This window comes from Saccostrea echinata, unplaced genomic scaffold (assembly GCF_033153115.1).
Source record: "Saccostrea echinata isolate AGI-Se365-2 ecotype Australia unplaced genomic scaffold, CSIRO_AGI_Sech_v1 ptg000064l, whole genome shotgun sequence".
NCBI classification, from domain to species: Eukaryota; Metazoa; Mollusca; class Bivalvia; order Ostreida; family Ostreidae; genus Saccostrea; species Saccostrea echinata.
This window is the reverse complement of record NW_026889813.1, coordinates 1,069,174-1,139,265: the sequence shown is the minus strand read 5'-3', so window position 1 is coordinate 1,139,265 and position 70,092 is coordinate 1,069,174. Positions and strand designations below refer to the sequence as shown.

At 33.5% G+C, this 70,092-nt stretch overlaps 1 protein-coding gene across 3 annotated transcripts; it reads left to right on the top strand.

Annotated features, from left to right (window-relative positions):
* The first annotated feature begins 15,477 nt into the window (after nt 1–15,477).
* On the top strand, nt 15,478–67,910 carry LOC133175964 (kinesin-like protein KIF21A). 3 transcript variants are annotated; one of them, XM_061311120.1, is made up of 39 exons: nt 15,478–15,778; nt 21,065–21,238; nt 21,827–21,869; nt 24,783–24,965; nt 25,118–25,174; nt 25,274–25,366; nt 25,686–25,814; nt 26,117–26,275; nt 26,484–26,599; nt 26,738–26,933; nt 27,945–28,137; nt 28,751–28,817; nt 28,912–29,157; nt 29,322–29,475; nt 30,073–30,163; nt 30,867–31,261; nt 31,648–31,824; nt 32,154–32,186; nt 33,246–33,339; nt 33,703–33,791; nt 34,115–34,183; nt 34,290–34,361; nt 35,691–35,814; nt 36,108–36,205; nt 37,118–37,277; nt 37,730–37,775; nt 38,865–38,921; nt 41,949–42,039; nt 48,849–49,087; nt 49,501–49,659; nt 58,367–58,504; nt 60,314–60,453; nt 61,001–61,184; nt 61,612–61,773; nt 61,947–62,064; nt 63,339–63,509; nt 63,694–63,893; nt 64,163–64,206; nt 65,344–67,910. In XM_061311120.1, the coding sequence occupies exons 1-39, from the start codon at nt 15,720–15,722 to the stop codon at nt 65,451–65,453; spliced, it is 5,130 nt and encodes a 1,709-aa protein (XP_061167104.1). In that variant the 5' UTR covers nt 15,478–15,719; the 3' UTR covers nt 65,454–67,910. The 3 variants fall into 3 exon arrangements, with proteins under 3 accessions (XP_061167104.1, XP_061167105.1, XP_061167106.1); XM_061311121.1 differs by lacking the exon at nt 38,865–38,921; XM_061311122.1 differs by lacking the exons at nt 38,865–38,921; nt 41,949–42,039 and adding an exon at nt 41,317–41,329.
* Nucleotides 67,911–70,092: the final 2,182 nt, after the last annotated feature.

Below are 70,092 nucleotides of genomic sequence, written 5' to 3'. Positions count from 1 at the left end.
AAGCGCATGTTCTATACGTAAGAACAATTTCTAAAATGAGGCAAGCTATTGACAAATAAATTTATGATACAAGGATATCAGCAGTCTCATTATAAATCAACATTTCGCAAATTCTATGTCTGAAACAATGACCCTGTTAGCCAAAACACTCTATCGTGAAGTCGAATGTTGACTGACGTTTTTCATAATAATATTATTCTTTGGCCATTATTTTCATACTGAATTGTCTACGGATTTTTCCGTGTACCCGACATGCCAAGGAGCGCACGGCTGGTGTGACACCGGTCAACTGGGGTTGCTTACTCCTCCGTGGCCTTTGATACCATGCACCCCTGATGTTTTTAGAGGTCCGTGTATGCTCTACTCACAATTTGTATAGTTTCAGTGGACTTTTGAGCTTTTTCATAGTAGAGTATTTGTTTTGACAAGCCTTTTTGGCATTCAAGCCATTGTACTATTTATTTTGAAAATAAGATAAGTTGGCAATATAAATACAGGGGGCACTGCAGATACTAGATAGACTTGCATATATTTCTTTTTGAGTCTTACGTCATCTTGATGTTTTCCAAACCGTACATATGTACCAAACTTAATTCAAGCCAGAACAATAGTTTAGAAAAATTACATTTGGCATTTTGAGAGAATTTAAAAGAGTATTCTAAAAGAACATGTAACACCGTCCAAAAAAAAAATGATACAAAGAATTATGGCTCTTAATGAAGTCTACTTGAATACCAATTTAATTTTTTTTTCTCAAATAAGAAAAAAAAATCTCTTTTAGAGAGAAGTATTAATTTTTAAAGAATTTCACATTTTATTGATGTTTAGTAACGATGGAAATACAGTTCATTGAAAAAAAAATCATGTACCGGTATCTATTCGAATACTAGTATGCATTTGTTTTGGTAACAGGATATATTGGAATCAGACCAAAGATTAACAAAATTATTAATTCTTATTATAAACACGGCAATAAATATCGAATTCAAAAACCAATTAGAATAAGATATGTTTTTGAAACACTGATGCCCCTGTATGGCAACTTATAGCAAAGGTTAAACTTTTTCAAATGCAAATTAAATATTGTTGGTACCCAAAGTAAGGCCTTGTCTCGAGGAATATACCTTAAAATATGAAAGCCCTAGCAGCAACCATTGAATAGATAAGGAAAAGGTTAAAATTTTTCAAAAGTAAGTCAAACATCAAGGCCAAGGTCAAATGGTCAAAATTAATGGTTCCCAAGGAAATGCCTTCTCACAAGAAATACACATACCAATCGTTCAAAAGTTAGGACCAAGATTAACGTTTTTCAAAAGTAGGTTAAACTCCAAGGTCAAGGTCAATGAATTACAATTGTTGGTATCCAAATGAGGGTCTTGCCACAAGGAATAGACATGTTAAATACGAAAGTACTAGCACCAACTGTTCAAAAGTTATGGCCAAGGTTAAAGTTTTCCAAAAGTAGGTCAAACTCCAGGGTCAAGGTCCAATGGTCAAAGTTGTTGGTATGCAAAGGACGGTCTTGTCACACAGATTACAAATGTGAATTATGAAAGCCCTAGCACCAACTGTTCAAAAGTAATGGTTTTCAAAAAGTACGTCAAACTCCTAGGTCAAGGTAAAAAGGTCAAAGTTGTTGGTATCCTAAGGAAGGTCTTGTCACAAGGATTACACATGTGAAGTATGAAAGCCCTAGCTTTTACTGTTCAAAAGTTATGTCCAAGGTTAAAGTTTTTCAGAAGTAGGTCAAACTCCTAAGTAAAGGTCAAAGTTGTTGGTATACATAGGAAGGTCTTGTCACAAGGATTACACATGTGAAGTATGAAAGCCCTAACACTTATTGTTCAGAAGTTATGTTCGGTGGGTCAAAGTCTAAGGTCAAATATGATGGTGCCCAAAGAAAGGTCTTGTCACAAGGAATACTCATGTGAAATATGAAAGCCATAGCTCCTACCAATCAAAAATCATAGGCAATGGTAAAGTTTTTGCGGACAAACAGACAGACAGACGGACGGACAGGGCAAAAACTATATACCCCCGAGTCTTCGATAGGGGGCCTAAAAATTATGTTTATTGGTATAGCCTTCTAGTATTTAACTAAAACTGTCTGAACATTTTATTAAAGACTTTTTAACATATAATGCTATTTTTGGAACTAATTGCAACTACTAAAATTATAAACCGATATAGTATTATGTTATGATGTAATCTACTTTTGTACTGGGTTTTATTAAAATTGGACCAAACTTTTGGGAGTTTGAAAGAATTTCAATTTTCAAAGATTTTTGTATTCGAATTGAGCATAGCAACATCGGTTTTTGATATCCAAAACAGAGGAATGTATTGAACTGTATATATATGTGTAGTTTAATTGTATGCAAAATTTCATTTATATCACATTGACCAACTGTAGATATGAAGAGTAGAAATTTTGGAAAAAAAATTCACGTACTGTTCTGTTTTACAAACCAAAGTAACATCATTCATCAAAATAAATACGAAACGACCAATAAAATTGTGTTTCTTGAGGCAGGCTTCTTAATTGTGAAACAAGATTTTTTAACATTGGAGCAAAACTGTAAAAGAAAGAGAAGAATTGTGAAAGAAATCGCAGAAGTCATAGCAGAACTGTTTACTGAAATCAAACCCAGATACTCAAAATTATGTATCGTTGTGTTATTGAAATCTAAAAACATGCAGGAGCAGTTTGAAAAATCATAAACTGTTTTGGAATTTATGGTACATTTTATATAAACAGTTTGAGGCCCTTAGCAACGATTTTAATAGTTTGGGACCAACCTCCAAAAAAATTGACAAGCAGAAAACAAACAGCGAAACAAAACAAAAGAAAAATATACACTGTCCAAATTCGAATATCTTATGGGAGAGGGCTTGTCTTACTTTTTGGTACATTTTTCTTTTCAAATGCTGGGTTTGCCAGTGCTCGACCTTACAACAACAAAAGGGGGGCAACCAGCATCTATAAGTGAATATTTACAAATTAAAACTACAGCAAAAGCCTATACTCAGAAAAAAAGTGGGGGCCAACCCCCCTCCCCCCCGCGGTCTACGGGCCTACGTTTCCTGGAAACTTCATCGAAGCCACATTCCATGAAATATTTGTTCAATTTGATAGATACATTTCTTTCTGTACATTGTAAGTAAACTATGGAATCACATTTAGGGATTTCCTTGCTAAGCAATGTAATCAGAATAATTTGATTTGCGGACTGCAATGCGTTATTCGTTCATTATTGCAGCTATTTACCTTATCTAGACAGGTTTGCAAGATGTTTCAGTGCAAGCAGTTGCATTTATACTTGCAATTTCATGAATGTAAATTGCACTTGCTAAGATTTTTATTTTATGTTACGGTGTATTAAGAGTATGTTACACATTTATTATAAACACAATTTAAAAATTACAGTTTAAAAATTGAGTTTTGAATTGTTATGATCAAGGAATTACTGGTATATGTAGAATATATAGGAATGTTAAACCCCGTGGCTTTCCATGCATTCTTAGACTCTTAAATGTTAAAGAATTGCTTTTACTCATGAAGGGGCTTCCCTAATAATCTAAGCTACCCTAAATAAATATTTGCTGAACACTAAAAGTCAAGAGGCACAAAATTTATTTGACATCATACTCTTGTTTTTCGTATAAAGATCTATTTTGGATTTCAAATCGATGAATCCATGTATCAAATACTTACTCAATATTGAAAAACTGGTCATTTTTAATGCTATCTTTGTTCAGTACTACAAACCTGGCGAAATTAGGTAATTATACAGAACATTTGTATTTTGAAAAAAAGTTTTTCTTTGATTGAGCTAAACACACTATGAAGGAAAATGAGGTCAAGGTCAGAAGGAAAGTCAAAGTCAAGAAATTTAAATAGGTGAATTTGATTTATTTCAATGTATACATTTCAGTTTTCTTTGAAACCGAACAAAACAAAGTTGGGAAGACAGACGACAAAAATACGGATGGATGGAAAGACATGATAAACGCCATATATCACAGTCTTATCCATAGCTAGGTATACAAATTATTCAAACTCAGCATTGCTTTCATTTTATTTTTTTTTGTTTAACATTACATTTACAATGTATTTTGATTAGGGATGTCAACGAATATTCGAACATTCGAATATTCATTCGATGAGTTAATATTCGAATATGAATTTAAGATTCGAATATTCGGTGTTTTTCAGATTTCACAAAAAAGGTAATAAATTTTAATTAGAACATTGCTGGAATTATCCCTGTTTTACTGACTAGCGATTCCCTGATATCTTTCGCTACTTTCTTATCTTCTAGATCTTCTAAATTACCAGGGGTATTTCATTTTAAGTAAGGTATAAAAGAAATAAACAAGAATTATTAATGCATAATACAAAAAGTACTTTCAATAGTTTAATATGATCGGATCTAGAATCGATGACAATTTATTACATTTTCAACAGTGAAATACTGTGATTTATTTATTGAATAAAAGTGATATTCTCTCACAGTGTGAAAGGATACCAAAGTGATATTCTCTCACAGTGTGAAAGGATATCAACCTAAGTAAAAAAAAATTTCTGGCCTGTAATTAGATAGAGATAGTGACTAAACTATCTTGATAGAGACTAAAACTATCAATTTCTCCCCAAATATGTTGCCAAAATCCATGTTACAATGTTTTCAATAGGTCTCATAACTGCTAAGCTATGACGTCTCAACCGCTCAACTATGACGTCACAGCCTATAACGCTGTGTTAATTAAGAAAAGACAGAGACAAAGGGAAAATCAAAGAAAATGTAATAAACAGAAAATTCAATGTTTTGTAGTTGGATATGGAATTTATTTCACTCGTGAGACAGGATTTTTTGATATTTTCACTCGTGCTTCGCACTCGTGAAAATATCAAAAATCCTGTCCCACTCGTGAAATAAATTCCATATCCAACTACAAAACATTGAATATCCTCTATATATTAATGAAATGAAAACCTTCTTGAATGTCTAAGAGACGTGAAGATTTTAGTTATGAAAATAAATTTTATTGATCATTGAATTACATCTTTGATAGAATCAGCCTGTAATATTGTGAAGGGCTCAATTTCAGAATAATGCATCAATTACTCGATTATCGCAGGATGAATATATTACTGAATTTTAAAATCATTATCGGGAAATTAATGACCTAGGAAAATTGTCTATGGAAGTGTTTGTTTATATTTTCAAAACATTGTACCAAAGACTATATTTTACGTGTACCTCTTATTAAGCAGATAATTGTAATTAATTTTCGTGTATTTAAATCTGAAGAGTAAACGACAATCTTGCCGCTGGTTAGACGACTGACCAGTTCGTCAGTTTGAGCTTGTATGGATATCATTTGTCAAAATTATATTTCAGTTGTATACACTTAAATCAACTATTTATTTTAAACATAGACAAATATAAAATGTAGAATTCCTTATTTTATATCTACCAAAGTCTACATCCAATTTTACTTCCAAATACTGACGCAAAACCTGCCATGAGAGTATGATGATGTACATTTAAAATAAACCAGATTTCATTTATTCTAACGAATATTCGAATATACTCGAATACTTTCATTGAATATTCGAATATGAATTATTGACAAAATTGACATCCCTAATTTTGATTTTTTTTTTAAACAAAAGACCGTGTTATATAGATCGTGGTATGCATCAAGGGAAAAGGGATCTACATTTATTTGTACGAAGCTTTAACGGCTAGTATAATCAAAGTCGCAATATCGTAAAAAATAGTTTGCTCAACCCCTCATGCCTTATCAATTTAAATTCGAAGAAAACCTGGAGTGATTAATTTTGGGTAAAAGATATGACCCCTTATGACTACACGATAAAAGAATGACCCCTTTGACATGAAGTAGATGCAAAGAGGATATAAACTGACATTTTTAAATGGAAATCGTACTTCACATTTCTACTGAAAGATCATACACAAGTTCGTTCTTGAAGTAAAAGAATACATTGTATATATGCACGTAGAGAAGTAGAAGAACCATAAATAGATCAAGACTGTGGTCAATAATACCCATACCTTTAAATATACACGTATCTATAATACTTGCTATACATCCATTTCACATTTTAAAGGCAAACAGACAATAAACTATATGACAAACGGAACGATTTCAACTTTTCTATAGTAAACTTCCCCTATTTATTTATTAATATTCCACTGTATTGTTTATGTTTCCTAACTGATTCGGTACACAAGAGCATGCTCTCGTTGCGGTCATTTTTATACGGAGGCTACTGACAAATAAGATGATATAACTTGACTTTCTACAATCTCAAAATACAACTTATCATTTGGTCGTATTTTGACTGAAATGTTTCATACCGATTGTTAGGCTATTGATTTTATTAGTGATTTTGACTAAAAATTACTCCATTTACTTTATCAATACAGTGGGCCCACGGCAGGTGTGACTGGTCGACAAGGGATGCTTACTTGTCCAAGGCACCTGAATGATCCCACCTCTGGTGTTTTCAGAGTAATGTTTCAAATAGTTTACAGGACTTACGATATTAATCACAATTCGTTATCTTCACCTTTCTCGTTTTGTATATGAAAGAATAGTGCTGCGCAACCTCAGAATTAGACATATATAGTAAATCAATGTTTAAGAGTTTTTTTTCTCAGAAATGGATTTTCGAGGAAGGTGGGTCGACTTTAAGGAGGTAATTGTAAAAAGTATAGGTATATAAGTAAATTTTCGCAATGCATTACCTCAAATACCTATTTAGCCATGAAGGGACATATAAACTTAGTGATAGTCCTAACAGTGGTAAATCAGTCTGCTGCTTTGTTGACTTTTGTCGATACCAACAGAACTTTTTCGGATTCTGACCCCTTCAATTGCAATGAAACGTTATTTGATACGGACACTTGCCAAAGTGTCTCCTATGATTATTTTTGCACTCTTCCTAGGTCTACCCAGGAATGGTTCTACCAACTTTACAATGAGTCACTGATAGACACTCCACACACACGGCGGGAAATTAGAACACTGAGCGACGCAGACAGACAGACAGGCATTCATTGATGCTGTACTACCCCTGAAGAACGACAACGTAAGACATAGCTATATAATAAAAATTATGAGGCATCCAAAATGGTCCAAAATGTCTGTGTCAAAATAACCAGTAAGTTACTAAGCAAATGGGTTTATCGGTTCCAGTTAATGTTAATGTAAAAAAAAAAATATCATTTTATAAATTATGCTTTATTCGATTTTCCTCTCTTTTGTTCTTTTGTTATTTTCAATGCACATCTGTAGTTGGAATTTTTGTTTGGTTATGGAGGTAATCTGATTACTAGAAGAAAATGATTCCTAACAAGCGTCCAAGTGACCACCTTTCTCAGACTCTGTGATGTCTCTCTACTAAACAGTCCATAATTGTATAATGTCGAATTGAAGGCCATCCAAGTGTATTCCTCTTCTCATGAAGAAGTTTTTGAATAAATTCTACTTCATAGGAGTATAAAAACAGGTCGGCTAATAAATTAAAAGAGCACAATTAGTTTCCACTGAAATCCCAACAGATTTTCGAAGACCTGGCTTCTAAAGACTATATAAATGTTGTGAATGAGGAACTCCAGCATCCTTTTAATATCAACTTCAGAGTACTTGTGTGTAGAATCAGTATGATTTTTAACAAAGTAATTTTGTAGATGAACAATCACAACATATGAAGATTTCCGATTCCCATCCATTTTATTGAAGAAGCAGTTGTCTATGATATGAAAAAGCCTAGTTTTTAATTTATAGTGAGGAATGGTTGAATAAAGAGACGAAAAGTCATATGTTTTGATGTTACCAATTTTTGAAAAGTTGTGATTTTTAGTTTTCTAAAAGTTTTTTTTTTGGAATTTTGCGTACCCACATTCGATTTATTATAACTTCCCAAGTATGTTGTGCAGCACAATGTGTCTGAAGTTTCTATACTTTTTAGCAGTTAATATTTTTGTGAGGAGTAAAGATAGGGGCTTGGTAGAGGATTTGCTGGATCCGGCAATGTATCTATGTGAGGATTTTTATGAAGCTTAGGAATTCAGTAAATGTTGGGTAGATCGTGTATGTTTGCACTTTTGTATGATCGGTGTCCATGAGTACGTCTACGCCTAGGTGTCGTAAATTTTAGTATATACATGTAGTGGTAATGAGTTGTAATCATTATTGCCAATCTTCTTATTGATAAAATATAACGGTAATGAACACCTGAAATCTAGATACAATATAGTGGTAATGAGTTGTTATTTCTTGCTATGTGGCGGTAATGTGCTCCTCCCCAAGTGACAAAGGTTTGGGAGGGAAGTTTATTTAAGTTCCACGAATTTCTCAAATAAAGACTCAGCTGGGATTTCTTTCCAGTTCACGGGGTCAAAGGTGGTGGTGATTACATGTCTTTATAATATGAAATATTTTGTTGCTTAAATTGCAGTTGCTTCTGAAGAATTTGGAGTTAAATATTTGAACGGGCACCGCAAAGCGAAGCATCCCCTCGCAAAGAGCATATGATCTCGATGTGCATTATTACTTCCGTTACGCACGCACTAATGTACTCACCAACACACTATATCATCTCCAACTTCGTTGCGATAACAAGTACTTACAAAGGAACTGAAATACTTATACTTCTCCAAATTTCAATTTCGGCAATTGATTTTGAAAATCGACAAGAGGGAGCACTGGCGATCTATGGTCTAGTTATCACTAGTTATCACTGATCATTTAAAACAATTCATCCATATATACATTAGATACCAGTATGCGCATGTAGACTATCTCTATCTGTAACCAATAAGTACATGTACTTTTTATGTCATAAATTTCTTAAATTTTGTTTCAGAGTGTACCACCCAATAAATATGACGCAATCGCTATGATTCACACCAATCAAACAATCTGTTCCATTCACAGAGGATCCAACTTTCTGGGCTGGCATAGGGTTTACCTACGCATGTAAGTTATTTTGTTGCCCCTCCTACTTTCTGCTGCATTTTATATAAAAACCCTTCCATCTAATGTATTCCAAAATTCTTTTGGTTTGGAAGACAGGGCAGCCCGACCCTCCTTTTTATCGTCAATTTCTTTAGACATCTTTTTTTTTATTTTTTGCCCTTCCCCTCGAAAAACTATGCTACATGTATGTGCCTGCTAGTAAAAGGGATAGAGATGAAAAAAAATATCGCATCAAATTAAAATTGTTTGTACTCTTTACATATTCCCCACAGATTTGAAGCAGCTCTTCGTCAGAAAAATCGGAACGTGTCCTTGCCGTATTTGGATTCTGTCATAGACAATTACAGAGACAACAGTCCGACGCCAAATGATTCTGTCATCTTTACAGAGGAATTTTTAGGAAACGGCAAAGGTTACGTCCACAATGGTCCTTTCAAATTCTGGACAGATGTTGATAACTGCAACCTCCAAAGAAGTCTTAATTTTAATAATTCTGGGACTTTAAGGTCTCAGAACACTATCTACAAGATTAAGTATGACCTAACCGTACACCACATGAATCAAATAGATTATAACATGAAAAATAATACCTATACTCTAGAAGGACAACACAACATTGTCCACGATTGGGTGGGCGGTATGATGTCTATCTTGGATGACTCTCCAAGAGATCCCGTCTTTTTTCTCCATCATGCTTTTGTTGATTACATTTGGACAAAATTTACCCAGAAACAAGAAAGAATGAACGTCCAGGAAAAGTACGAAACTGTCGGAGCAGATATAAAGCGACACTATCCTAACCGCACCATGGACTGTTTCTATTGGCTAAGAAATGTCGATGGTCGTGATGCGAGACAGACAGCAAACGTCAACTACGAGGACTCTCCCGCTTGCCCGAACTGTGGAGACTCTAAATACCTGAAATGTGATAAGTCCCTTTACAGATGCATTCCCGGGAGCACAAGCAGTGTTCACAGACCATGGTACATATTTTTTGTTTTGTCCTTTTTCTACCTGATTTTGTCAATTTTGTTGTGAAACTTTCCTGTCAACTAGTTATTATCAGCTTATATGTAATTATTATGGCTTTAATCGCTATATATCTGACAAACCTACTTGGGGTATGCCCCCGATTCTCTTCATGATTATATTTTCTGTTGAATAAATTAATAAGTCCCCGACCTTTCGTCTTTTTTTTTTTTTTAAATCTTTTTGGTCTTATTTTTTTCACCCTTTGTTGTTTGCTTATACGCTACTTTTTTGCAAACGAGGTCAATTGGTGAAAGCTCCGCAACGTCAACTTGTTTGTCAGTAGTCTGTCTCGGTCTAAAAATTGATCGTGCTTAAACCATTCCCCCGAGTACCAAATCAGTTGAAAGACGTATTGGTTGGTCATTAACATCTATAGTAAAAAAGAATGAATACATCAGAATTTTAAAGAAAATGGTATCATTTATACATAACCAGTAATTTTACTCCCATCACGTTCATGTGTACAAAAGTTATGTTTTCTTATCTGACATCTACCAATTTTTCAGAACATCCAAATAAAAAAAAAGCGAAAACACGTACTTCATACATGACTCTCATATTAAATCAAATATATTTTAATGCTATGTGACACATGTACCTTTCTGGAATTAATATGTCTTTAATTCCCTCTACAGGCCAAGGCATTTAGATCGCTAAATATCTGACAGACGAACTTGGGGTATGCCTCTATATGTCAATAGGGATAAAGGCCTTTGATTCTCTTCATGATTATATTTTCTGTTGAATAAATTAATTAGTCGCCAACCTTTTGTCTTGTTATTCGGATACCTCTTTGGTCTTATTTCTTTCACCCTTTGTTGTTTGCACATACGCTACTTTTTATAGAATGCGCAGACTCAAAATCACGGTCTTGTATTATTGGATCAAAGTGCAACCACAGTTTCTTCTTGTTTGTTAGTGCTGTTTCAATCAGTATTTTAATAATCTTCTGAATATCGGATTTGAAACTTTTTGGGGAAAAAAATATATATCCCCTTGACGTCACAAGCCTATGTTCCTCTGTTTATGGCCGCGAAGACATAAAATGTCACCCTTCTTACACTGTTATCCCGATCTTGTCTATATAAGTTTCCTTGAATCAGGTACATTTAAAGTGGTCTAGACAGATCTAACTACATGGAATCTAAACAATGTGTATCATCATTTCATTTTACCATTTTAAATCAGATTAAACCATTCCCCCGAGTACCAAATCAGTTGAAAGACGTATTGGTTGGTCATTAACGTCTATAGTAAAAAAGAATGAATACATCAGAATTTTTTTAGAATATCAATTAAGTATAATGGTAACGATACAAATTAACAGAATATAAAAAAAATATCTCTTATCCGTAATCGTATTCTCAAAAAAACAAAAGGGGGGGGGGGTAAGTTTATGCAAGTACGGAAACCTGCTGTGGTCCGTTCAGAGGGGAAAAATTTTTTATTGTGTTTATATGCAATAAAATTTGCATTTTTTATAGAATAAAATTGGCGTTTATAATCGCATTTTTTTGTACACATTATGTATGATGTGTATTAATTCCACATAATTAGTTTGTATGCAAAAACAAGTTCATTCATTACAAGTCAGTATTAAAGAAAGCAACAGAATTTTAACACAGGTGTTTTACACCTGCAATTCCCAAACTCTTTTCCACGACATATGTTCAACAAAACAGCAAGGCACGTGAATCAAGAGTGTAAATATAAGAAATAACTGTCAGAGTTTTTGGTTTTATCGTGATGATCAAGCAATTGACTTGCGTGATAATTTTATGCATATACGCCTTTGGCGTTTATGTAAATTATCACGCAAACCAATTGCTTTATCACATTATAAAACCAAAATTTAGACAGTTATACCTTAGATACCGCATATGGCCAAATTTTAAACCTTAATAAAAGGACAAACCGATTGCACAAATAACATATAGATGGAATTGACGGGAAAATTACATATTTTCGAGAAAATAGAGACTCGTTACATTTTGATGGCGGGGGGGGGGGTATGAAGAAATGTATGCTATCCACGATTCAGGTGTCTGTGGGGGGAAAACACCTGAAAAAACCAATGTATTTACATCAAAACTTTAAATGTTAAACTTTTAGACAAAAAAAACAAAAAACCCCCTTCCTATTCAATTAAAACAAACTGGATAGGCAGAGTTGAATTTCCCTTCTGAGTAGTATCTTTACATTCAGTGAAGGCATTGATAAGAGAATGAATTAAAATTTAAGTTTGTGTGGTTACGGTCATTAATTCAATTTGAAAGAAAATATCAGTATATTATATAAACCTGTTTATAAATGCTAGTTAATAAAGCCATTCTTCTCAAAACTCATAAGACATATAACAACGCGGTTCAAAGTATTGTTGAAAGTAGGCCAAAGGTCAAGGTCAGGTGGACTGTAACGCTGATATTTTTTAACATGTCTTATGAAAAGTAGTGCACTTGCCAAATACCACAATCATACTTCTAAAAAAAATCAAAGAATATCTGCATATCGGTACTATGATGTATTTTGAAAAGTATAGGTCAAAGATCAAGTTCAAAGGGCACGAGGTCGGTAACCCTGGTATTTCACGAAAGCCATTCTTCCAAGGAATACATGAGCCAAATATCAAACTTGATGACCTCAACTTTTCTATCGTCAATTTTCCTTATTTACATTGCAATATGCCATTAACACCTACATATGGGGTTTATTTCTCCTAATTGATTCCTAGTGTTCTTCGTACGAGCAAATTCTAAAATGAGCTAGGATTCTGACAAATAGGTTGATAAATCAAGGATATCAACAATCTCGTTTGAAGTCAACTTTTCACAAATTCTATGGTCGATATGAGACGCTGTCTGCAAATACTAGGGCTGATGCCATGATGAGTCATATTTATATGGAAGCATCCTCAGGTAGTGTAGATTCAAGTTTGTTCAAATCATGACCCCCATGGGTAGGGTGGGGCCACAATGGAGGATCAAAGTTTTACATAGAAATATGTAGGAAAAATCTTTAAAAATCTTCTTCTCGGGAACAGCAAAGCCCTGAATGGTCATATTTATGTGGAAGCATCTTCAGGGTGTAGATTCTATTTTGTTTAAATCATGTCCCCCGGGGGTAGGGGCCACAATTGAGGATCAAAGTCTTACATAGAAATATATAGCAAAATATCTTCTTCTGAAGAACTGCAAAGCCATGATTAGTCATTTTGATATGGAAGCATCCTCAGGTAGTGTAGATTCAAGTTTGTTAAAATGATGACCCCGGGGATAGGATCGGGCCACAATGGAGGAAAAAGATTACATAGGAACATATAGGAAAATATCTTCTTCTCAAGAACGGAAAATCATGTTTAGTCATTTTGATATGGAAGCATCATCAGATAGTGTAGATTCAATATTTTGCTCAAATGATGACCCCCGGGGGTAGGGTGGGGCCACGATGGGGGATCAAAAGTTTTACATAAGAACATATAGAAAAAAAATTTTCTTATCAAGAACAGAAAAGCTATGTTTAGTCATATTGATATGGAAGCATCCTCAGATAGTGTAGATTCAAGTTTTTTTTTCAAATGATGACCCCTGGGATAGGGAGGAGCCACAATGGGGGATTAAATTTTTACAAAGGAATATATGGGCTTTTTTTAAAACCTTCTCAAGCGCAACAAAGCCATTTGTTATATTGACATGGAAGCATCATCAGGTAGTTTTAAATTCAAGCCTTCCCCCCTTCTCCCGGTAATCTTTTCAATACTGAACTGATTTGTGCTATTGCCTAGCCAATGTGCTCTGGTGAGCGATGTGGCCCATGGGCCTCTTGTTGTAATACCGATAAACCGGCAAAATGTTTGGACTCGGGAATTCTATCATTAAATATAAAGACAAGTTGTCAGAAAGGTTTGTGATTAAGCCAAACAGTAAGACAGAAGCTGTTGTATGGGTGTATTTCAGTGTATAACTGTAATTAAATCAACAAGATTTTTTTTTTCCTTTTGGTTACTTATCATAGTTATGTACATTCTGCATGTAAATTGAAGTTAATATAATAAGAAAATGTCATTTTAATTTTCGTTGAAAATATTGCAATACATATCGCAATACAGTTAAAAATATCGCAATATATCGCAATACGAAATCTCTGGCCAATACCCAGCCCTAGCAAATACAGTCTATCATTAGGTCGAATTCACACAAATTGTTCAGCCATTATTTTCACATTAGTACTAAATTGTGTACTTTTTTTCTCGTTTAACCAGTCATGAAGGGCCACATGGCGGGTGTGTCCCGTCTACATGGGATGCTCACTCGTCCATTGCACCTGATTCAACCTCTGTTTTCAGAGGCTCTGTTCACAATTTATATTGTTTCAATGGACTTTTAAGCATGGTCACTTCCTTAGCTTCACATTTCATGCATCCAATTTTTTTTTTGTATGTTTGTAGCATGAATCCTTAAGTTCTCGCAACAAACAATGAATTGAACTCTCAAGAACAAAGAAAGACAACTCAGATTTGATACAATGTGCACATGGGGAAATGATAGTTTTTTTTTCTTTCTTTCTTTTTTTTTTTTTAAATTAGATCGTTAAAATATCAGTAGCCTATAATTCGTTGATGATAACATATAAAATAGTATGAGTAAAATATTTTAAAAACTTGCTTTAAACTAATTCTTATTTGCTGTTATATTTGTCAAACTCATTTTCATTTTCTCATCAGATAATTATTATTTTATAACTTTATTTAAAAAAAGGTACTCACCAACATAGAAGTGTGTAAGATATGAATCCTTAGATTTTCCGGATACTAATAGGGATGAATAAAAATTGAAAAGTTGATAGAACCAGTACAATTTCTTTTGAATATGTTATAGCTGCGAATGGCACTTTTTTTTTTTGAAGACAGCCTGAAATAGTTTGCGCTCTTTTGGACGCTTCCTTGTGAAAGCGATTTTTTTAAATGCTTAATTATGTTTGCGGCCGATTTGATGCGTTGCATCAATTTTATTTTGTTTCTACTTCAAGCAGTTGAAATTATTAAAGCGTTCCGTAACTCGTAACTGACTATAGTAATACTAACCATGCAGCTGTATTTCTCATTCTTAGCTTAACACTGCTCTAAACACAGTCAGCCCTTCCTCTTTCTAATTTCTATAAAAAGGATTATGAGAGCGCATTTTTAAGTACGCCATAAACAGCATAAGTTTACCCCCCCCCCTTCAATTGCTATATTTGAAACACCAGTAAATACCAAAAGTTATATAGATTCTTTAATATTAAAATTCAAAATATCAAGTGCCCTGCATATTACTGTTTATTGAGAGATTTATCATTATTTATCTGGCATGGTTAGTTACTGTAACAACTAACGAGATAAAAAAAAAATCTGCAGTCGTCATTGCAATTCTAAGAGTAGCCTCCCTTAATAAGCACTTCCGACAGGGGTCACTGCAGATGCTCAAAAAAAATATTGATAGACGGGGAAATCGGTTACAGAGTGAGAACTGTTCACAGATTACTATGAATCAACTTATTGAAGAAATTTATTGCAAATTTTTACAGATTGTAACATGTGAAAACCCAGTGTAGGCCGTCTATGACGGCAGAGTCGCAGTGGAAAGTGTTTTCATTCACAGGTGGGAAATTATGAATCGTTCTGAGCTCAGACAGCAATGATGACGGAAAGCAAAGATTCTAAGGAAGATGATAGCAGTGTGCGAGTTGCACTCAGGTATTATAAACTTTCTTACTTTCTTTTTTAAAAGTGTGCTCCCTGTTTTCAATGTATTTTTACTGTACAACTAGCAAATTTGAATATTATCATACCAGTTTACCATTAAACGTTCGAATTTTCTCAGGGGATAAAAAACTGATGTACCATAAGTGAACAGTGTTATGGACAGATGGTTTATGAACAAATTGAAATGTTCTGTTGTAGTTACATCATTGATTTTAAAAAGTGTTGATGAATATTAGTAAGCGTTGGAAACTTCATTTCCAATGACTGAGCACCAGCATATCTTTGGAAGGCGCACACATTTCTTGATAAGAAGCTGTAAGGCATATTGTGAAAACTGAAAAACCCTCAAAGATATCAATAATGTGCATTGATATTGACCAGAAACAAGGCGTCATTTTTTGACATGTTTTGTTGACACAGAGAAATTCAATATAATTATGAAGACATGAATATTTCTCTCAGTGCACCAGGGTACTGACAAGTCCACAGGTGCATAGCCAGAATGGAAATGAAGTGTATGCAGAGAATGGCAGGGGGTCTGGGGGCCACTTTGAGGCCCCCAGTGGGTCCAGGGTGTAGCCCTGACATGGGCTCAAGGGGCAAAGTCACCAGGAGCCTCTGCGTTTTACCAAATATTTCATTCATTTTCTTGCAAATAATCATGCAATTTCACTTTTCTTTAGAAATTATAAGACTTTTTGAATGATGCTGTTTTTAATGGAAAGTTAATACTCTCATAAAGCCTTTTTGTACATATAGTTGAGGCTGAATATTACAGATATTTTGGTATATACAGAGACATATATGTCTCTGGTATATATCATCTATTCTCTGTTTTTTTTGTTTTGTTTTTTGTTTTTTGGCTTTCAGAATCAAATGAAAAAACTATTTTCACTTCAGATTTTAATTTATTCGAACATGATTTTGATTCCTACTTCAGTGGAAATTGAAAGTCTTCTATCCTTTTAGAAATCTTGATTTTATATTTGTGTCCTGATTTTGCTTCCGCTTATCATATCTAGATTACCTGAAAGGATTATGCGGGCTAATTAACTGTTGAGCATTTTGGTACCTCGATCATTTCTTCTTTGTGAACTTTTGATCATGATTTATTTGGTTTTAACAATGATGCAATAAAAGATTTCAGTTTTGATTATAGAGACATGATAATATAAAATTTGAATTGAAACAATATGACACACTGTCAAAATAATTTAAAACACAGTTTTTGCTGGAGGGTACTTTTTTTCTCTGAATAACTATAATTCTCTCTACTAATTTTTCTTTTTTAGTGGGAAAATGATTTGTATGCACTTTGCGTACTTGATATCATATTGGCAGCTATGCACCTGCTGATGAATGTTAATGTCATTGCACAAAACTTTCCCCCTGTTAAACATGTTAAAATATCTGGAATGTATTTTCCCCCCAAATATATTAAACATTTAAAATTTTTATTATTTTGAATATTTTACTTTGAGATTTTACATTGAGATATGGGATACACCCTGATAGGAGGTGCAGAGTAATAAGCTGATGAAACTTAATTTTAAGATACCTTTGTAAACATATAAAGTTCTGTAAACCATAAGTCACTAACTTGAATCTTTTTGAATTTCCCAAAACAAGAAAAGAACCTGCCCGTGTACACAAGTCAAAATGAGGTTAATTGCAGACTGAATCCTTAATTTTAAGAATTGTGTATGCAATTTGTCTTGAAGTCCAGAACATGCAAGAGTAGTGAAAAATTCCAGATATCAGGGAGTTGGAAATCTCAAAATTAATTCACTAATTCTTAATAAGGTCAGGGTGGCCGATCCACTTTGACATATATATCTGACATAATAGTGTTTGAGAATTCCTAAGTTCAGCTGTATGATGACCTCTGTCTCTCAACATTCCTCTGTATGCTACAGTAATCTGAAAGTTTTGTCCACATCTTCATAATCCTTATCCCTGTAGTCAATCAAATCCAGTGCTGAAGTTATTTGTATGTTGGGAACAACATGCCAAATTGGAAATATTAAAATCATTTTTTCATGTGAAAGATTCACACATACCCATTTGGGTTTACCCCCATTTGTTTAGATTTTATGTGTTGTTGATGAAGAATTCCATCTGGTCTCAAAATAAGGACTGAAAAAAAGGGAAAGAAATGGATATCAAGATCATTTTATTATGTACATAAATATTTATGAAACATATGGAGAAGCTGCAATGAATTCAATGTCCTTATGTATACTGTTGTTATACTAAGCACAAAATCTATGATATATAGAGGAAGCTGTTTCAGAAAACATTCACTGGAACATCTTTTTGTTTTGGTGTTTGTATTAAATATTGTCCTTGACATCATAAAATTATTATGGATATGCTTACACAGGCAGATTTGTGTAATGGCACTAACACTTAAAACTGCAATATATACTCTAGCTAACATATATCATACAGATGGCTCATGTTATATTGCCAACACATTTCCTTGCACAACACCACACTTGTGTAATAAACCAAATTTAGTAATTGACAAGCATCTTTTCTTAATCTCTTGCAAGACAAGAATTACTTACTGTGTACCATCATTTTATAGTATATAGATACAAATGTAAGACAAAAAAGTGGCCATGTGAGACAATTGAAAGGAAAAAAAAACTGTATGTATGTAACATAAGCAAATGAAGGTGGAAATACATTCAGATACCTGTTCTGTGTTTTAAACACAGTGCTTGTTGCCCAAGGGATTGAGAGATACACTAAATATCTACAGATCTTCAACCCTGTGTTAATGAACTTGACATGCCATGTAAAAGTACCATGTAATGAAAAGAAACAAAGGTTGTGAATTATACTAGAGGTCTCTAGAGGTGTAGGCTACTAAATGGTGTTTTTCTTCTGACTTAGTCACCAGATATTTAACTATTTAAGGATTTAACCATGTTGTTGTTTGTCCAGATGTTTGATCGACCATCAAAGTAAATGAGGTTGTATTATTGCCATGCTTTAGAGGAAGTTCCAGGGGTGTGCAATTAAAAAAATTCAGCACTAGCCCATGGGCTAGTGGCAGAAATAAAGTTACTAGCCCAAATGTAGGGGAAAGGGGGGGGGGGGGGGGTAACAAAGTTCTAATATTAAAAGAAAATAGTTTATTGTTGAAAAAGTCAGCTAGGGTTTTAATGTGATTCTTTTTAATTCTCACTAGTAAAATTAAATCATGTATAAATTAATAATTATGATAGAAAATAAAAATGAATTTAAATCAATTATCCTATCTAAAATGAAATGACAATCATTTTTTTCATCTTAAATCATTAAATACGCTGGAGTATATGTTATGCAAACCACATAACACTTATCTTTCAATTGATTGAGTGATCGTAAATAATTTAATGAGATATCTGCATGCGTATTTACCATAAACAGAGGAATAGAGGAAATTCGAATTAGATAAAAACGATCGTTTTTGGAAGTAAATAAGTCAGGTAGTACTGCAAAATGGATAATATTATGTAGATTTACGAGTAATAGGCGCATGCTGCCGAAAAATTTTCATTGCTTAAGAATTTTATAGCCAAAAATGAGAGAAAATACCGATAGTGATTTTCATGTATTACATTGGTAGTTTTAATTTTTACTAGCCCAAGGTGCTACCTCTGTGCAGAAAACTACTAGCCCGACCCCAAAAAATGGTAGCCCCGGGCGTCGGGCGATGCTAATTGCACACCCCTGAGTTCATTGAAGACCAATATTTACCATCAGAGTATCCAAAAATAAATACTGAATAGTGGTCATGGCTCCTTCAAGTTACCTACATAGTTTTAAGACATTAAATTGATTTTACAGTGTTTGAAAGCATGTTGGATTACATACCAAAATAAATGTTACACAATGAGTATTCAATTCACTCTTAGGTTTGTTTGCAAAACCCTCCACTTTTTCAGAGTGTCTTAGCAGTTGTTATCTAATGTAAGAGAACATTCACTTTGTAGATATAGACTACTACATGTAGGTAACAGAGAATTAAGAAGTTGTTTAAACAGTTTTGAAATGAGGATTTTATTAAGATGATAAATATAATCCAGCTGTAGGGGATTATTAATACCCCAATTTCATTTAACTTTGATTGTAAAGAAAGAAATTGAAATCACTTTTGAAGCCTGAGGTCAGAAAGATTGACATGATGTATCAAGATTTTGAACTAGTTACTCGCTGTTGACCTCAAAAGGTGGGCACCTTACCATGACCTTAAAAAATCATGTACCCCCTTGTTCAAGAAATATACCTGCTAGATAGATACAATTAGATGACTTATTTCTGCTTAAATCTTTTTTTTCTTTTTTTTTTTTTTTCTCTGCAAGCATATTAAGGTACATATAAATTGAATCAACTTGGCACTCTTCTATATTGCATTTTCATATGTGTGCATTTTAAGCATTTTTTATCATTAGCAGCAATATATATGCAGATACTAGCTAGGACTTCTCATTTGTCCAAGAGAAAGAATACTTAATAAGCATATATTTACTTGTTAGAGATTCAAGTGCACACTGTCAAATATAAAGTGATACAGTAAAATGCAGTTACAGCTAAGATTCTTATAATGAATTTACACTTACAATGAAGTGATTTTCATTGCTGTAGTTGTTAAACATACATAATAAACACATTTTATATATAATGAATCATGTTTTTAAGGAATCAAAGTTGATTGTCCCTAGCACTTAGCTACAGCATGTTTTACTATATTAGTATTTAATATATGGATGGAAAAAGTATACAATGTTAAGAATCATTTTTAGCAGTATCCCCCCCCCCACCAAAAAAAAAGAATTGAAAACATCTGTGTAGTGAGTGTCTGTACTCTGTAGCTTCACAGGGCCAAAAAAGGCCTTAAGTGTAACTTGGTCTGTGTTATGTTAATTCTGGCAGTGAAAATCTGCATATGCAGCAATTAATATGGGTAGAAAAAAAGATATGATTTACACATTAGCTATTTAGTTATTTCATCTTGTTTCTTAATTTCTTTTTTCTTTCTTTCTTTTTGGTACATGATGTGTTTCTTTGTTAGAATTTAGTAAAATTTTTTATAAATTTTGAGGGAAGAGATTGTGAGAAGATCTGATGATGTTTATTCTTTCATATAAACTGGCACTCTGGCAGGTATTTTATTAACATGTTAAAGGGGTAGATACTATTGAATTGAAATAATGGATGGTTAAAGAGTCAATTTTCAGAATTTGTATTATTAAATTTTGATAGATTGATTTTTAAATTTTTCAGGATCCGCCCCCAGCTGGCCAAGGAGAAGATTGACATGTGTCAAGTCTGCACCACCGTGGACGCCACTCAGGTCATCATGGGAAAAGACAAAAGTTTTACCTACGATTACGTGTTTGACATGCCGACATTACAGGAAACTATATATGGTGACTGCGTACGAGCTCTCATTGAGGGGTAAGGACATCAAAGCACATGAACACATAGGTTTCCTGTCATTATATATCCACAAAAACAAAAACAAAAATGTTCCGGAAATGTCTGCATAGTTGTCGTAATATTTTGCAGACATGCACACCTACTCAATTCTGTGTCAAATACTTTAATTAATCTCAAAAATCAAGAACTTATTTACTTCAGCAGGAATCTGACAGAGTGAAAATACATCTTCTTTGTAATCTTATGAAATAAAGAATTTTTGCAGAATATATGGAAATGGTATTGAAATATTCTATATGGTCTCAAGTTATATGCCATCTTTGTGTGAAAATACATTAAATTTTTTTTAACAATTATGATTAATGTTTAAAAATGTGCATAGAAATTGTATGTTTATTGGGGGAAAAAACAATTTTTGGGATACATGAATTTTACAATACATTTTTACCATTCATATAGCTTAATTTTTGAGAAGACAGCAAAAGTAAACATTGTGGAGTAAGGAAATTAAAATTATAGCATTTAATTAAAGATTTGCATACATATGATACACGTTACCTACTAGCTCACAGCTTCTTCGCCTAAGCAATATATTATCTTTTTTAGGTGTTTTGATGGCTACAATGCGACAGTATTCGCCTATGGCCAGGTAGGTTTTTATTTGCAGAAGGTGATAAATGGGTTTAGAAATATATTGATACAGGTCTGTTTCACATTTTAAATGTGTTAAAACATGAATTTTTTATCCAACCTCTATACCTATATAAGATCTTATTTTAATTGACAACTATGTGTGAAGTTGAATGAAGTGTAAAGTTTGTATATATTAAAGCATTTACATTCTATGTAGAGAGGTTATCCACCTAACATTGAGATGGGTTTAAATTCATTCATTGTACAACATATTACATAGTGGGTATAAAAACTTTGTAGATTTTATTTGAAAAATAATGTAGCTCCATAGAAAAGTATATTATACTTTTTTTTTTTTTTTTAAATCTATGTCTCCTTCTAAAGGACTTTTTTATGTTATTTAATGCTTGAAAATAATGAATAATTATGGAGCAATATGTTTTGTTTTTTGTTTTTGTTAATTTTTTTCCTTATTTAATTCTTTGAATAGTGGAACTAATTGTGATTTGCTGACACTTAGGTGATCTTGGTTGTTAGTTTATAGTCTCTTTTGATGTGAAAAGGTAAATTTAAAAAGCATTTCATCTTCCTATCAAGATTTATACCTAGAGGCCTATTTTACATGGTAAACAAATAATTCTGTTTACGCTGCTTGTCATAGAGAATTTACAAATGGACTCTCCTAAGATAACCATAATGTAAAACTAATGACCATAAATCCATTGTTTATTTGCCAATTCTGAGCTATGACAGCTATGTTATACTTGCTCTGTGCTGTTCAGGAATCCATATATTTGGTTAATTTGATCTCAGGGACATCATTATAGAGCTTTTCATTGACCGTGCATATCATGTAGTCAGTATTGATTTTTATATTAAGAGTATGAATAATATATACATGTATATACATATATATTACATATATATTACTCATCACTTGTAAGCTGGAAAGGATATAACAAGTACAAAATGTACAAGACAAGCTTTGCTTATACATGTATCTCTGTGCTAGCTGTATAGTGAGACTGAATTTATCTTACATTTAAAATACCTGATTTAAATATTTTGAATTCTGTTTCTTTGCAAGTATCAAGATAATGACAAACTATACCACAGGGTAACAGGTTATAAACATGCAATAGTAAAATGTCAAAAAATTGAATGCAGAAGTTTGGGCAAAAACATTTCTTGATAGATGGGCATAAACTGGGTCATTGTGCAGTCATATCAATATGAATAATATATTTATCTCAACATTTCAAATTAGAATTATCATGGGAAATTAAAGGCAATGCAGCACAATAGGCTGCACAATAGCCTAAATGTGCAGAAAGAAGAGCATCTCCTTGATAAAGCTTTCATCCATTGATTTTTGTTCTGACTTGGTTCTGAGATGGTATGTATAAATGGCTCTACTGAAGCTTCCTTGTTTTTTGCTGATGTCGATCAATTCATATGCCAGCAGCGGTACTATTAGTCATTACATCATGTCACCCATACAACAGGATGCAATCACAGATTGGGAATAATTCAAACCATATATGCTATTTTAGTTCTTATCCATCTTTTTCCTGTGGAAAAATGCCTTTTATCAAATAAATTACAATGGTTCCAATTAATGCAGATAAATTTTCTTGTCTAGATAAGTATTTAGCGTACAGAATACAGATATTAGATTGAAATAATCACTGATTAGTGAGTGAATGTGCAAATTGAATTTATAGAAAGAGAGGGATGCAGTACTTTTAGATGCAAAAACTAAACATATAGTGATATATACATTTACATTGAAATATGCCAAATGTACATGAGGTATGAAGTTATGTGGATAGTTGTTTTAGTTATCCTGTAGTAGGATCTGTAATGGGTAAAAAAAATGTCAGAAATTCCTTTAATATAAATATCAATTATATCTTTATATATGAAGAAGTACACCATAAGATTATTGGCAACTGGGAAAGAATTCTATTGAAATTTAGTGGTGTATAGTTTTTACTTACCTGGGCTATACACAAATGTATGTAGTCTCAAGAAACTTTTATGCAAAATTTTTCCAATGTTGAGTTATGCCTCATCACCTGCTTCATGCAACTTTGCAACTCTTCTCCAAATTATCCATAAGACAGGTGAGGTTAAAAACTTGGTACAAATTTTCTTCTTTATGTTTTTGGGAGAGTAAAGTTTATTACTTTTAAAAGCATTCTGGGTTCTAACTTGGCATCATCTTTTCTGATTGGTTAAGACAAAATTTAGTAATCTCTTCTTCTACATAATTCAGGGGAGACAAAATGCAAGCTGTCAACTTCCTGTTTTCCTAATGAAGAGTCACTTTTCCCCATTTTTTTTTAAGCTCTCCAAGTTATAAATAGTTTTGACTTTTTCTTCAGAGTGACTTTATCTCAGTCCATGAAAGTCACTTTGCCTAATCTTGACTCGGATTTCTCTGATAGTGCCCTTAAGATTTGGTCCAGGGAGATCAGGATGATTGATGCTAGTAGAGTCAAATGTGGCATCTGATTCTATTTGCATTTCTTGTATGACTATGATATTTCAAATGTTTCAAGTTAAACTGTTTCTTGTGTTACAGCTTTAATTCATTCAGAAACAAGGTTGATTTCAGCATAGTGCATGCAATTTAAGCATCTATTATTGAACAGTCTTATGAAACAAAGAACTAGTGACAGATGTTATGTCAGAGAGAGAATGAGAGAGAGAGAAATGTTATGTTTGCTCATATTGAGGTCTTATAATAGCATACTGAAAGTATCATTATCTTATTCAAATTTTAATATTCAAAGCACTTAGGTATAAGAAACTAGCTATGTACATGTAATCTATTTTGACAGTACATGTACCTGTCTGGATATACTGAAGCAATGAAAGTGGAGTTGCAGGTACATATGCTTTAATACATACTTAAATATTACAGACGGGCTCGGGTAAGACGTACACAATGGGGACAGGGTTTGATGTGAATCTCCCAGAGAATGAAGTGGGGATCATTCCACGGGCTGTGGACCACCTGTTTAAGGGTATTGAGGAGTGCAAACAGAAAGCCAAGGAAAAGAACATCCCTCCTCCTGATTTCAAAGTCAATGCCCAGTTTATTGAGGTCAGTCAGAACATGGTTTGATATTGTCAGTTAGGTCCTCTTTGATTTTTGATTTTTTTGAAATGAAAACCAAAAAATATAGTCAGGTTATATGATGAAAGGAAACACTGTGGATAATCAAAAAACTTATTACTCGAAATATGTCTTTGTAGCTGTATAATGAAGAAATCCTAGATTTATTGGACAGTACAAGAGACCCAGAATCACGGGTGAGGTTTTGTTAGAATCATGAAATGATAAGTCTCTCAAAATCAATGTAAGTTTAGCAAAATGTGTTTCATAGTGCTATTATTTGTTTCTTGATTCAGATGAGGAAATCCCATATAAAGATCCATGAGGATGCTACTGGAGGAATATACATGGTGGGCGTGGCAACACGACCTGTCCACTCCCTGCAAGATGTAGGTTTATTTTGTCATTCTTTTCAATTCAATATACAACAAAGATTTCCACTGATTATAAACATTATTAATCTCCTCTTTCCATATCTCATTTGTTATTACACAGATTCCTATCTCACTTGTTATTACACAGATTCCTATCTCACTTGTTATTATACAGATTGATTTCTCTTCAATCTGATTTTATGAGCTCCAATCTATTACATGCTCGTGTTCTGTGTTTCATTAGAGCCGTAAATCACAGCTGTTACTCTATTGACAGAGCAGGAGAGTCTTTGGCAAAGCTATTTTACAATTGATTTTGTTGTGTGTTTTACAGACAATGGAGTGTTTAAAGAATGGTGCTCTATCTCGTGCCACAGCCAGTACAAATATGAATTCGCAGTCTTCCAGATCTCATGCTATATTTACACTACACATCAAACAACAGAGAATGGTTCATGATGAGGTATTCCTAAACTCTGCCCAAAAAATCCCTAAAATACTACACTTAAATTCCCCCCCCCCCCCCAATTATTTTTGAAATATATGCATCCTGATGTAATTATCCAGGTACATGTATGAGTAAGATTTTATATGTTACAAAATATTTTTTATTCATCTGAACCACACTTACTCATTTAACAATAAAAAAAATTCAACTTGTACATTAAAATGAAAAAAATTATGTTTACAAGATAATATTTGATTCAGCATAAGATATTTTATTTGATAATGAAAATGCCTGTAAAATATTTTTTTTTTTTACAGAATCTCATGGAGGAGGGCAAGGATTCGGATGCCCTGAATGAGTTTGAGACACTGACAGCTAAATTCCACTTTGTGGATCTTGCGGGGTCAGAGAGGTTAAAGAGAACAGGAGCCACGGGGGACAGGGCAAAGGAGGGAATCTCTATCAACTGTGGACTGGTGAGTACATATGTACTGGAACTATGCAGGTCTGAGACATTGAGATTTGTTCAAGTGTTTTGCTATCATTTTACCTTTGAACAAAAATTTCTTCCACTCCTTTGTCAAATAGCTCATACTTAAATGGTCTGTTAGACAGTTACTCATTATAATGTACATGTAAGTCAAAGTAAAGAATATTTCATAAATCTTGTTCCTTTCATACTAGCTTGCCTTAGGAAATGTGATCTCAGCTCTTGGAGACAAGGCCAAAAAAGGTTGTCATGTTCCATACAGGGACTCCAAGTTAACTCGATTACTGCAGGACTCGCTGGGTGGAAACAGGTAGGAAGAGAATGCATAAGTTGACTGCAGATTTAACAGTACAATTCATATGCATATTTTGAGAGAATTCTCTTTTACAATGTATGCTTCAATCTATTGTTTTTGTGAGATAACCTATTAGACTTCTTTATTTTCCAGTCGGACACTGATGATTGCCTGTATATCCCCCTCAGACAGAGACTTTGTAGAGACACTAAACACTCTTAAGTACGCTAACCGAGCTCGTAACATTAAGAATAAGGTCATAGCCAATCAAGACAAGGCTTCTAAACAGATGGCTGCCCTGAGAGCAGAAATTATAACACTTCAACAAGAACTTAATGAATACAAAACAGTAAGCTGGATTTTGAGAAAGTTCAACTTAAAAACTTTAGGAACACTGTTCATTTAGAGAGAATATTTTGTAACACAAAAGCTGGAGAAGTACTTTTTAGCTCACCTCGACGAAGTTGAGATGAGCTTATGCTATACCCCCGGCGTCGGCGTTAGCGTCGGCGTCCCGGTTAAAGTTTTAGGAGCAAGTCTATACCCAAGTAACTATAAGTCCTACCTGGACCAAACTTGCATGGATGATGCATCTAGGGATGGACACTACCACACTTGCTTCGGATGCTGGATCTGACCTAGATTTTCCAGATAAGTGACCAGGTTAAAGTTTTTGGAGCAGGTCCATTCCCAAGTAACTATAAGCCCGACCTGGACCAAACTTGCATGGATGATGCATCTAGGGATGGACACTACCAGACTTGCTTCAGATGCTGGATCTGACCTACATTTTCCAGATGAGTGACCAGGTTAAAGTTTTTGGAGCAGGTCCATTCCCAAGTAACTATAAGCCCTACTTGGACAAAGCTTGCATGGATGATGTATCTAGGGATGGGCACTACCAGACTTGCTTCGGATGCTGGATCTGACATATATTTTCCAAATGAGTAACCATGACAATGTGTTTGGAGTAGCTCTATAATTATTTATATGGCCTGTTATAATTTAACTTGCATAGATGGTGCATTCCAGACTTGCTTCGGATGTAGGAAATGAAAGACATTTTCTTGATTAGTGAACAGTTTAAAGTTTTTGGAACAGGTCAATTACCAATGAACTATAAGACCTACTTACACAGAACTTGCATGAATATTGTTTTCAAGATGCACACTAACTATTAAGAAAATATGATGTGAGATTTGCATTACTTTTACTGATAACATTCGTCGAGGTGAGCTTCGTAATCTTTGATTACCTATGTTTTAAAATGTAGCTAAATATTCAATTCTAGTACATGTATTATCTTTAAATACTGAATGTTTTAATTTTAAATACTGACTGTAGTACAACATTTTTTCAGGGAAAACGCAGGGTAGACGAAGATGGAGTGGAGACAGTAAATGATATGTTCCATGAAAACACCATGCTACAGACAGAGAATGATAAACTAAGACAGAGGATCAAAGCCATGCATGAAACTGTAGAGATGTTGACAAAACGGAACTCGGATCTGTTGGCTGAAAAAGCAGTGCTGGGGGTGTATAATATATCTGGTCAGTGTTGGGGTTGTATAATGTATCTGGTCAGTGCTGGGGATGTATAATATATCTGGTCAGTGCTGGGGGTGTATAATGTGTCTGGTCAGTGGTGGGGGTGTATAATGTATCTGGTCAGTGTTGGGGGTGTATAATGTATCTGGTCAGTGCTAGGGGTGTATAATGTGTCTGGTCAGTGCTGGGGGTGTATAATGTATCTGGTCAGTGGTGGGGGTGTGTAATATATCTGGTCAGTGTTGGGGGTGTATAATGTATCTGGTCAGTGGTGGGGGTGTATAAAGTATCTGGTCAGTGCTCGGGGTGTATGATATATCTGGTCAGTGCTAGGGGTGTACAATATATCTGGTCAGTGCTAGGGGTGTATAATGTATCTGGTCAGTGCTAGGGGTGTATAATGTATCTGGTCAGTGTTGGGGGTGTATAATGTATCTGGTCAGTGCTGAGGGTTCACATAATCCATGAATTGTTAAATATGTATTGTGAAGGTTGATTGAGAAGTGAAGTAGTAACAGTTTAAAACAGTAGAAAAATTTGAAAAAATGTGAATTGAGTGAGCTTTTATACAGTATTCATTATTAAAATACATGTAATTACATTTGATATATTGCAGAGGATGCACGGGACAGTGAAGTAACAAAACTGATAGAAAGTTATGTCAAAGAATTAGAAGAGCTCAGGTATATATTTTATTTTTAAAAAGAGTCAATGATACAAAAAATTCAGTCTCTTCTTGTTTAATGCTCTGCCTCATGTGGGATATGACTTCTACAGGGCCAAACTGTTGGAGGCTGAGCACACAGCTGATCAGTTCAGGAGGAAAAATGTGGCATCGCGGATGGGGAGCAGCATGTCCCTCATGAACGAGCCTGTGAGTCCAATCTCACCAGGACACATGATGGGGAGTTTTATGGGGTCAATGACAGAAAGTAGGCTTTCTATTATAGAGGAGGCCAAACGAGATGTCAGTCGAATGAAAAAGCTGAAAAAAATGAAGAAGAAAATGTACTCAAAAACAAGGTAAGTTATTAGCAGTATTGTAATGCACAAATGATGCCTAAGAGCATGTGACTTGAAAGTGTTATAGGGAACGATAAAGACAGCCCCAAACTGTGTTAACAGTCAACAGTATGCACATCTAATCTCAGATAAAATTTAATTGAATTTTAACTGAATTATTTTAGTGAAAAAGAGGACAATTTTGATGATGAAAAGGATCAAAATGAGGCAGAACAGAATGGAGAAGAGATGAATGAAGAAGAAGGAGCAGATAATGAAGAGGAAGAAAATACTGAGGACATCAACGAAGAAGATGAGGAGGATAGATTAAGTGCAGATGTAAGTCTTTATGCAAAGCATTTATTATCTTAAAGATTTTTACCTGACCTTGCTGAAGTCAGATCAAAGTGTTTGCAGTAGTTGAATCCAAGGCAAGACTCTATATGCAGCTATAAGCCCCATCTGTGCCATGCTTTCTTGGATGAAGCATCTGGCTATGCCTTTCACCTGTCTGGATGTTGCATATGAAATATGTTTTTGGATGAGTGGAGAGAAAAAAAAATGGAAATCAATTTATCCCTTGATAACTACTAGCTTCTCTTGAAAAAATTAAGCTCAAAATTTTTGTTCTGATGCTACTTGTACATGTACATTTTCTAGATGAGTAGCCAGACACACTCCAACATCTGAAGTGAAGAAATTAGATAATGTTTTCTAGTTGAACAATTATACTTGACATTAGACTTAGCATTGTGTTTTATAGGACATTAATAAAAGCATAATATGTAGTGTATGATTATCTATGTGTTGCCTTCTAATACATGTACTTTGTTTTGAAACAATCCTTAGTTTGCAGAAAAATCATATAAAGTACATGTAACTTTAGATAGTGCATGTTGTTTAAAAAAGGGATGTACATTTTTTTCTCATGAACAGCTAAATGGAGATGATGAAGAGGATGATGACATGGAAGAAGAGCTAGAAAATCTGTCTTCATCAGATTCAGACTCAGATACTGATGATAAAGGTTAATATATTATTATTATTTATATACATGTAGTTATATGTACATAAGATCCTATGAAAACTGTACATGTACATAAAATCATATTTAAATACATCATGGAGAATGTACTGGTATTGATACAGTTTGATATTCTGTTATTTGATAAAGAATGGTAATTCTGTATTGTGTATTGAACATGCAGCCTTTGCGGATCCACTAATGGAGTACCTGTGGTTTTATGAAGGTGAAAAGTAGCTTCCTGTGTGTGTGTGTTGTTTTCGTATTTTTCTTTCTCATATGCTGTAAAAAACATTTTATATTAGGTTTTGTAGTACATGAATTTTAAGTTCATAACAAAGATTTGGTTATAGATTTCTAGACTTCAAGAACCAAAGTTTAAACTCTTTAAGTACATGTACTTATTTCTCCCAATTTTTTTCCATCTTGTGGCACTGTTATCCAGCAATCCTGAATGAGTTTCCCTTTTATTTGACATTTGAGCTCTATCAAGTATTTTGTTAATTTTGTTATAATTAATCTGACAGGTTTATTTGTGCATGTTTGTATCATTGAGTACTTGTATCTATGCAGTATATGTTAAAATATGCTTGCTATGAAAATTTATATTTTTACAAAACTTATCATCAGTGATGTCATGTTAAATGGCTATAAACTATTGAAATTGTAAATCAAATTAATATAATTTATTTTACATTTTTTCCAGATTCAGATAACATACATGAAGACCTAGCGGAGCTTACGTGTAGTATATCTATAAAACAGAGGTTGGTGGAGGAGCTGGAACAGGCTCAGAAGCAGGTCCAGGCGGTCCGCCACCAGTACGAGGAAAAAGTCCGACAATTACAGTCCCAAATCCGAGCCACAGAGGAGGAGCGAGACAAGGTCCTGTCTAACATCAGCAGTGTAGAGAGCGAGTCCATGGGGAAGGTCAAAAAGGTCAAGGAGGAGTACGAGAAAAGACTGGCAGCCCTCCAGAATGACCTGAAGAAGACAGAGCAAGCCAAGCGTGACTACGCCCGCATGCAGAAGCAGTCCTCATATCATGAAAAACAGTTGAAGACCCTGCAGCATGATTTGGCTGAAATGAAGAAAACTAAGGTATATTTTTGGGATTAAAAGTAGGGAATTTTAGAACTATTAAAAGTTGTCCCATAAAACAGTGCATATTGAACACAGGTGTTATATAGTTGTAGTGCATCAGCAATTTTGATAGGAACTGTCTTTCATAGAATGAAATTTACATAATTATGATTGAAAAATAAAATTCTGATGTTTAATAATGATGATTTTGAAAATTGCAACAGACTTAAACTAAAATTTGAAGAGAGAAAATGTACAAAATTCCTTGAAATTTAAACCCTTGATTCATCTTTGAAAAGTATTTCTAAAAGAGAGATTTTTAGTTTGAAGCATCCAGTGATGGGATGTTTGTCTTGTTTAAGAATATCTTAAAGCCATTTACACAGTGTGACTTGTTAATGTAGGTGAAGTTAATGAAGCAGGTCAAGGAAGAACTAGAGAAAGGTAAAGCTGTGGAGGCCCGGCGAACCAGGGAAGTGGCTCAGTTACGTAAGGACCAGGTACGCAAAGAAAACATGATCCGCAACCTGGAGAAGGAGAAACGTCAGAAAGAGGCTGTACTCAAACGCAAACAAGAGGAGGTAACTCTTTACGTCTTCACTCTCTATACATCTAAATTTGGGATTGGGCTAAGGTGCATGGTTTTGTTTTCTCTGTTTTCCATTTCCTAAGAATACGTATTTAACCTAATAGATAATGAAATTAATGTCATGACTTTTGTAATATTTTATCCATTTTCATACAAATCTAATTGGACAATATGCTATGCACCAACATATTTGTTATTTCTTCCTTCTTTCATCCATTGTTATTTTTTCATTCATTTATGTACACTTGTACTTGTACCTATGCTTTTTATATGACCTGATTGTCAATAAGTAATTTTCTTGATGGAAACCCACTGTTTCAGTTGAATGCCAGCATAGAAAAAATCACAAGAGAGGTAACTTTGTACAGGCTTATCACTCATGCTATGTATTCTTTACTTGTTACACTGTACTTCATACTCATGTAGCCATGAATATTAAATAGAATGGGTATATATAATCAGTCTATAGATGTCCTAGAATTTCTCAATGTTCACAATGCAATCTTCTTTTTATTACTGGTAGTTCCTCTGATTTTTGTGTGTATTGGTTAGAATTAAGTTTTTTATTAATAAATGTAAGAGACCTACTTGTATTAAAAGTAGACCATTTATTTTCAAAATTTCTCCTCTGTGTAAAATGATATTCTCTACAGCAAATCAGAAATTATAGGTGAAACGTCTGTAAAACCATATCTTATGTATATGTGTGATGTGTATGGTATAAAAAATAGCAAGTCATATACTGTATATGTGGTACAGGTGTCATCAAAATACACAGCATGAATTGGTATTAAAAATCCAGTAGAGGTGTGGTATTTGTAAAGAACAGGACTGTAAAGCTCCATTATGTGTATATTTATGTCAAAGTCTCCCAACTATTATGAAAAGCTGATTATTTTAATTTCTAAAAATAATTTTTAAAAATGTAAAATTCATTCTGTCGAGTAACATTTCATTATTTGATGGTCCTTTTTTCATAAAAAATGAGAGCAGCTTGTACAATAAAGCTTTTATCAGCCTGAATTAATAACTTGTATGTTGCATTTCATTAAATATGATATTCAAGATGTGCAAGCTTATTGGTTTTGCAGTACACCAATATCTCTTGATTTTTTTTTCTTTAATACAAAGAGTTCATGATTTTTAAAGAAAGGGAATTTGCAAATTCCCTTAGAAAGTATTTTACTTCATATTTACATTTACACATTAATTAATAGGTGGATCCAATACCACATGAGTCTGACATATTACTTATCAGATTTATGTGTATGTTACAGCTTTTTAACATTGTGTGTTCTCATTACATGGAAATGCATACTGATACATTGCTTTTGACTTGGTTGTGCATTATTATGATTATTTTAATTTCCTTTAATCAAAGCACACTTCTAGTCTTTTATTTCTTTTTGTCAGGTTGAAGCTCTGAGAAGAAAAGAGAAAAAACCAATGTCATCCATGGCTGCTGGCAGAATAGCCAAATATGACCGTCCTAAAACCATACCAGTGGGTGGGTATTCACTTGAGACACTTGCTCGAATTTTGTTTTGTCATAGAGATAGTGTTATTGTAATACTGTAATGGAGATAGTGTCATTGTAATAGTGTAATGGAGATAATGTAATTGTAATAGTGTAATGGAGATAATGTAATTGTAATGGTGTAATGGAGAGAGTGTAATTGTAATAATGTAATGAAGATGTTGTAATTGTAATAGTGTAATGGAGATAGTGTAATTGTAATAGTGTAATGGAGGTTGTGTCATTGTAATAGTGTAATGGAGATAGTGTAATTGTAATTGTGTAATGGAGATAGTGTAATTGTAATAGTGTAATTGTAATATTGTAATTGTCATAATTTTATTTTCATTACAGCTCCATTTACTTCATCACCTCGTAGAAAGAAGCGTTCAGAGTTCAGTGCCAAAGCCGCCAAACAGAAGTGGGATACACTGGAGAAAAAGGTTCAGTCATCCATCTATATGATTGTGTGTACAGTAAAACTTATCTAATCTGGACAGCCACCAGTTCCATAGAAATTGGCCAGATAAGGCAACATTCTGGAAAGGAAAAAATTTTAAACAATTGAATTTACTGAAATGGACTTTAAGTTTACAGTGTATTAGACAGGATTTCGTAATACACAACATCTGGATAAGACAAGTTTCACTGTATAATCATTATTATCCTCTAAAATTGGCTGGGATTCCAACTCTATTTCTTTTTCCACAAGTGTTTCTACTGTATTATTTGTTTAATCATGACATTGTGTCTCTCTTTCATACAGATTTCTAATGTGATAACTAAAAAACAGACCATCATCAACATGGAGAAAGATATGGATATCTGGTTAAAGGTAAAAAACATTATTACATTTGGTCTTTTACAATCATGTACCTAGGATGTCTACAAAACTACATGTATGTAGAATACATTGGATCGAATTTTATTCTTTATTGTAGGAAAGAGAGAGTGTCTGCAAGAAGCTTGACAAATTCTGCAGAAAAAGAGATATAGCCATTAAAGAGGGCAAAGTAAGTTTATTTATAGAGTAGCATTGTTTCATTGAGTATCCACTGAAATGAATTTGCATGTAATTGAAAGGAATAGATACATATATGTGATATGTTCAGATTGTATCCGAAATGTCACATATTTTTTTATCCAGTTCACGGGATCACAGTGGGACACCAAAATTCATGAAAAATGAAATTTTATCCCATATTTGGAATTGTTTACTAGAAACTGCCATTTTTCTTTTTTCTTGCTCTCACAATACTGGAAATCTTGTTTGATGCTTGGCTTATTATGCTTGGTTAACGTACATAAACGAAAAGAAAAACATTTTCTGTGACAATTACAAGGTAATTAAAATGTATCAAAACTTCTCTTAGGTTGAATTGTTTTTATCATAGGGTTTCAATTTTAACTTGTTAGAATTTTGTCAATACAAAGTTGCTTAAGAGAAAACAAAACGAATCAGAGCAGTTCCGTGTGACAACAATACAAAATTTAATCCATAACTTATTTGGTCTGCTTTTCTGTAAGTATTGTCGATTGTAACACAGAGTCAGAGTGATGCTTCAGTATCAAGAGAAAAATGCAGATGACTTGATACAGAGACTTACAAATGGTAAACTGTGCTATAAACAGTCTATTTACAAAATTCAACATTGACCATGGGGATTGCTGTGAATATGAAATTCTAAAGTTACTTGCAATATAATTAACACTATGAATATATATGAAATTAGGAATAAAAATGATCCTTTTATAATGATTTATAATGATTTTTTTGGTTGATATTTTGCACAGTTATTTGTACATTTTTTTTTTTTTTTTTTTTTTTTGCTGATCAATTTTACAGTATTTCACTTGAATTCCACTATTTTCAAGGCTCCTGTACAGTATAAATTATCACATGTATGTGAATACTGTATTGATGTTTTGCATGGTCCTTTTTTGACCTATTTTGTTTAGGATGACTCTGTGATTGGGGAGCTGAACTGTGTGGTTTATTTTTTTGACCTGTCTGTTTTGCTTAGGATGACTTGGTGATTGGAGTATCTTTATTTTAAATGCTTAGGATGACTTGGTGATTGGAGGACCTTTATTTTTTTTTGTTTAGGATGACTCGGTGATTGGAGGATCTTTATTTTATTTTGTTTAGGATGACTTGGTGATTGGAGGATCTTTATTTTATTTTGCTTAGGATGACTTGGTGATTGGAGGATCTTTTTTTATTTTGTTTAGGATGACTCGGTGATTGGAGGGCTGAATTAGGTGATCTTTATTTTATTTTGTTTAGGATGACTCGGTGATTGGAGAACTGAACTGTGTGGTCTTTGTTTTATTTTGTTTAGGATGACTCAGTGATTGGAGAACTGAACTGTGTGATAGGAATGCTGCAGGGACAAGTTCAGTATACACAGGAATACATCTCCGAGTGTCAGTCACAGATCATGCAGATTGAGGAAGCCAAGGCAAGTTTTCCTATTGAATATGATTTCATTTGAATCTTTCTGGGAATAATTTATTGTATATCTTACAATCTATGGCCCTAGATGTACACAGGAATAAGTTAAGTCTTACAATATGCATCTCTTCCTTAAAAAAAGAAAACTTATGCATCTCTTATATATATAATAATTACAGTATAATAATTTAATAAAATACTCATGAATCTGCTTCATATTCTCCATAGATCTGAGTATTGTAATTGATGTGAAGTCTTTAATTGTTGTACCTGTCATAGAATTCTATCTGTATTTTGTAGGAAGATAATGAAGGATTTGATACCACAGATTTGTTCAATAACTGCTCCTTAGAGGAAACCAGATATTTACTGGAACACTTCATACAGACTTCCATAGGAAGGGTACAGTATTTAATTGTACTGTTTTATCAAATGAAAGCACAAACTTTCACTGATGCTTATACAGTATTTGGTTTAAAGTAAACCCTGTAACTACATTTGTAAGGTGTTAGTCCTGTTACAGCCTTGGAAGGTCTTCATAAATCCTGTAAATGCCTTTGTAGGAAGTTTATCTGTGTTAATCCTGTAACTGGATTTCTTGGACCTGGATTTTTATAAATCCTGAAACTCTTTGTAGGGAGTGACTTTATTAAAATAATGTACAGTAATTACACAGAGGACCATGCTCTTTGTAAATGCTGTAAACAATTCTGTGTAAATGCTGTAACTGCTTATACAGAACCAGATTCTGTGTAAATGCTGTAACTGCTTTTACAGGAACAGATTCTGTGTAAATGCTGTAACTGCTTTCACAGGACCAGATTCTGTGTAAATGCTGTAACAGCTTTTATAGAATCAGACTGTATGTAAATGTTGTAACTGCTTTTACAGGACCAGATTCTGGGTAAATGCTGTAGCTGCTTTTACAGGACCAGATTCTGTGTAAATGCTGTAACTGCTTTTACAGGAACAGATTCTGTGTAAATGCTGTAACTGCTTTCACAGGACCAGATTCTGTGTAAATGCTGTAACAGCTTTTATAGAATCAGACTGTATGTAAATGTTGTAACTGCTTTTACAGGACCAGATTCTGGGTAAATGCTGTAACTGCTTTTACAGGACCAGATTCTGTGTAAATGCTGTAACTGCTTTTACAGGAACAGATTCTGTGTAAATGCTGTAATAGCTTTTAACTACTTTTATAGGCCCTGGCTCATTGTTAATCGAGTTACATTTTTTGTAGGGTTATTGTCAATCCTATTACTTTTTTTTATAGGGCCTAGCTATTTGTCAATCCTGTTGCTATTTTTATAGGGCCTAGCTCTATCCCAGAAGGAGAATGAGTTGAAGGAGATCAGAGAGATGCTTCACCAGACTGAGTTAAACAACACTTTACAACAGGATCTGCTCAAGCACATGATAAATGACCAAGTGGGCATTGAAGTGGACAATTTGATGACCAATGCTGCTGATGGTATATTTCTTTTCTCTGTTTTTATCACAGTGAAACACTCTAGTGGAACTCTTTATTTTAATTCTTTATGTGTTTATATCATTTTTTTTATCTCTATTTGCCCTAAGATTAAAAGATCAGAGGACCTGTTATTTTACATTTCTGTGGCTGACCACACCATTGCTGTTGGTCATAACTCTTGAGTTATGTGTAAATGAGATAAAAACAAATATGTTTGGTCTAGGAATATGGCTTCAAATCTGTTCAAAGCATCAGATTCAAGTCATTGGTCAGGGAGAAGTCTGCTACAATTAGAATTTGGCTTTGTTTTGCAAATAGACTTTGATTATGAATGTTTCTCATATGAAATATTGTCCCATCATAGGTACCTGTAGGTTTACTGATATTGCTGTTTATTCTTGAGTATACAGTTAAACCAATATTGCTTAATTTTTTTTTAATTTAAATTTAAGATATGGAATCCTCTGAGGAGTCTGCCTCGTCCTCACCTGCGGACAGGTAAGTCAGTCTTGTTCCAGTGTTGCATAGAGTGCTTCATAAACAATGCATTAGGGTATTTCTTGTGAATTTAGCTCTTGCGTCATCTAAAATACATATTTTAAAAGCTTTTGCATAAGTTTTAATTGAATAACTGGCATTTTGAGAAAATTTGAAATATTTTCTTAGATAAAATGTTTTGAGAAACCCTGCTAGGCTTTTTGAGAAATTCTCCTGCTGTTAATAATATTTTCTTTAATGCAGTTTACTAACAGTTTTAAAGATAGTTTTGAAATTGAAAAAAAAAACACTAATTTTTATCATTATTTTTTTTCCTCTTTAGTTCTGTTATTTTGATTATGTGCATTTTGACATTTGTTTATCCATATTACATCATGATTTTGGTACCTGTGTGTTATACATATCATATTGTACATACTTTTACCTGGTTATACTCTAGTGGTTGAGGTTGACATAACCAGAAGTTTAGGGGTGGTTGTAATATCAGGAATTTTAGTGTCATTTACCATTGTCATTTAAGATTGGTAGTTGGTAGAGAGAGGCATATGATCAAAAGTCAATTTCTTTCTGTATTCAAAATATTTCAGAAAACGTTATGCTCTTAAGTACAGGTATGACTTTATTTCAAGCATATTTTGGAGAAAACATCACTCATCAAGCACCTGCTATACGGACATTTTGTCATGCCTGCACACGCAGTACACTGATTGAGAAATGAATTTATTCGGACACAGATTGTGATTTTTTAATGAGAACACATGACACATTAGGGTCTAAGTCATTTTACATTGTGAGGGTTACCGGTATATTCAAGATCAGGATTAATACACATTTTTTGCATTTCTGTTGAAGTCATACTTAGGTATGTAAATTTGGGTACAATATTAGGTTCAATTTTACACAGAAACTATGAATAAAGTCAAATCTTCTTGAATTAAATGTAGATATAGCATCTATCCTATAACACTAACTGTTAGGGTAAGGTTGGACGAGGGTAAATGTTTCCATCTTAGTCATAGTTAATATCATTTTCATGCTGCTTTTATGCCTCCTATGGTACAGGTTCACATTTTAATCCCTCCTTTTCAGAGCGAGCAACAAACCCAATATAACTGACCGTTCTGCAAACTTTGAAAATTTAATTAGGTAATATGTGCTCTTAATCAACAGCCTAAATTATATCCTGGGTACTACTCATGGCTAATCGGTCATCTGTCAGCTTTTTCACATAGATTCATTGCAGTCAGTATAATTTCCATGTATATAGTCATCGCACTGTCTTGCTGCTGTTAAAGTGAAAGTCTATATGTGTAACTATATATAGAAGTAACATATAATCTACATTTGGAAAATTTTATTTTCTAATTCTGTAACTTGGTCACTTTTTTATTTCAGTCTTTATATTTCACTTATGTCTCATAATAATTTTAATATTTATTTAATATCATTCTACATTCATATGTATGCAGAATTGGGATATTCTTGTACCGGGTATTTGGATAATATTTGTCATGATTTGAATTATATAATAGTATCTATGGTGAATTTTTTTTTTTTGCATATATAATGATAAATAGAATTGGGAATACAAACTCATAAACACAACCACTGGGGCAATTGCATGAAAGTATTTGTATAATGCACTGGCATACCCTCAAGAGAATGTCATATGTATATGACGCAAGACATAATTTGAATCGGATTAAAGCACTGGCACTGAAATATTGGGTTGGGGAAAACGCATGTGAGAGGTGGTGAAAAGTCAAGTAGAGGCGGACTTAAATTTTTCTTATGCCAGAGATTTAGGATTAATCTTTGATGAACTTTAAGCATTGCATTCTTCTGTATTGCCATGTCCAACTTTTTATAGCTCTGCAGCGCATTTAACATTTTAAATTATACATGTAGAACATTTGTAAATCCATACAATCAGTGCAGGTCAGAGGACTTGTAGCAATATTCTTAAATATAAATATACAATTAAAGACGGTACCTTAATGTTAAAATTGATTTTGATTCTTGTTTTTAAATGATAGTCACTGTGATACAAATTATAGCAGTGCTCATTAATAGAGTACAATTTTTCTGGTTATTAAAATTTTTTTAACATCTTGATTTTTTTTTTCTTTTTTTATTCCTGCTGCTTGCCCGGTACATTTTGGGGTACCTTGGATTTTCCTCTTTACTATGAAATCTATGTTGTTTGGATGTCAATTTTCTGGCTTAGTTTTGACCCATATGTCTTCACCATTCTGGTTCTGATAGTATGTTTTATTATGGAGATTCTTAGTTTATGACGACACAGATTTGGTACGTGAAAGATGTATTCTTTTTTTAATGTGTAACTTTTTTTTTGTACATTATCTCTCGAAGTACGTGAGAATATTAGTGTAATTCTGGTGATCTGCTATATATTTCTGTAGTTTTTCACTTTATAACCAGGGGTAAGATAAGATTAATTTCAGTTGCTGCAGTATATATTAGATATACAAAAAAATAAATAAAAATATAGATAAATAAATAATTAAAACACAGTTACTTAGCATGTATGTAGCAATTTGATTTAGTTCCTGTTACAAAAATTAGCATTAAAAAATGGCAAAATGATAAAAGAATTATAAGGGATAGATTGATGTAAGTTATTACATTGTTCCATTTTATGTTTTGTCCTTAATAGAAAGAACATTAGAATTGTTGTACATGGATAAACATGAATCTTTAATAATAAGTTTGCTGAAAAGGTTTGGTTTGGGGGGGGGGGGTATTTACATGTATTTTTTACTTCATATTTTAATCAAAATGAGAGAAATGCACAAAATTTTGGTTTGGAAATTAATGTTTGATTATGAACAATGAAAATAAACCCCCTGTGTTTATTGGAGATTTGCATTAAAGAGAACTAAGATATTGACTGCAATTGATTATACCTGACATGGAAGCTCTTTTAGTCTGAAATATTCGATACAATTTTTTTGCATATTTAAGAGTACCTTAGTCTTTCTTTGTTAAGTTCTATGATATGGAGCAAAATTAGTTAAAAAATGTATACCATACAAAATGGAAATATACCCTCTGTATTAATTTGATTCCGTTATGCAAATAAAATCTCCATACTTGAATAGTGTGAATAATTGCAGTTGATACTGAAGTCCACTTACCTGCAAATGTCCATTCTTACTATTTTGCCATCATTATGTGTTTAGTATCTGTATATTAATTTACACTATCACTGATTGTTATGATTATATAGTTGTCATGATATTGTTATGCCTAAGAAGGAAATGCATTATGGATTGAATAATGGTTACTGTTAAGTAAATGAACAATCCAAGCAGCCCATACTTTCAAATCACCAGCCACCCACTTATTTTGGATATAATTAAAAAAATGTACAAAATACTTGATAGAAAAGGTACAAATCCTGATCTGAACTTCATGAAAAAAAATCTAAAAAATCTAAGAATTTGTTTGCAGAATTTGAATTATTATACATATGTATGTATATTGCAATATCCTCAAATTCTTGATTTATATTTAACAGAAAATTCAAGAAGGTATGGATTATAAGATTTGTTTAAACAAGCAGCATATTTTTCTCGATTTCCATTATCTGCCAGACTCTGCCTTTTTCTATCTGTATACACTGTCTGCATTGTATGTAAAATTCTCAGGTCACTGGTCTGTAAATAAAGGATATGGATGAGTAACATATGCCAACAGGAAGGAGCTAGGGAGTTGGTCTGGAGTAAAGTTTTGGTGCATGAAACATGCTGCAGTTTCCAAAATGCATTTTCTTTATGTAGAATTAAGTGGAGATCTGATAGCTAACTACTTCTGTTTGCTAATTAGCATCAATACTTCATAATAATTCACATTAACTCTTGATCACTGTTTCCTTTGCAAACTGATGACTCAAAAGTTTGACCATCAGATCTCCATGTTAATAACTATAGACTAATTTTATTATCGTGATTATGCCTTTTGTTTATTTTGGATTTATTTGCAGTTATGAATCCTGTTCTGTTTTTATTTGTTTTTCTGTATTAGCATGTCGTGTTTTTCATTTTCTTCTTTCTTTATACTTTTTCCCTTTTACTACTGCTGCTGCTGATGCTGGCTTGGATTTATTTGCGATTTAATGCTGACCATTTTGTTTCCTGCTGCACTGTTCAGCATGTTTGAGAACACTTCTGAGGTTTCTTCCAATGCAGTTAACAGTACTGTCAGTGTACCCGCAGCAGAGCCCCCTGTTAGGGGAAATAAGGTAAGTCATACCACCTCAGAAAATAAATCCCCTCAAGTCCATTATTGTCAGGTCCTTTAAAGGAGAGACATTGGATCAGCACATCACCACAGGCCCTATAACACTGGGTTTACACAAAAGCATGTATCTTTTCCAGATGGATATTTGTTAAATTTTGTTCTTTGCATGTTTTCAAGTAGCATGCATTCAACATTGTATAATTATATAGAGTCTATGTTGAATGTCTTGATGCATGTTTTATGTTGTTTTAGTGATGTGATTGTCTAGTGGTACATGTGTTCTGTAGAATAAAAATTTACATACATGTATGTGCATGGCCGTTTTAAGTTTATTTTTTGCCCCCCCCCCCCTTTCCCCATTTTAAACTGTATAGAACACTGTAGAGTTTTAAGGTTGAATACTCATGAACAGTTTATGGTAGTGATCTAAAGATGCTTTTTATTAGGTCACCTGAGTCACTCAGGTGACCTATTGCTATCTGTTTTCGTCCGTCGTCGTCCGTCGTGTGTTAACATTTGAACATTTTCAGCTTCTTCTCTGAAACCGCTGAACCAATTTCAGCCAATTTTTGCATATGGCATCTATGTGTGAAGGGGAACAAAATTTGTGAATTTCATGGTCCCTGCCCCCCTGGGGCCTGAGGGGTGGGGCTAAAACCACCAAAATTAATGCAATCTTTAAAAATCTTCTTCTTTACTCCTGGACATCAAGCAGTCAAACTGTTGACATGATTGTAATAAGCATTGAGCCCTCTACCAAAATTGTGAAATTCATGGCCCCAGGGTCAGGGGTTCTGGTGCTAGGGCGGGGCTATATAGATCATATAGTGAAAGTGCATTATTTCTTTGAAAATCTTCTTCTCTACTCCTGGGTATTACTGAAACAAATTGAATACATAGTTATGATAAGCAAGGGTGACTCTACCAAAATTGTGAAATTCATAGCCCCAGGGTCATTGGTTCTGGTGCTGGGGGGGGGGGGGGGGAGGCTATATAGATCATATAGTGAAAGTGCATTATTTTTTTGAAAATCTTCTTCTCTACTCCTGGGTATTATTGAAACAAATTGAATACATAGTTATGATAAGCAAGGATGACTCTACCAAAATTGTGAAATTCATGGCCCCAGGGTCAGGGGTTCTGGTGCTAGGGTGGGGCTATATAGATCATATAGTGAAAGTGCATTATTAGTTTCAAAATCTTCTTCTCTACTCCCGGGTATTATTTAAACAAATTAGATATATAGTTATGATAAGCAAGAGTGGCTCTACCAAAATTGTGAAATTCATAGCCCCAGGGTCATTGGTTCTGGTGCTGGGGGGGGGGGGGGGGGCTATATAGATCATATAGTGAAAGTGCATTATTTCTTTCAAAATCTTCTTCTCTACTCCTGGGTATTACTGAAACAAATTGGATACATAGTTATGATAAGCAAGAGTGACTCTACCAAAATTGTGAAATTCATAGCCCCAGGGTCATTGGTTCTGGTGCTGGGGGGGGGCTATATAGATCATATAGTGAAAGTGCATTATTTCTTTGAAAATCTTCTTCTCTACTCCTGGGTATTATTGAAACAAATTGAATACATAGTTATGATAAGCAAGGATGACTCTACCAAAATTGTGAAATTCATAGCTCCAGGATTAGGGGTTCTCGGGTGCTAGGACGGGGCTATATAGATCATATAGTGAAAGTGCATTATTTTTGAAAATCTTCTTTTCTACTCCTGGGTATTATTTAAACAGATTAAATACATAGTTATGATAAGCAAGAGTGACTCTACCAAAATTGTGAAATTCATAGCCCCAGGGTCATTGGTTCTGGTGCTGGGGGGGGGGGGCTATATAGATCATATAGTGAAAGTGCATTATTTCTTTGAAAATCTTCTTCTCTACTCCTGGGTATTATTTAAACAAATGAAATACATAGTTATGATAAGCAAGAGTGACTCTACCAAAATTGTGAATTTCATGGCCCCTGGGTCAGGGGTTCTGATGTTAGGACTGAGCTCTATTTATTATATAGTGAAAATGCATTAATGCTTTAAAAATCTTCTTCTTTGCTTCTGGGTATTATTTAAACAAACAAAGTACATTGTTATGGTAAGCAATGACCTCTTCCAAAATTGTGAATTTCATGGCCTTAGGGACAGGGGTTCTGGTGCTAGGTTGGGGCTATATAGCTCCTATAGTGAAGGTGAATTATTTCTTTGAAAATCTTCTTCTCTGCCCCTGGGTACTATTTAAACAAACTAAGTACATTTTTATGATATGCAAGGATGCCTCTTCTAAAATTATGGATTTCATGGCCCCAGGGTCAAGGGTTCTGGTGAAAAGGGGGGGGGGGCTCTATTGATTATATAGTGAAAAAGCAAAATTTCTTTGAAAATATTCTTTTCTGCTTCTGGTTAAAAAGCAGAGAAGCAAGTTATGATGAGCAAGAGTGCTTCTTCCAGAGTAGTGAATTGCATGACCCCTGGGTCAGATGTGCTGGTGTAAGGGTGGGGCTGTTGATAATATAGTGAAAATGCATTAATTCTATTAAATAATCCTGTCAGCTCCTTAATGTTAAGTAGATACATGTAAAGAAAGTGATTACTTATGAAGAGCAAACTTCTGGTCCCAGGGTGAGAGGCTCTGGTGTTTTTCGGTGGTGAAGGGGGGGGGGGGGGCTCTATTGATAATATAGTGAATCTGTAGGAAAAATGCATTATTTCTTTAAAAATCTTCTCTGCACTTGGGCATATCAGAGGCAAAAAGAGTAAAAGTTGTAATAAGGAAGGGTATTTTTACCAGATTTTTGAACATCTGGACCATTTGGTCAAGTGTTCTGGTCCTAGCCAGGGCTCAATTTGCATTCTACTGAGAGGAGTTATTCCCCTTTGCCGTTTACTTTTGATAATTAATCACTGTAAATAATGTACTTGAAAGGTTAATAGAATAAGAGAATTATGCAAGAATTTTTATTGTATAATACAAAAATTATTTTCATAGTTTTAATGATCAGGTGGACTTGTAAGTAATAGATAAATAAAGATGAGACAAAAATAACTTGTCTTATTAAATGTTCATCAAAGACCAAGAGAGGCCAATGTAAGAGATTACAACAAGAAATTAAAATAGTATAGAAGCACTGATAGTTTGTTTATGTACTTATGGTAATAGTGATAAATGGGGAACAGATTAGAACCTAATCTATAAACTGTTAATGAATACTAGACTAATTATTTTGTTGATCCTGATCACCCTATTTTTCTTGCTTCTGGGCAACAAAGCTTCACCTTTCATTTTAATACTCTATGGATCCTCTAAATTGTTGTATTGTACTCAGATGACCGTTAAGGCCCTTGGGCCTCTTGTTTGTATATATAGCCTCTGATTCTGTGTTAAAAGGAAGAAGTAAAACAGTTCCAAAATTCAGTGGTAATAAGGATTGGAATCAACAGTTTCTTTTTTGTCAGAATATGAATGTTCACTGAGGGTATTAGGAGATTGTTTCTCATTTTTTTGGTTCAGTAGTTGTTCACTCATGAGGTGCCTTAAATAGGCACTCTTGTTTGTTTTCATAAATTGTTTGAATTACTAGCTGGTTCTTGAATTCTCCAGTCTGTTTGATTTGAGCATTTCACCGTATGAAATTTTTTTACTTGGCAGATTTATCTTGCAATATCCTTTTATTGTCAAATGAAAATTTTGAACTTAGTTTCTTTGTAATTTTAGTTACCCCTTTTGATTTAATTCTTCTTTATTTGAAATTTTTGTCCTGATAGTTTAGTTCTCAAGTACATAGCTATACAATTTACAAATTGTATCCATCATTTAAATGTTAGTGCTGTTTTGGTCTATTTTTTGCTGACAGACTGTTTAGGAGACAGTTTGAGGTTAAGTCCAGTCCTGTGTTTTATAATATGCCCATGTCAGCCTGTCAGTACTATCCACCTATAGAGCAGGTACTAACACTAGACCATCCATCTCTCTCTTTCTGTACAAATTATGAAAGAAAAAGAACATTTATAGTCACTCAGATGTTGAATAAGGAAGGTTTGTGGAAATGCTTCAGGGGGTATCCTATGAATATTATCACAAGGAAAGGAGGGATCTTATTCTTTCTTCTTCACACTATTTTTTGCTCACCTCAACAATCAGTGGTTGATGTACTGGTTTATAGTTCATGGAGCAGTACTATAAGGCTTACTTAGACCAAATTTGCAGGGATGATGCATGTAGAGGAATGCCAACAATTGATGTGTTTCTGATGCTGACAGAGCTATATTTTCAAGATAAGTGATCAAGTTTTTGTCTGTCTATTCCAAAAAGACTAGAAACAAAACCTGGACCAAACTTGATAATGCATCAAGGGATGCTTGCTACAATCATACTATTTATCTACCATACTAAGATGAGTGGCCAGATTAAAGTTTTTAGAGTATGATAGGTTCATCCCAAATAGGCTTGAATTAGACTTGCCATGGATGATGCTGCATCTAGCCCTGTTTATTACCAGTACCAGTCATGCTTCAGGTGCTTTCTGACCTATATTTCCTGGATGAATGACCAAGAAAAGTTTTTGTAGCAGGTCTATATCCAAAGTAAGCTCTACCTGGACCAAACTTGTTTTGTAGATAATGTATCTATTGAGGCATACAACTGCAGCCTAAATAAGCATTTCAGATGCTGTGTTGTGGATGTTATAAATATTGTAATTAAAAAACCAACTATTGTATCTCATTGAACAAGTCATTTGATATGAGACTTTTAGCCCCACTTTTGTATTAGATTTGATGAGATGCAAATTGTAATCTTTGAGTACCTATATTTATTTTTTATAACTCTGGTATCATATGAAAGAGAGAGATGGAATAACTGTTGTGATTTAGCTTTGATGGCTGGAGGTTTAGTTGATGGTGTCATTGCTTGTATTAGATTTTTTTAGCGTGAAGGTTTTTTTTAAATAGTTATTTTGTCATTCTTTGTGCTGACTGTGAATTTCTATCAGTCATCCATAGAAAATATTCTTAAAAAGGAGAAGTCAAGAGATTGATAAGATTAACTTCTATTTTGCATTGCATGCAATATCATTGACCTGTCTATATTGTATCTTGGCATGACAATGTTCCTAACCAATGTTTTAGGAGTCCACTTCACCGGTGAGTAAAATGGAATGAACACAACACAATTCAATACAAATTTAATGCATATTCTTATTCCTTACTGTATATATACATGTGTATTCATAATATTTATATATTAAATAGCACTATTTACACATATTTATTTATTGATAAATTTTATATACATTTTATGAATACTTGCCAGAGGAGAAAAAGCTATCAATTTTCACAGTTTCACATTAGGATGAATTGTTGCTCAAATTTTCTTCCAAATTTTAACACATTAGCACTGAATTGCATCTTTTCTCTAATTTACAACATACATGATAAAGTATCAAATAGTTTGATCACTTCTCTTTACAAAATAAGCATTATAATTATATTTCTTTTATGATAAGGCCTAATTTTACAATAAAAGAGATCAATGAAAAATAGGCCATTAATTTAATTAATATGCGGATGTTGTCATAGTTACAGAAGAGACCTCGAAAGTTTCAGACTCCAACATTATCTTTTCTTCGGAAGCAAAAATCAGCCGTAAAAGTTAGAAAATGAAAGCAATTAACCTTTAAAGAATGAATAAATTGAACACTGCATGCTAGAAATCCAATCAAGTACTGCATGTATGTGATGTGAACACATTGGTTGAAGTAAACTAAAGATTTGCATTAATTAATTCTAGATTATTAATGTTTGTCAAACTGATAAACATATTAGGAATGGTTATAACAGTATGGTTTCAGTGATTACTTGGTTTACTGCTTGGTTTGAAAATAAATTTGGTGTAAGAATTAAGAACTGCACTTATTTTTTTTTTTAATTTTTCTTACATATATAGATATGTATTCATTCATGTATTTGAAAAGGAGAGGGGGGCAGCACTTTTAAATTATTCACAAGAAAATCATTAAATATAATTGATAAGTTTTTATTTGCCTGGCAGTACCTCTGAGGTAGAGTAGGTAATGTATATTTCTATATATGAAAACAGTATGTGGGGGAAATCTTTACGAATTCAATTTTCATGCCCTACCATGAATATAGCTGGGGCACATAGTGTTTCTATCATTTTAATACTAGTACATATACTTAGTAGATGGATAAATGTCATATGGTAAGGTCAATTACTGATTCACCCACAACAAAGTTGATTTTAAATTTTCATTGTCAGCAGGTATTTCTGTACGCATGTTGTGTACCCATCTTCTAAATAATATTTAAATTAATAAAAATTATAATTGCACAAATATCGTGACATAAGAGCTATATATTCAATTTCTATAGCAATGGATCATGGATTTAATCAGTGATGTATTTTCTTAAAACATATTAGACTCTAAGCTTATAATAATATAAAGTGCTATTCATTGTATTAACAAAGTTACTAAGTTAAAATGTTTTATTTTTAAATAGTTGAAGATTTTCATATTTCACAAGAACTTTTAGATATATTAACATGCACTCAAAGTTTGTCATTAAAGAAGGGATATAAAGCTAAGGATATTTTTTTTCTTTTGTAATATATTTTAAAATCTTTGACTTTAATATAAGAAATGCATGTACATGTATGTAATTTTTTCATTTTTACTTTGAGTAAAGTATATAAGTCAGTTTTCTCATTTTTCAATGATATGGATCAATTTATAGGTCAATGATGTATGCTTGTCTGATTGGTTGACAGAATATTTTCTCTCTACCAGGTCAGAAGGAAAACCCCTTTACCCCAAGAGCTACTGTATGCTGATGGAAGTGTCACGCCTCTTTTACCTCTGCCAGAAACTCCTGAAGAGGACGAGGGGAATTCCCCCAGAAAAGAACCCCCAGAAGTCCCTCCCAAACCCATTAGGAAGCAAGCTTCACAGGGGGTAGACAGCCAGCTGATGCCACCCCCCAGAACCACAGGGATGATGAAAATGTCTTCATCCTCCAATCTGTCAAAGTATGTGTTTATAGTTCTAGTTCAGTGAACTCAATGTGCCAGTAGTTAATGTTTGTTTGTGTAACGTCTCTTCAAGAATTTTTCACTCATATTGAGATGCCAGTCCACTTGCCCATGAAGGGCTGCAAATTAAGACCTGTACTTGGCACTTACGGCCTTTGAGCAGTGAGGGGTGTTTTTCGTGTAAGCACCTACTGCAACAGGGGACCTCAGTTTATACGGTCTCATCCGGAGGACCTTGGTAGTTAATGACTTTGATGGGAAAGTGAAAGAACACAGAAGTTTTGATAGATGTATCAGTTTAGATAATGCAAACAGAAGGTTTATATAGTTGATATATTTAAAGAATTTTAGTGTCCAGTTTTCTCTTTTTATCAGAGTTTTTAGATGCGATGTTGCATGGATTATTTCAGGATTGGTATTGAATCAGCCCCGAAGCCTGTCCGCCCAGACCCCGGTCCCTCCCCCCGATTTCAGAGGAAGGACTACACCAAGCCTAGTCCTGAACCCTCTCCTGTGTTCCGACGGAAAAACAACAGTTCTTCCAGCCTCATATCCAGATCTAGCTCTATGTAAGTGAAGGATTTAGTTCAATTTTACTCTCTTAAAACTGTTTCTGTTGACAGTATGTACAGATTACTGCTGAATGCTTGAACAGTTGAAAAATTATTGCTACAATGGTATGCTTTCACTTGTTTGCAACTTTTCTGCTGGATTGAGTTTAATCAGTGATGTTGTCTTCTTGATCGTAATCAAATTTAAAAAAGGAAAAGACTTGGACCAACTTTTTTATTTACATAATGAAAACTCATTATAATGTGTTTATATTACATCTGATGAATAAAACTGTAAGCATGTTAATTGTCCTTTAAGTAGGGAAAGCATTATGGATTTCAGACGAAACAAAAATACACAAAATCCATATCTGCAATCCAAGTAAGAAATACAGTAAGGACTATAGTCTTCAGAATGAATCATCATGTTTCATTCAGGAATAAAAGAAATGCCTTTCTTCCTGCAATATGTTTTAACTGCTGTTGTTGCTGTGCTTTAGCTAAATTGCAGCAGGTTTTGCTTCTTGCTGAGAAACAGCCATTAGTTCTTTGTGCCCCATAATGTGGGCCAGTCGATATTCCTCAACTTCCATATGCTCAATCATTCGTCGTGACCTTGACATTTTACGTAGGTAGCTCTGAAGCTGTGAATTGCTGGAACGTCGGCCAAGTCTGCTAGCTGTGTTCTGAGGAACTCCTGCTCGGCTTAGTTTACTCTGAAATAGGAATGTAGAAAATGAGGGAAAGATGTCTAAATGATATATCAAGAAAGAAAAAAAAATTAGAATTAGATTTTAGTAGAAAAAAAGTGTCAATATGTATGCTAAGATAGAGATGGAAGTTTATTAAAATATTTTTTTGTCTAATATTTTTAAGTTGTTTTGGTGTGACAGTTTTATCAATGTTAACAGACTATATTATATATAACCCAGAATATATTTATCTTTCCATATGGACTTTATGACCCTGCAATTTTGAAACATTCACCCAGAAAGTATATAAGAGATTTAGAAAGATAATAACTAGGTCACATTTATAAAATACCCATGTGCAAATTGATTCTGCAGCCAAATAGGTCAAACACAGATTGACCTTGTACCCTTGTCTGAACTATTTAAATCTTTGATACATTCCATGAACATGTCTCTAAATTTTTATAAGTACTTAGGTTCTCAATATCTTAAAAGAAACATAAGTCTGCATGTGTATTGATTTGCTTAATGTGTCTAACTTGTAACTCATCATAGAAAGCAAAATCTAAAAACACTGATGAAGTGATTTAATAATGTATTTATCTTTTAAAGTTTCTTTGTAAAGTTGGTGGCATTTTTAAAAAAAAAATGCAGTTTCTAACAATTTTAAGCTCATTTTCAGGAAAAAAGGGAGAGGGGGAGAAATATATTTTGTCTTTTTCTGTTTAATTCATTTATAAATTTATATTTTGTCTTTTTCTGTTTAATTCATTTATAAATTTAAGTGAACAATTATAGAAATTTATATTCACAAAAACTAACTTTTCACACAAAATTGCTAAATTGAGATCTATATGGCTATATCTATGGCTGTGCATTTTAGTAAGATATCTTATCCTGCTAGTATTAGAGATATGATATCTATTTTGGTAAGATATCTTACCCTATTAATATTTATAGGTGTGATATCTATTTTATTAAGATGTCTTACCCTGTTAGTATCTATAGGTGTGATATCTATTTTAGTAAGATATCTTACCTTGTTAATATCTTGAGGTGTGATATCTATTTTTATTAAGATATCTTACCCTGTTAGTACAGCTCTGTATCTAGAGGTGTGATATCTATTTTAGTTAGACATCTTACTCTGTTAGTATCTAGAGGTGTGATATCTATTTTAGTAAGACATCTTACTCTGTTAGTATCTAGAGGTGTGATATCTATTTTAGTAAGATATCTTACCCTGTTACTATCTAGAGGTGTGATATCCGTTTTATTAAGGTATCTTACCCTGTTACTGTCTGTAGTGTTCAGTGATTCCTGGCTGCTGTTGAGGAGCGATTCGTACGAGCTGAGATGTGTTTTCCTGCGAGGCATCTCTCCAAACCTTAAATGATGCTCATTTTCCTGCATCCTCATTCTGACAGCGTGTAAGATTTCAGATAATGTTTTTCTCCGTACATCAGGGTCCCTTATTGAAATATAAAGCATTTTGTGGTCGGCTGTTTCCTTTGGGTTTAAGTGTCTTCTATTTCCAAGATCCAATGGAGGCAGGTAATGCTCCCTCTGGTCCACACCATGGTGTTCAGATTTATTTTCTGAACAAGATTGCTGGGAGTTTTTTGAATCAGTGTCAGAATCACTGTCCTCGATCCTCATGTCTGAATTTTCTCCTGTGAACAAAGCAACTTGGTTTTTAGAGGAAAACTTGACTTTCTTTTTCTCACGAGGTTTTTCTTTTTTTGGAATGTTTTTATCACTTCTGTCTGGGTCCACAATTTTGGGCATGACCAAATCATCTTGTAAAAGTTCCTGGGCAGCGGCAATGCCCTGGGGTGGATTTATGGGAGGTAAATTGTTCAAAGAGATGTGTTGCCCAGAGTCCCATTCTGAATTTTTGTTTGTCCAGGTCAAAGGTGGTTGGTTTCCAATATTTCCTTCTTTGATACTTGGAAGCTTAAGAATTCCATCCACTGCCTTTTTCTCCTCAAAGGTTTCAGAATTTCTAGTACTCTGTTTGGTCTTTTTCTTCCTGTTCTTTTTTAATTTGTGAGCTGCAACATTTGGAGCATGGAAAACTCGGCGACTTTTGGACGCCGTGGATAGATCGGCGGTGCTTCCTGTAGAATTGGGAGTTTCACTGCCGGACAATCTCATCTCATCCATTTCATGTCGTAGACTTGCTAGGTGGTGAAGAAGTTGCTGCTTTTCAGAGGAATATGTTTTCATTGTCTGTCGTAAATCATCCTGAAGTTTCTTTGTGGACCGTTGCAGGAAATTGCCGTACATGGTGTGTCTGATAAAAACGACCCTGCAAAAAAGTTTTAATCAATGGAAAGTGGTATCTTTATCTTCAGCTCATAGAAAATATTGAAGTCTGGAGTGAAGAGAATCTCTGACTAGAATAAATTAAAAAAAATATCTTAAGTGTCTTAAAAGATTTGACGGCTCAATAGACATCTTAGTAATCCCTAGCACAAATCTTGACCTACCAAATAAAAAAAAATTACACTTTAATCCTCTGTTATAATATTATAATGGTGTTGAATGTGATTTTTATTAAGTTTTTTAAAACCTATTTAGAGGTCTGTGAATTTTACAGGTATTAATCTACTGAACTTAATTATGAGTATTACGTCAAAGAGCTTGATAATTAGGAGTGCTATAACAATTTGTTAAAGTTGTCATTCGTATTTTTAAAAAAAATTATTGATGGTGTTCATTTTCTTATATTAATTTTCAAGATTCTCTTAAACTGTAAAATAATTAATAAAGAGCATACCTTTAAGAATAAAAAGAATCTTGCTATTCACTTGGACGTCAGAATTCTTTTTTTATTTTGTTCAAACTGACAAAATTTTCTTGACGTGCATCGAAATGAAATGAGAATGAATCGATTTAAATCCTATACAAAGTTTCTACTTGTTTACGAGTTTGTGCCACTCTGAGTAATGGATTGATGATGTTTTTTTAATTTTTGATTCAATACAGATTGATTTTTAATTGATTCTTGATAGTTCGGATCAGAAGAATTCTATGGGTGGTGACTTTAAACATGATTTTTTATAAAGACAACATCAGTGTTATTTTATTCAATTTTTTGCTTTGTAAACAAGATAAAATCATAAAAAATAAAACATGGAGGATCAGTGTAGTTAATGATATTTGAAAGTCAAAAATTTGAGGATGAAAGAGTTCAAGTTAAAACAAGTTCTTATTTAATCTTTGCAAGAAACTATAGAACATGTGTTTTGATAGAGTGCAGAAATCAGCTATAATTATTAACAAACTTCTAAATTTTTTAATTAGGAGAACAAATATTCTAAAAAAAGAAAGACTTCTATTAAAGAAAAAAATTATAATTTATTAAAAGAATTACCAAGTGTTTAAACAAAATTATGTTAAAATTTACCTGTTAGCAACATAATTAAAACATGACTTACCATATTACAAGCCTTCCATTTAGGTTAAACAGAATGCAAATAAAGGTCTCCAAAATGAAGTTAATTGATTGCCAACACGGCTGATTTTGTTTGATTCTTGAGAATAAATGCTTCCTGTATTTCTACTTTGTCTTGTACAGAAGCAAGATAAAGTGCTAAATGTCAATAAAATTTGACAGTTTGCAGCCCAAGTATTTTTCAAGTAGCTAATTCAGTACCAGGCCTGATTTCCCTTAACTCCCTTATGATCACCAAAACATGGGACTTTCATTATACGGGCTTTGACGCATGGATTCAATATTGACCATATATTCTATATTGGTTTTTTGTCTGTTAAACAAACTGAATCAAATCTGAGCATTTTTGATTTTTGAATTATTACTATCGATTTCTTTTTTTTCTTGGGAGACAGCAAATTGAATTATGAAAGCTTTAATATTGCCTTTTTAAGTCTTATGTTAGCTTGTCAGGGGGGTTTAAGAAATGCCCCAAAGTGCTGGTTTTATTGTCACCTGTGTAAGGGGTGAGGCAGGTACATTGTTTATCAACTTGGCTACCTTGCGTCAAAAGGATCTTATCAAAAAGATATTTATTATATATATGGAAGCCTCCTCTTTGGGCTTCCTCTTACACAATGAATCTCAACCTTCTTGTTGATTTTTCTTTGGTTATTACTTCAAACTTTATCATTGAAATTCATTATGTGAATAGCTTAGGATTAGTGATTAGTGATTTCAGTTTGATATTTTGTAGAAGCGTCTTAGGACTTTGTGTAGGAAATAATGTTTGTTTTATAAGAGAAATCTTGTATTTTTGAATTGCTCATGTTTGAGATGAAAAGATTTACTTCAGGGCAAAAGGTTTCTATCTGGCGAGCTCATACTTCAAAGGACATTGACAAATCTTGGAGACTCATTGAGTACAGTGTTTTGTGCAAGTAATACAAGTAACATTACTTATTCAATAAAAAACAAATGCTAGCAACTTCTTTCCACCTTCTCAAGTTGTTGAAGTGCAAAATCCATTAACTGAATTTCCTTCAAATCCCTGAATCATCATTGAAATTAAAAAAGTAATTAATTGATTTGTTGATGTCTTCATTGAAATATGGGAGAAAGGAGGTGGGGTAGAAGAGGGGTGGTTATGAGGTTATCCATCTGCTCACTTTGATAGGAAAGGTTTTGGATGGAGAGTTCATATTTGCACCATTGTTTGGTTTAATGAAGAGATTTGGCTAAGATTGCTTATGGTATCGGAGGGCTTCTTTTCTTTTGTTAAAAATACAGTTATTTATTAATTTTCATACAATAACTGTAGAAGATTTTGAGCAAGCTGGTATTCAGATTTGCAGAAGGAATGTACAAATCGACTTATTAGACATCAGGTCAATTTTCATATTAGGTACATCTGAGATTTTTTACTTTCTTGATACACAAAAATAAAATTTGAATACTTGCATGCTATAGATACATCTAACCATGACTTTAACAAATCTGCATACTTGCGACTTGTCTTAGATGTGGAAGTAAAAACAGCCCCCTCTTCCTTGTGTCTTGACATAAGTTCAGCTGTACCAAAACGGGCTTCATTGAGACAGTCAGGTAAAGTCATGATTCTGTTGGAGGTCCGTCTTTCTTGTTTTATGTAGTGATCTTTCTTCCTTCCTTGATCATGTGGTGATGTGCTTTAAAAAAAAGAAAAAGATGATAATTTTATGATTTATACACAAATATGATTGATTGAGACTTACTAAAATTCCAGATTTCAAAATGGCTTTCTCTAGAGTATTTTTGATGTCAAATAGCTGAAAATTAACTGAAAATAATATTAAATCCCTTTATGAGCAAATTTTTAGTCCTTTTCCCAAAACGAGTATACTAATGTTGTGAAGCAAGAGTATATTAATGCTTCATTTAAAATGATTTAGCTTAGAAATCCATTATATATATATATATATATATATATATATATATATATATATATATATATATATATATATATATATATATATATATATATATATACGTGACTATTAATTAAACCAGCCTCAACACCCCCCCCCCCCCCACCCCCAAATTTCATGTCACTTACTTTGAAGAAAGACTAAACAAAATTCCCTCCAAAACAGAAGAAGTAATTTTTAGAGAAAACACTTCTTTCAAAGTTCAAAAAAATATTAATAAAATAACTGTTATGAAGGTTGATTAACTGTAGAATGCAAATCAGGCAAACTTTCCAGTGAGTAATTTGGTCACAATATAATATGACAAGTGAAACTATCTTATTGTTAGTTTTTGTGTGGTCTTGACTTGCCAGTATATCTTTGAAAATCAGAGCTTCTGCTTTTGTAAATTTATAAAGTGAATAGTATAGCATATTACGTGGAGTATAATTAAAATTCACAGTCAATGAGTTCATTACTGAAATATGATGTCACCTGGTGTAGCCATTGTTTTAGTCTAGACAAATAAACAAAGATATTTCACGTGGTAGATTCCATATAGTTGAAGCTTAGTGATTTCTTTTTTGATAGAATTGTAAATTTAGTGGGGCGTTGTCTGTTTTGTTTATTTATTGACAGCTTTAAAATCACTGTTAAGTACAGTAACCTTTAGAAAGAAGCATGTTTGAAATATCAAAGCATTTAAAGGGAATTTAAAATCCAATAATATGTTTGCATTTTGTTTAATGCACAATTTTGAAGCTTTGTTTTATCTTGAAGAGGCAATGTCCTTCATGGATGGGTACCTGATACAAACATCAATACATTTATATAGATACATGTATATGCAGTGTGTATCAACGTAAAGACAATTTAAGGACCTTTTTTAACACAATATAGATTCACAGGATAATGTATAAAGACAGGTTATTGTTAAACAACATAAAAGAATTGCTTGTAACATAAGAATTCTGTGTTGATTATTATTTTAAAACATTTGTGCAAAATAAGTTTTTAGGCTATTTCAAAAGCCAAAAGTCAGTTCTCTTTTTAACAAAAACAGATTTTTCCCCAAAAAAGTAACATTCATAATGTAGTTAATTTTCTTTGTAAATCAATGAAATTTGAGATGACAAACAAGATGCTTTTCAAAATATATAGTGTACTTTACATCAATTTGAATAATCTATAATACTCTATCTTTCTGAACATTTTGTATTTTAAAAATTAACAATATTATTGATCTGCCTCTTGTTTGTATACAAAAGAGAATTGAAAATTTATAAGGAACTAAGACAGTGTGTGGTACTATCCACTTCCTCATTTCAAATCTAGATTGTTTAAAGAAACAACGTTTTCATCATACATTTCCAGAAACAAACTTTTGTTCCAATTTTCAATATTTTTTTGTTCTATAGGTCATACTCATAATAGTTGCTATAGTTTTTTTTCTCTCTTTTTTTTTTTTTGATATTTGAAAGCTTTGAAGACAAGATACTATTTAGAACACAATAAAAGTTCAGTGAGAGGGCTAAAATAGGCTTTGCCTGCTGCCCAATCCTATTCACTTTTTGTGAAAAAAAATATTTATAAATAAAAAATAATAATTAAAAAAAAAAACACAAGAAAAGTTTTTTATGAGAGTACTTGCCTGTTTTGTGTAAGCTGTGGGTCCATGACATCTATTTTATTTTTCTGGTTAGATTTGGGGACAGAATAGGGGAAAAGATATTCATGATAAAACATTGTGATTTAAGAAAACAAACTGTTTAACAATTCCTGCTGCTTTGTGTTCTCAACTGATTCCTCTAATTACATTTTGGCCTGTAAATACCTATTTTGAGAAGTCCACAAGTACTTGTAATGGGACTTGGGATTGGAGTAATTGCTCTTCAATGGCTGCTATCAGTTGTTTCTGAGGAGATGCTGATTACGATACAGTTCTTGTTAGCGGCAATCTGAAGTGGTGGCAAAAATAACTGCCTTGTGATTTACAGGACATTGATTTCTGGACTGATTGGGCAATTTGTTTTGTTCTTCAATCATAATTTCATCTCTCTTTATCTTGGTGCTGAAGTGGCTTTATCTGAACTTCAGTCAGTTTGCTGCTGATTTTGTCATACTTTTTGATATCTAAAGCTATATGTTACTGTGTCACTGGCAATCTTTCTCTTTTATAGATTATGGCATAGAATATAATGTCGAGTGAGATGTTTTTAGAATATTTTAGGGTATAAACATATTTGTAAATAGTGCTTATTTCTAGGTATTTGTCACAAATAGCTCCAGATGATTTTTTATCTTCATGATAAGAACAGTGATATACAGCAGGACACGGGCTGAGAACCATATCACAAACTATTGATTCTCAAAATCTGGAATAATCAGGGTTTTTTTTTCTTTTGTTGGTTTGTTTTTGTGTTTGTTTTTGGTGTTTTTTTTTTTTTGTATGTGTGGTTTGGAAAAGGGGGGGGGGGGGTGTTAAAGTAGTGCAAGACCTCTCATAGCTCTGAGTTTGTTGAGTGATATCTTTGAATCACCCCAGATGGCTTCCATAATTTTGGAGGTAGTTATGTTAAAAAAAATTAATTGTAACAGGTTATATCTATATTTAGTTGTTGGTCAGTGTTTAATTCCTATGTTTACAGAGATGCTACCTCCTCTGATACCACCCCTCCCTCCTCCCCCACGCTGTCTCGACGGGCCAGAGACCGACCCACAGATGACAATGTGTTCTCAAGACTTACAAGCAATACAAAGCCACCTACTCTACAACCACCAAACAGGTAATTAACACACATAACTCAATGATTGTACACTAGTAAATAATCTCTATAATCTCAGTTACCGTGAATTGTGAATTGGCTTTAAAATAGCCACACTATCATTGTCACAAACCCATCCACTGGCACAAGATCTTTTTGTTATAAAAACCCATTCACTCAAAAAGCAAGAACTTAACATTAACATAAATGATCCACTCATACAGCAAGAACTTCACATTGACATATGTTGCCAATCCACTTGCACAACAGGTATTTGTCACTACAGTAAAACTCGGTTATAACGAAGTCACTGGGACCTGTGAAATTACTTCGCTATATCCGTAATTTGTTATATCGGTATAAGAAATTCGTTAAATTTATATAACTGGGGATCCAAGAAAAATTCGCTATATCAGTGAATTCACTATATCATGTTTGTACTAAACGAGTTTTCCTGTATATAACCCATTCACTCACACAACAAGTGCTTGTCACTATGTAGCCCATCCACTCACACAACAGGTGCTTGTTACTACATAACCCACCCACTCACACAACAGATACTTGTCACTACATAACCCTTTCACTAACACAACAGGTACTTGTCACTACATAATCCATCTACTTGCACAACAGGTACTTGTCAATACAAAAACCCATCCAGTCACACTACAGGTGCTTGTCACTGCATAACCTATCCACTCACACAACAGGTGCTTGTCACTACATAACTCATCCACTAACAGAACAGGTGCTTTCACTACATAACCCATTCACTACCACGACAGGTACTTGTCACTGTATAACCTACCCACTCACACAACAGATACTTGTCACTACATAACCCATTCACTATCACAACACGTGCTTGTCACTACATAACCCAATCACTAACACAACAGGTGCTTGTCACTACATAACCCATCCACTCACACGACAGGTGCTTGTCACTGCATAACCCATCCACTCACACAACAGACACTTGTCACATCATAACCCATCCACTCACACAACTGGTGCTTGTCATTGTCATCTTACATTTCTATTAAATTTTCTTTTGTATATTTTCTAGAATATTGTTGTTTGATTTGTATATTGTTTTGTTTTTATGTCAAAAATATGGCAAATTTACTGAGTTATGTTTTTGAAATAATTTTATAAAAATGGTAACTTAAAGTTTTTGTGAATATCAGTCATGTTAGATTAAATGTAATGCCATTTCCTGATCAGAAAGCAGGAATCAATGAAACTGTATTAGATGTCTGTATGATATTGTGTGAAATTTCCTGTCTGTTTTGACATAGGAGTTGTTTGTTAACTTAAATTACAAAATACAATGATATAACACATTTAATTTAACAGCATTAGTTTTTGTATCAGCGAAAAAAATATATTTTCCCTACCTACCGACCCAACTGTTTAAAGACTAGGCAACACTAAACCAACAATATTTTAATTGTGGCCTAACCATCCACTCACACACAACAGGTGCTTGTCACATCATAACCCACCACTCACACACAACAGGTGCTCGTCACATCATAACCCATCCACTCACACAACAGGTGCTTGTCACTACATAACCCATCCATTCACACAACTGGTGCTTGTCACTACATAATCCATCCACTCACACAACAGGTGCTTGTCAATACAAAAACCATTCTCTCACACAATAGATACTGCCATCTCTACTCTATTCACCCACACAGAAAAATTGTCAATAGTATAACTCTCATACTACTCACAAAACAAAAATACTTATACAACTCAACATAGCTCTCCACATTACTCTGTTAAGTTTTGAACATCTCTAATTTCATATGACAGAGGGCAGATTGTTCCAAACACTGGGAAAGTGCCCCCTAGTAAGACTGCCCCAGTAGTGTGTACACATACAGCTGAGGGACACAGTAAGGCAGTACTATCACTAGATGCCACAGAGGACCTTCTTTTCACCAGCAGTAAAGGTGCATATAAGTGATGATTTTCCCTTTTCAATTCTGGTGATGTAGGGGGCGTTCTTCAATGATGTTAATCTGAATTTCAAGGAGATGTTTTGGAAAAGATATTTAAGATAAAAATCAAATTGTTCTTCTTCAAAGAATTCAAAAATTATGATTCATTTAATGTTCTGGTTTTAAATAAGTGCAGTACACATTGGGAATAATTGTGCTTATGTCTATCAGACTGCTTCAAGAGTAATGTCAGAGAAATAAATTTTGATAGGAAAATGTTACTTTATTGCATTGATTATTTGCATATTTTATTTATAAATTGCAAATGGAGATGCTACTAAATGCTACTGAAAATGAGAATTCTTGCTTTATTAGCACCCCAATAGTGAGTGAATGGTTTGTGAAATTTGGAAATTTTATTGATAATTGGCTTATAGAATCTTACTGTATGTATGATTTAAGAAAAACTCAAACCCTTTTTATTTCTTGAAGTTCTAAATGGAAGTATAATAAAAAAAAGTTTTTCAGCAAGTAAAGACCTAGTCATGTTATTTTTTAGACCGCACTGCCAAAACATGGGACCTACACACGGGGAAAGAAGTTGCATCATATACAGGTCACCCTAACAACGTGGTGTGTGTGAGATACTGCCCACAGTCTAAGTTATTATTTACTGTATCTCAGTCGTATGTCAGTGTGTGGGACACCAGGAGCTCAACCAAACAGTGCATCAAAACTCTCAGGTATATGTCTCTTATTGAAGAGTTAGAGTTTGAAGTGTTTGTAAAATCATGGCAGTGTGCATTTTATACATGTACTTTCCTCATAGTTGGCGTAAAGTTGTTGATGTGTAAGGGTTGTGATCATAGAAATGAAGCAATTGATTGGCATGAGACAACAGTATAATTATGTCTGCCAGAATTAAGTTCATTAGAAGTAATAAAACAGGTTTCATTTTTAAGATTATCTCTAAACTAATTAAAAAGACATTAGAAGCTTGGATGCAACCTCAGTTGGTTAACTTTACTTATTTTAAACTGCTATGGCAAAGACGACAAAGTAATAAACTAGAACAGAATGGTTGCTACTCATGCATCTGTTGCATTATCTTCTCTCTGGACTAGAAACAGCTATTGCAGTATAATGTCTGTTATGTATCATATCTTGCAGTTCTTCTGGATTAACCCATGATGGATGTGTAAACTTTGGATCCACCCGTCAGATTGAGCTAGCTCCAGGAGAGCACCACATTAATGACATAGCCTTAAATGAAGATGGAACAGCTCTGTACAGTGCTGCTGGGAACGTGGTCAGAGTGTGGGACCTAAAGAGGTAAAGCAAAATTCTGTTTCAAGGACAGTAACTCAATTTATAGAACAGATATGCCTGATTTCTTTTGCAAGGATAAATCTAAAATTGCATTTTAAATGTGTTATGCTTAGCTGATATATGTTATTGAGTACAAGGTTTATGAATTAATATTATAAATGTTTTATTTTGTGCAGTTTTTGTGCTATTGGCAAATTGAACGGAGGTCACCAGGCCGCTGTAATGGCTATAGCAGTGGACAGATGGGAGAAAAACGATATTGTCCTCACTGGATCAAAGGACCACTACATCAAGGTACTCCATAACACACCACCCAAACACAACATTAAGGTATTCATAAACACACCACCAACATCACTACATCAGGGTATCCCCTCCCAAAAAATATCACCCACACCACTACCTCAAGGTATTCCCAAACAATTCACACACACCAATATATCAAGGTATCCCCAGAAACACCACCATCCACTACATCAAGGTATCCCCAAACACATTACCCACTCCAATACATAAAGAAATGACCAAAGTATCACCCACACCACTACATCAAGGTATTCTCAGACCCTTTACCCACTTCAATACATAAAGAAATGACCAAAATATCAACCACACCACTACATCAAGGTATTCTCAGACCCTTTACCCACTTCAATACATAAAGAAATCACCAAAATATCACCCACACCACTACATCAAGGTATCCCCGTCATCAATTTGTCCCCTCTTACATTTCCAACCATTGCATTTGCATATCTTTAAACACAACTTCTAATTCAAGATATCCAATCTCATACACAGAGCAATATGTTTATATGCAGCTCACTATACATGTTTACTCTTTCACATGTAATATTAATGCCATCTTCGCTAGCCAAGGGCTTCTGATACGCTACTCTCCTCATAAGCCCTTGGCATACGGTGTTAAAAAAAGTTGGGATTTTTTTCTCAAGTTGTGATTGGAGTTGATCGACATCGTTCGACCAATCAGCAATTGTTTTTTGTAAATGACGATATTTGCGTTCGGGATATATCTTGACTCTTTAATATCGGTAATGTAAAACGCAAGTAAACAATGATCCGTAAGATAACATGCCATTCTATGAATAGCAATATGGTGTCATCCAATTTCTAAAGCAACGTGCAAAATATGTGATTAAGAATCTATACTGAAGATGTAGATTCCTGCATTTTTACATGTTTAAATAAAAAATTAACATAACTCAATACCTTCTTTTTAATTATCCTTTAAAAACAAAATTTTTTTAAATACGCTTTTTATTTCTGTCGATGACGCAATCTGTGCATACCTGGTAAGAATCATGATCATGTGACAAAAACAATCCCGTCTTTTGTCAGCACCGTATTCCAAGGGTTTATGAGGAGAGTAGCATATCAGAAACCCTTGGCTAGCGAAGATGTATTAGTGCCTGAAATAACCACAAAACTGATAAAATGGTATGGGTTGTTAAAAGGTCTTATTTTTATGAAAATGTGAGTAAAAGTGAACTTAACTTTGAAATGTGTAACTTACCTTACATTACCATTTTAACTTGTTAATGTTTCAGATGTTTGAGGTAGTTGAGGAGAGGGCAGGTATAATGACCCCTAAGTATAACCTAGAACCCCCCCACTATGATGGTATCCAGGCATTATGTATACACGAGGATACCCTGTTTAGTGGATCCAGGGACATGTGCATCAAGAAGTGGGACCTGTCCACACAGCAGCTCAAACATGTAAGTCACGCACAGGTGTTGATGTTCCTTAAAATGTTATTCTCCACAATGGTCATCTAAAGAAGAACTTTTCCTAAAATGACTCTTGTTCTTAAGTTGATTTATGATCAGCCACGACAAACTTAGACATATATGATAATTGTGATTTCAGTTTTTATTAATTGATATTTCTTGTTATTTTTAGTCTCTGAACTCTGCTCATAAGGACTGGATATGTGCTCTGAAATTCATGCCAGGAAACAACATTCTGTTCAGTGGTTGTCGAGGAGGGTTCCTTAAATTGTGGAATATAGAAAACTGTAACCAGCTGGGAGAAATCAAGGCTCACAGTAGTCCCATAAACGCCATAGCAACCAACTCCTCCGCCATCTTCACAGCATCAAAGTAAGTACATACCAACATTTGATAGTGAACTATCTATGGCAGGTTCATTTTCATATCATTGAATGAGATATGTTTGGTGGTTAAATTTCATCATCTCAAGGCATGTATTGTTGAATATTTATGCATTTGAGAAAACCATACAGTTAGATGAGTTGATATGGCACATATCTGAATGCATTTCTTTAAAACAGGAGCCTAATTGAGCTGTGGTAACAAGTCATATTTAATAATATTGAAAACAAAAAAATGTAAAATTATCTGTGTTTCAGTGAAACTGAAGTGAAATTCTGGCAGTACCGGAAAATACAGTCATGTGAATTTTATATTTGACCATTCTTATTTCAAAGCATGAAATGCTCCATAAGCAAAGGGAAATAACTTTTTTTGTTATACCTTTAAAAATTGTTTGAAAGTTGTTCCTTTATAAATCTATACTATAAAAACACTAACATTTTCCAAAGTTTTACTGAGCGTTCCCCCCAAAAATTGATGTTGGACCACCTGGTGAGATGTTGGAACCACTTGGTGTAGGTGGGATCAGTTGTAACTTATTTGTATTTGTTGGTGTTCAACAGTTAAAGAATTAACCAAGTGCAGATAAACAAAATTTATATCCATGGCAAACAGCTAGATATGTCATTATTATAACAAGTGAAAGGTATAACAAAATATTTATTGACTATGTTTTAATACCGGCAGAATGCATTTTGACGACACCTCAAACCAAACTGTTTGCCTTTGGCTTAATGACCTCTCACAAACAGTTTTTTTCTTGGGTCTGACAAAATGCATGTTGCTCTTGAACCCAGTCAATAAATGTATACTGCTGCATGCTGTACCAGTTAACATCATTATGAACATCTTGCTGTTAAATAGTTATCCAGAAATGACTCTGTCTTTTTGAATTTAACCTATGCAGATAAAGGAATGTGTAATATTAAACAAGATAACTTGATGAAATTTTTTTTCATTTTCTTTTCTTTTTCTCTTGTCTTTTGCATTTATTTCATAAGCAGTTCAAAGTTTGCATTCCACACATTTATAATCATTATGTACAGTTCACCTCATGAGATGACATTATTAAACATATGAAGACTTTGGCTGCACATAAACTTTTTATTAGACCCATGTTCACCATTTGGTGCCAGTATATTTCCAAACCTTCTGAATTAATTTTTTTAGTGTATATCTCCAGAAGTCATTCAAAAATCATTTAGAATATGTTCTGTGTTCAGTAATGGAACAAGTACAGTTACATGTACACACTAGTATCTTCAAATGGTATTAAATAATAAGGAAGGTTATTTTTTCATGTAATTTATAACTTTTATTATCGATAACTTAATCTCTCAAACTTTTTTTCTCAACCTTTTGGCAGTTTTATTTAAAATTTTCCCTCTCTATGTTATTTTTCTGTCATTTTCTGATAACCTTTGCTTTGTTTCCATAGTGACCACACTGTGGGAATCTGGGGCATCAAATCAGGAACCGACGTCAATGAAAACGGGGAGAATATGGAGTAGACCCGGCAATAAGTTTGGTAACAAGACCCGGGTCTGAAATCAACCTCATCAAGTCTCAACAATAAGTTTGGTAACAAGACCCGGGTCTGAAATCAACCTCATCAAGTCTCAACAATAAGTTTGGTAACAAGACCCGGGTCTGAAATCAACCTCATCAAGTCTCAACAATAAGTTTGGTAAGAACCCGGGTCTGAAATCAACCTCATCAAGTCTCAACAATAAGATCGGTAACAAGTCCCAGAAAGCAACCTCAACAATAAGTTTGGTAATGAGTCCTGTGTCTGAAAGCAACCTCGTCAAGCCTCAACAATAAGTTTGGTAATGATTCCCGGGTCTGAAAGACACCTCATTAAGCCTCAACAATAAGTTTGGTAATGATTCCCGGGTCTGAAAGACACCTCATTAAGCCTCAACAACAAGTTTTTTAACAAGTCCCAGAAAGCAAACTCATCAAGCCTCAACATTGAAATTCCATCTCCTTACATACAAACTGTGTCGGAAACATAAAATGATGATATTTTGATAATATCAGAGAATGAAGACTTTCTACACCTATTGAAAGAAATAATAATACATCACTATAAGTCTGTAAAGATTTTTAAAGACATGGCAAAATGTACTTCAGGATGACTTCATAAACACAGGATCAAACCAAGGAAAACTATTTATTGTTTACAATGTTCTGAAGGAAACCAGAAATTTTTTTTTTATTAATGTTGGAAAGTTTTATCTTGATGTGTTAAATATGGAGACATTGTAAATTGTTGTTCTGTTGTTAAATTGCTATGGTTGTGATCAGATTTTTGCCACAGCTTTAAGCATGCCTATGGTGCAGTTAGCTAAGCTTTACAGTTGTAAGTACATGTAAATGTATTAATGTGTTTATGGACACTCAAAGATAAAATAAATGGTGCAAACAACTTATGTGACCTGCCAACAGATTCTGTATTTTGTCTTAAGAGTTCAATGTCTAAGTAATGTTGACTCTGAATACCGTATTGAATCTGTTTTAGTGAGATTTGTATTATATGACCAGAAATGGAGTTTTTCTAAATGTTCGTGAAAGTCTTCCAGATAGGAATTAATTGTCTTGTTCTTAGATGGTCTGTGAACTGATAAAATAAATCATGCATAAATTAACTGCTAGTGCAGGGGACCAATTTAAAATTATGATCATTTATAGCCATTGAGTTTTTGTTTCATTTTGTTATTTTGCTCATTTTGATATTATACGTAACATAGAATTCTAAATAAAGGAAATTGAAAATGGCATGATCTACAAGCATTTTCCCAGTTTTTCCATAGATCTCCGAGTATTTCTATTTATAATAATAAATTCCACTGCTTTTCGGTGTACCGGGGGTATATGGTAGCTGGCAGTGCCTTTGTAAAGCTACTATTTAAAATGAAAATTGTCTGTTGCTTTATATGTAAAATATTTATGTTTGTTCAAATGATATTTAAAATTTGTGTTTCATTTTCAAATCTCATTATGCCATTTTAATATGTTGTGTATCGGTAACATTCCTTCATGTATCAATTTATATATTAATCTTATGTTACTTGTATCTTCATACTTGTAATATTCTTAAAGTATGATTTTTGCTTTGTTTTTACAATTTTGTAATTCTGTGTACATTTTTTTTCTTAATTTATTCTTGCAAGACGCATTGCGTGATAACCTTTGTTTTGTCAACGTGAACAAATAGAAGCTGATCTCACAATAGGAAAGAATGCATATGTTGTTGATCTTTAAGGCCACTGTGTCAAGTCTCTATAGATATATGTACATGAATTTAGCTACGAGTTTCACAGAGTCAAAATTTTCAAGTTTTCTTAACTCACCATGTAAGGCTTTTTTTTTTAATCAAAAAAGAATTAAATTCTGTATATTTTGCCTCATTTGTATACTTATTATTTAAAAATATATTTTTATCTGTTGGTCTCTCTGATTAAGTCTCACAAAGTTAGGAAAGCAATTTTTTCCGGAATGAAATGTGTTGGTTTTCAAATTAATATGTGTTTAGTTAACTCAGATCTGATACTGTAACAGACATAATTAAGTTTTAATATAACCAGTGTTATTGTAATTCATTCCATTTCATAATATTATATGTTAATATGCACACAGCATCTCTGAAGAACAAATATAAGATATAATTTATGGTTTAAGTTGGTACAAGGTTTATTTTTGTTTAGGAGAGAAGCCTAGAACAGTACTTTACTGGGTAATAGAAACTTTAGTTGTCTCATTTCTGACAGTGTATTAGAATTAGAAGTAGACTGTGTTTAGTTAGACTGTCTCAGTTTGTTTATAAGTCTTATTTGTTACCAAAGTGTCACCCCTTATATTGGGAGGGTTATGAAACTTTGATCTTATTTCAGGGAATTGTTTCACACTTAGAACATGTACTTGTTATTGCTTGATCCATTGTCATTTTGAAATGTTTGCTTGCTAATAAGTAACATAACTAAATAAATATTTTATATTTCATTCATAGATTTTGTTTTTAGTAAATTTGAGAGGTATGAAGTTTCAATACTTCTATAAATAAAAATTCTTCTACAGTGTACTCTTTGAATACTGGTAGGCTATCATCAAATGGATGATGGGGAATGCCCTAACATTGTCCAATCTCTTTCTTTTGTACCATTGTCTTTGTGTTCTTAATTATCTTAATGCCAAGAACTGGAGTGAGTGGCCTGATTGGTAGTTTAAAATCTAGAATAAAAGATAACAGAATTCAAGTCCCTGTAATCGGTATCATCATAATTCATGAATGCTACTTCTCCTTCAGTTTAAGTCTTGTATTTAAACACTTGGCACAGAAATAAACTAATTCCACACAATCAGTATGGATTAAGATCGATGGCCTTTATCAGCATGCATACCAAAAAAATGTATAACATTTTTTTTTTTCAAAATGCTATTTGAAATTGATTTCAATAAAATTGGTACATGTTTTCCTTAATCCCTTCAAGAATTTTTAACTCACATAACTTTAAAACCAAGAAACTTTACGGGCTCATACTTTATACAAAGGTTGTTTCTTTATACAACCAAGGTTGTTTTGGACAAGGTTAAGGTACCAGGGTACACAAACTATTTTTAGAAGCTTGTACTAGAGACAAAGGTTACTTGGGATTATGTCCTAATCCTAACAGAGGATAGTTTAAACAAGGTCAAAGGTTTTAGAAATATGGAATTCTTGCATTGGTCAAAACTTTAAGCATTAGAAGATAATAGACATAGAGTTCAAAATGTCAAATTCTGAAATTTTAGACATGTAAAATTCTAAGGAAAATTTTCAAGTAATCATAAGCACTACTTGAAGCACACTTTTGCAGATGACACATCCAGAGATTGAAGACTTTTATATTGCTAACCTCTTTTTGGATGCTGCGTCTGACCTACATTTTGTCCTAAGACTGGTCAGAAGGTTTTGGAATTCAATAACCTTATGTCTTGTCTCTACTCAACTTATTGTACTTGGATAAACATGCACTTTACTGTGGATGCTGTGTTCTTCCAAAATAGTCAAAACATAAGCATACAAGCAAATTCAAAGATTTGTGGTCCCCCACTATCCGTGTCTTAGTGTGGTTGGGATGCAATTATTTAATGGCATATTGTAACTTTCTTTGTTGTTTGTGTGTCCTGTCTTGTCTATCCATCATACAAAAAAGATATATACAGTGGCGCCTCATTTATCCGGACGCCTCTGTCCCCAACAAAATCGTCCGGATAAATGAATCGTCCGGATAATTGAATCACATCTCAAAAAGTACTCTCTAATCATGTACATTGTATATATGCACATTCTTGTTTCAAATGTGACAGCAAAGAAAAAAACTTTTAAATTATATTTTGGTTTATTGTTTTGAAGCAGTAATTGATTAAAGAAAAAAATATATTAAAATGTAATTTACACTTAAAAAAAAATGGATGGGCTATTTTATGCTGAGACCTATTTTGATTCGCCTTCTCTTTGGCCTGTGACTTCATGTGCTGAGCAAGTTTTGATCTTCAGTTGTTTTATTTAGCCATATATTATAATTATTGAAGCTCATATTATATGACAGAACTGTTCAGCATCATCATTAAAATGTTCAAATTTAAACTAACCCCGTATATTCCCCGTATATTCATTACACAGGGTTACTATAAAATTAACTGCAAGCTTACTCAAACAAAGTATTAAAAACACTCGTAATCACAAGCCATCTTCATGATTATCAATATTTTTTTTTCTGCAGACGCTAAGTTTGATTTTCGATCATTAAAAATACCTTGATAAACGTCATCAACTTCTGTACGTAACGCCAGTTTTATATATCTTTTCTAAAGCAATGGACGTTTGTAAACGGTAGTACATTAAATAGAGATATTTCTTCAGTTATGTACCTTTCTAAACTGTCTTGTGGGGAAAAAGCGTTTCAAATACATTTACGTCTTTAGAAATGGAAAACAGTATTTTAAACTAACGCAATCAACATGATAAAGAGCATTACGAAATCGCTCGTTATTTATTGTTCATTTTATTTACAACTCTCCAAAATTTTCATGAATGTATCGATGTACATACGGTTTGCAATATGATTTTGAACAGATTAATCATTATTTAATTAATGCACAGTGTAAGCTAAATATTAAAGATAAACGTGTGATTGAATTA

Coding starts and splice junctions, on each gene's coding strand:
- LOC133175964 (XM_061311120.1), top strand. CDS start 15,720: ATGATGACGGAAAGCAAAGATTCTAAGGAAGATGATAGCAGTGTGCGA. Junction 28,818..28,911: donor AAAGAATTAGAAGAGCTCAG/GTATATATTTTA, acceptor TGACTTCTACAG/GGCCAAACTGTTGGAGGCTG. Junction 35,815..36,107: donor GATTGAGGAAGCCAAGGCAA/GTTTTCCTATTG, acceptor TTTTGTAGGAAG/ATAATGAAGGATTTGATACC.